The 70,896-nt window shown below is 41.7% G+C and overlaps 11 protein-coding genes across 11 annotated transcripts; 4 read left to right on the forward strand and 7 right to left on the reverse strand.

The window, feature by feature from the left end:
- Positions 1 to 1,069: 1,069 nt before the first annotated feature.
- MELLADRAFT_93229 (uncharacterized protein) lies at positions 1,070 to 4,027 on the reverse strand (the record flags this gene model as incomplete). Its single annotated transcript, XM_007416265.1, has 5 exons — positions 1,070 to 1,546; positions 1,622 to 2,070; positions 2,150 to 3,083; positions 3,126 to 3,247; positions 3,589 to 4,027. 5 exons carry the CDS (start codon positions 4,025 to 4,027, stop codon positions 1,070 to 1,072), a joined length of 2,421 nt encoding a protein of 806 aa, XP_007416327.1.
- Positions 4,028 to 6,604: 2,577 nt separating this feature from the next.
- On the reverse strand, positions 6,605 to 7,803 carry MELLADRAFT_45416 (uncharacterized protein; the record flags this gene model as incomplete). The annotated part of the gene is made up of 4 exons (XM_007416264.1): positions 6,605 to 6,692; positions 6,766 to 6,851; positions 6,925 to 7,044; positions 7,111 to 7,803. Coding segments are annotated over 4 exons (858 nt in total), but the record flags the coding sequence as incomplete, so codon positions are not given.
- Positions 7,804 to 9,403: 1,600 nt separating this feature from the next.
- Positions 9,404 to 15,010, reverse strand: MELLADRAFT_111808 (uncharacterized protein; the record flags this gene model as incomplete). Its single annotated transcript, XM_007416263.1, has 18 exons — positions 9,404 to 9,765; positions 9,855 to 9,985; positions 10,092 to 10,257; positions 10,339 to 10,501; positions 10,574 to 10,698; positions 10,768 to 10,923; positions 10,994 to 11,057; positions 11,112 to 11,333; positions 11,404 to 11,537; positions 11,607 to 11,770; positions 11,844 to 12,591; positions 12,655 to 13,233; positions 13,314 to 13,406; positions 13,471 to 13,638; positions 13,690 to 14,229; positions 14,326 to 14,488; positions 14,582 to 14,782; positions 14,849 to 15,010. The coding sequence occupies 18 exons, from the start codon at positions 15,008 to 15,010 to the stop codon at positions 9,404 to 9,406; spliced, it is 4,341 nt and encodes a 1,446-aa protein (XP_007416325.1).
- Positions 15,011 to 15,918: 908 nt separating this feature from the next.
- Positions 15,919 to 18,643, forward strand: MELLADRAFT_118026 (uncharacterized protein; the record flags this gene model as incomplete). The annotated part of the gene is made up of 11 exons (XM_007416185.1): positions 15,919 to 16,077; positions 16,176 to 16,244; positions 16,330 to 16,444; positions 16,521 to 16,548; positions 16,621 to 17,164; positions 17,233 to 17,466; positions 17,535 to 17,558; positions 17,622 to 17,698; positions 17,803 to 17,955; positions 18,064 to 18,134; positions 18,245 to 18,643. The coding sequence occupies 11 exons, from the start codon at positions 15,919 to 15,921 to the stop codon at positions 18,316 to 18,318; spliced, it is 1,548 nt and encodes a 515-aa protein (XP_007416247.1).
- Positions 18,644 to 19,088: 445 nt separating this feature from the next.
- MELLADRAFT_111810 (uncharacterized protein) lies at positions 19,089 to 19,962 on the reverse strand (the record flags this gene model as incomplete). The annotated part of the gene is made up of 3 exons (XM_007416262.1): positions 19,089 to 19,498; positions 19,573 to 19,811; positions 19,895 to 19,962. 3 exons carry the CDS (start codon positions 19,960 to 19,962, stop codon positions 19,089 to 19,091), a joined length of 717 nt encoding a protein of 238 aa, XP_007416324.1.
- A 1,078-nt stretch (positions 19,963 to 21,040) lies between these two features.
- MELLADRAFT_67790 (uncharacterized protein) lies at positions 21,041 to 22,676 on the reverse strand (the record flags this gene model as incomplete). The annotated part of the gene is made up of 6 exons (XM_007416261.1): positions 21,041 to 21,619; positions 21,691 to 21,812; positions 21,898 to 22,121; positions 22,190 to 22,234; positions 22,323 to 22,391; positions 22,663 to 22,676. 6 exons carry the CDS (start codon positions 22,674 to 22,676, stop codon positions 21,041 to 21,043), a joined length of 1,053 nt encoding a protein of 350 aa, XP_007416323.1.
- A 12,604-nt stretch (positions 22,677 to 35,280) lies between these two features.
- MELLADRAFT_93235 (uncharacterized protein) lies at positions 35,281 to 36,979 on the forward strand (the record flags this gene model as incomplete). The annotated part of the gene is made up of 4 exons (XM_007416186.1): positions 35,281 to 35,296; positions 35,380 to 35,463; positions 35,560 to 36,437; positions 36,506 to 36,979. 4 exons carry the CDS (start codon positions 35,281 to 35,283, stop codon positions 36,977 to 36,979), a joined length of 1,452 nt encoding a protein of 483 aa, XP_007416248.1.
- Positions 36,980 to 37,443: 464 nt separating this feature from the next.
- Positions 37,444 to 38,605, forward strand: MELLADRAFT_93236 (uncharacterized protein; the record flags this gene model as incomplete). The annotated part of the gene is made up of 3 exons (XM_007416187.1): positions 37,444 to 37,447; positions 37,512 to 38,128; positions 38,192 to 38,605. 3 exons carry the CDS (start codon positions 37,444 to 37,446, stop codon positions 38,603 to 38,605), a joined length of 1,035 nt encoding a protein of 344 aa, XP_007416249.1.
- An 11,360-nt stretch (positions 38,606 to 49,965) lies between these two features.
- On the forward strand, positions 49,966 to 53,148 carry MELLADRAFT_93237 (uncharacterized protein; the record flags this gene model as incomplete). Its single annotated transcript, XM_007416188.1, has 15 exons — positions 49,966 to 50,064; positions 50,210 to 50,461; positions 50,631 to 50,754; positions 50,808 to 50,864; positions 50,957 to 51,140; positions 51,234 to 51,285; positions 51,397 to 51,541; positions 51,772 to 51,889; positions 52,004 to 52,055; positions 52,174 to 52,277; positions 52,354 to 52,405; positions 52,474 to 52,521; positions 52,588 to 52,663; positions 52,739 to 53,045; positions 53,130 to 53,148. The coding sequence occupies 15 exons, from the start codon at positions 49,966 to 49,968 to the stop codon at positions 53,146 to 53,148; spliced, it is 1,689 nt and encodes a 562-aa protein (XP_007416250.1).
- Positions 53,149 to 55,379: 2,231 nt separating this feature from the next.
- MELLADRAFT_39714 (uncharacterized protein) lies at positions 55,380 to 55,676 on the reverse strand (the record flags this gene model as incomplete). The annotated part of the gene is made up of 1 exon (XM_007416260.1): positions 55,380 to 55,676. The coding sequence occupies one exon, from the start codon at positions 55,674 to 55,676 to the stop codon at positions 55,380 to 55,382; it is 297 nt and encodes a 98-aa protein (XP_007416322.1).
- Positions 55,677 to 63,650: 7,974 nt separating this feature from the next.
- Positions 63,651 to 65,213, reverse strand: MELLADRAFT_93239 (uncharacterized protein; the record flags this gene model as incomplete). The annotated part of the gene is made up of 2 exons (XM_007416259.1): positions 63,651 to 63,941; positions 64,026 to 65,213. The coding sequence occupies 2 exons, from the start codon at positions 65,211 to 65,213 to the stop codon at positions 63,651 to 63,653; spliced, it is 1,479 nt and encodes a 492-aa protein (XP_007416321.1).
- Positions 65,214 to 70,896: the final 5,683 nt, after the last annotated feature.

Consider the following 70,896-nt stretch of genomic DNA (forward strand, 5'->3'; position numbering starts at 1 on the left):
ATCCTAGCCAAAAGACCATTGATGGACTGGAAAAAGGCAACCATGTAGGCATTTATTTGCCATGATCATTGCTGAGTCTCAGCCATCAAAACTGTAAAAATCAGTTTACACGACTAGGAGTGACCATGGTTGGTGACAGCAAGAACCACATAATTGAGTATTTTTTCAAAAGTTGTTCCACAAGTCACAAAAGTCATTTACAAAACAAAGCAAGATAGATTTGAGGCCGTCTTGTTGATGGTTATCCAAAATTACCCACAGCGGAACAAATTCCAAAAGTCTGTTTTTTTTAACTTTTATAAGACTGATGAAGATGGGTTCTTTGTTGTTGTAATTACAAAATACCCAGTCCGTGGTTTCATGCTTCTTGCTATCACCAACCATACACTTGCGCTTCATAGACCTTACTCTGCCTTATGATCAGCGCTCATCCCCTTCTCAACACTAGATGATCGCGGCAAGTTATGGGTCAGGAAAAAAGACCTTTCACTGTGTAAGATGAGCTTCTCAAAGAGAGATCAAGATTGATCAAATGGTTTCCGTTGAATCAATCGAAATTCTAAACTTTCATATCTCACAAGAAAATATAACTTCAAATCAAATTAAAAAGATTTCTTCAAATAGTATGTTACTAAACTGATGACCAAGAAAAATAATATATATATATGTATGTGTAATGCAGTATAGGTAAAATAATCTATCAGGAAACAAAATTCCAAGAATTAATCAAGTACCAAAAAGCAAAGAGAAGAAAATCAACAAATATACTAATTACACATTGTCAAAAAAAACTAATTCATCTCATACTTTATAATCATTTTACATCTTGAAACCAAAAAAAAAAGAAAACCGAAGTAAAAAAAACTTGATTACAGACATTTAGATAACAATATATATATATATATATGAAGAGAAGTGATATGAATCAAGAAGAAAACAAAATTAAATGCCCAAATTGGATTTCTTTTTTCCTACAGAATAAGAATTCTAAAACCAAAACCAAGAAGAAAAAGACGAAGACGATTGAAATTAAATAAGATTTTATGTTTCATTTTTCAGACAATGATTTTCATCTTTTCCTAACGTTTTGAATAATCGTACGTCTTCTTTCCATAGGTCTACTTGGAGGTTGATCACGAGAAGGTTTACGAGTCCAAGGAGTATGAGGTGTAGGATTCAATGAATGATTCGATGGTGGTGGATGATGTTGTGAATATGGTTGTTGTTGTTGTAAACCCAAAGATTCAGATTGTTGAAGTCTTGCATGTTTTTCACACCAAGGTAAAAAATTTATCACAAAATGAAATTCTTCTAAACTAATCTTACAACCCGGTTTAGAACACATAAAATGTTCTGGATGATAAAGTCTTTTTCGTTGAACACTTGAACTTGATTTACTAAAACTTGATGCTCCATCTGATACAGATCTACTGCCGCTGGTTTCTGATGATTCTAATGATAATGAAATACATGGACCTTCGATACCTCTTTGACAAGACTCATTTGCACAAATCGTTCCAGCAAATCGATGATAATGTCGAGCACACTAATCAATCCCCAATTCCAACCATAAAATCAGTCAAACTAAACTTTTGTGAAATTGAGAAAAAGAAAATCTTACCACTGGTTTTCTTTCCCAAACATAAAACTCTCCATCTGGAAATTTAGCCGAACATTGAAAACAATTAAAACATTCAGGATGATATTTTCCTAAAACCTTTCCAACTCGATCAGTCACAGCTCTACGTTCGATCGGTCTATCACATTTTCTACACTTAGGTAAATATAATTCAGCATAACAAGTTTGACAGAATAGCGATTTAGCCGTTCCATTTGGATCGATAGATGATGATCTGATTTTAGCTGTACGTGAATCCGTTCGTTTTCCACAATGTTGACATCTATCATCTCCTGTTGCTTTGTTTGTAAATAAAGCTCTGGCTGGTGGTGGTGAGGGTGGATGATCAAAACCTAATTGTGAAATCGAGTCTGATGGTCGGATTCCAGGTGAGTCTGGTACATTAGGTAGATTGTTGGCTGAGTTATTCCTAAGATGAACACGTGGTGTCACTGTGTGATAGAACACAAAAAGAGCAAAATGAGTTCCAAATTCATGAAATCAAAATATTCAAGACTCCAGAAAACTTACTATCAGGATCATGCGCGTCAAACATGGCATCTGACTCAGTCGCACTACGCTTGTGTGGGGATTTGACAGCTGGACTCGATGTTGTTCTAGGAGGTGTAGATTTTTTCTTTTCCTTCAATTGATAAGTTGATAACTCCGCCTTTCGAGTCATCTCATTCATCAGATCACCCATAAGATCTTCAAGACCATCTGAAGGTTTCTGATTAGGTTTACGTGAAGATTTACTACGTGATTTAGGAGTTTCATATACTTTGAATGAAGGATTATCTTTTTCTTCATCAGAATCAATGAATGCTTCACTTGCTAAAAGTCTATCGAGACCAGCAGAAGCAGATTGTGAAGAAGGTAGTTTTCGCAGTGGAGGTGGTTTAGGATCTCGTCGAGCTTCACTACCTGAGCGCTGTCTTGTGCGGTCGTCGAATGGCATCGAAGTAGAGCTTGGAAGAGGTCGGTCTTTACGAAGCTGAGAACGTTGTAATGAAGCAAACCCAATCTTTTCTGAAGGTGATATTTCGGGTGAAGTAGGAGGCGTGATGACTTTTTTCGACTTGGATTTCGAGGTTTGGGCAGACTCGATGGAAACGTTTGAAGGCCTTGATGAAGAACCTGATTGACTGGTGGTATCAATGGGAGATCTTCGAGGTTCTTCCCATTTTTTAATTGTGATTGGTTTGGTCTTTGTTGTTGGCGTGGTGGTGGTGGTGATTGGAAGGCTATCCTTATTCATAGGAACAAGTTGAGCATATTTTTCCAAAAAAGGAATACGCGAACGTCCTACTGGATTACTTGGGCCAGATGACTCTGAGTTAAGGATTGAAGAGCCTGAAGATGATAGTCGATGGACTCGTGGAGTACGCTGAGAAGTACGAGAAATAGGTCGAGGAGGTGACTTTTCAGGAGTTGGAGGAAGGGTAGGTGGGGGAGAAGGAGCCGTCTCGGCTGAAGGCTTCATGAAGGAAGAGAAGAGTGACTGTACCAATGAAGGCTGAGTGGCGGGTGGAGGAGAAGATTCAGGTGTTGGTTCTGATTTAGGTGGTGAAGGTGGTGCCTCAACTTTTGGTGCGGAAATGATTTTTGAAATTGAAGATTGAGGGATGTCTAAATGGCAATTTATTAGGAAAACCAATCAGTTAGCACGACCGTCAATCAAATCACTTGATTGTAGAAACCTGGATATGATCAATATATAACTCCTCTAATTGAAGACATTTATATCAAGGTCTATGACCGTGCTGAACGACAAAGTCATCAACCACAAGTGGCTTCCTAGGTGATTTGAAGTCATTACAGTGCTCTTGATTTGTTGATATAGTTCGTCTGTGCTTGTGTTGAATATATAGCTATGAAAGCTCATATATAGTGGCTGTCGACTGAGACTCATGCCAGAGTAGCCACCTAGCCAAGAAAGAGGAGAAAGAACGAGAAAGATCTTGGCTCACGTTTGGATTCATGTTTCTTCTGTTGGGGGGAAGAGGGTCTGGCCGGTGCTGGGACTGGTTTTGATGCTGGCGCTGGTATTGATGCTCGTATTGATGCTGGTGCTGGTGCTGGTGCTGGTGCTGGTGCTGGTGCTGGTGGAGTTGAACTTGGAAGTTTCGAGACTGGCTTTGGTGAACAAACATGTTCACCAAGTTCCAAGAGTGGTACATCTCCACCACAATCGCTACATTTGATAACTGCACCCACGCTAGCAGAGACCGGTCTTTCTTCTGATTTTGGAGGTAATAAGTTGGAACCGGTCTCATTCTTAGAATCAGCTTCTGAAGGTTTTGAATCTGAAGTGTTTGAAGTAGTAGGCTCAGGTGTTGCAGTACTTCCTCCAAACCCAAAGGTAGCAAGAGAAGCAATAGTAGGAGTAGTAAAGAAAGCGAGGGCCATGGGATGATTGGTTGATGTAAGATTCAATTTCTCAGATGCTTGGGTCGTGCTTGGGTTCAGTCCAAAATCAATGAAGTTGATTGATAGTTGTAAAATCCAGTTTTTGAAATCTTCTTCAATGGGATTCTAGGATGATCCGAGGTCGGTGGTGTTGGGTATCAGTGAACTGGAAAGATCAAGATGATATAAGATCTCATGATGACTAGTCACATCAAGAAAGAAATAAGGAAAAATTGAATGTAAAATGTTGGGGTTGGAATATGTTTTTTAGCGGGATGGGATAAAATTGAAAAAAGGGTAACGAAAGAAACAAGGACAACAGGAACAATGGTGATGGAATCGAGTCAAGATCAAAAGAAGAAGAGAAAAAAAAAGTTCTACATACCATCTATGTCCAACAAGGCATAGAATTGAATTCTCGAGGATTAGAAGTTACAATGGATACCAAGACTTCGTTTCTGTTACCGACCGGACCACGAAGGTATGGTAATATACAGGATCCTTATCGAAGTGGTTGGTGACCAGAAGTTTTGATTCGAGGAAATACTCAAAGGGTATCGATTGAGTTAAGGATTGAGCGCATATATCCAGCTCGATTCGCTTTTGTGTGGATGAGTGAATTGAAACTCGGAGAAAAAAAAGAAAGAAAGAAAGAAAGAAAAAAGAACAAAGGAGAACGTGTTAGAGTGAATGAGATTGAGAGAGACAGAGAATTGATCATCTTGGCTACCGATACCACGCCCACCATCGTCACATGGAAAAAAGAACAAGAAAAAGAAGAACAAGAAAAAAAAGCATGTTGTTTTCAAACAATGGCAACCATGAACTCGGCATTCATACCAAACCTCTTATGGATATTTTTAAGGGTCTTTTTCTTCAATTCTTCAGGGACCATTCCAGCTTACAGCTTCAAAAGAAGAAAATATGTAAGAATGAGTCAGGATCTTGAAGATGATGGTTACATCAAATCTCCTGTTGGATCCTTGAACAGGCTCTTGCGATGGTTTTGGGTTGAGTTAAGTGAACTGCAATCGATCCATTTCATAACACCACAAATGAAATCGATATCTTTCAAAGTTTGATGATGGCACTTGTGTTGGACTTGCATGTGAGCTCAATCTACTTGCACAAATGCGAGAACGTCGCGATACACAGAGCAATTGAAGACCGCCAACCAAAACCAGCAGCGATGGTACGGCTTCCCCACAATTATTCTGTGAGACACAGAGAAATCTTTGAGAAACAAAATTCCTTTGAAGGTAATTGAGACGCTATTGACCAGCTCACAAGCACTTTGAAAAGTAAAAAAGCCTGGTCAACTTGGTTCAAGCTGAGGTTCAAAACCAACCAGATAATTCAAACTCTTTAAATCTGATGCCTTGGTCTTCGAACCTTGATTGGTTGTTTATGAACCATTTCCAAACCCCCGCCTGCCAACACTCATGACTCAAGACGTATGGAATTGGATTTTTTGTTACAAACACTTTCAATCAGAAGAGAATTGTACTTTGAATCTTGATGAAAAATATATAAAAGTGATCAGTTGATTTTGTGAACCGAGTGATTGGGAAAAGCTCTCATGTTCAGGAGAGAATGGATGTGTCATACTATCAGTGTCCAAAATCTGATGTAACAAAAGTATGATTCAATCTGGCAAAATGTGCAAGTTTGCAAGGCTCTAAACCCTTCAAACATTTCAACAAAGATAAAGATATCAACTGATATTCTCTCATGATGAAACACATTGGATCTCATTTCATTCCAACTCTCAACCACTTCTTCTGTCCATAAAAGAACAATGAAGAAAAATTTCAATATGGTAAATTGAGCAAAGATCTTCTATATATTGAACCTAAATTATAAAAGTGGAAAAAAACTAAATCACAAGACGAAAAGAAAAAAAAAGAAAAAAGTTTACATTTTTCAAAAGAAAAAGAAGGTCCATTTGAAAAAGAAGAGAAAAAGAAGCCAAAAGAAAAAAAAAAGAAATGATGCAATAAGAAAAAAAAGAAAAAAGGAAAATGCTAACCGATATTAAAAGTAAAAAAAAGGAGTTTATATCAGAAGAAGGATGTAGAAAAAAAAACCAAATCAATTTTTTTGAATGATTCTTAAACCTTTTGTTAACCGTTAACCCTCAGTTGATAATTATCCTAAGAAAATTTTTTAGAACAAAATACAAGAGAGGAATTAAATTCAAACAAACAAATAAATACAATCCAAATCCAATTCCAAAAAAAAAATCAAATCAAATCAAATTCAAAGAGATACAAGCTAGAGTAAAGCAAAAAAAAGAGAGAAAAAAAAAATCAAGGAAAAGAAAAAGAGAAGAACAAGTTATACACTCCTTTGAGCTTTATTAGTAGGAATCGTTGAATTCGAATTTGAATTATTACTAGAACTCGAATTAGAAGTAGCAGGTGGTCCACCTAATCCTCCAGGACCTCCAATCGTTCCATTTTTTATCAAAACATAAACTGTGATTCCAGCAGCTAAAGCCACTATTATCAAAAAAAAAAACATCATCATCAATGAGAGATGAAGTGGAAGTGATGAGAAAGGTGGGATCTACTTACGGAGAATGACAACTAGAAGGATACAACAACATTTACGTTTTGAACGAGCACCTTTGGCTGAGACTACAGCTGTTTTAAGTTCGGTAGTTCTGTTATATAAACCATCAAGAAATCAGAAGTTTGAAATGACTGGATTGGTGGAGTCTAGATCAGAATACTTACGCTGCTTCTACATCTTGATTGATCACTTCTGCTTGTTTTTCAATATGTTGAACTGCTACATCTTGTTCTTCTACCATGCTAGCCATCTGATAGAGTAGAGATATGATGTCAGGACACCTTAGTGATCAGTCTTTGCTAGGGTAGTGAAACAAGACATACATCGTTGAAGAGTTGAGCAAGTTCTGTGATAGTTTGTTCGATTCGTCTCATATCTTCTGCTCTTGATTGAACTTCTTTCAATGCATTCCGAGCAGATCCCATTCGATTAGAACTAACAAGCTAAATCATAAAGGATTATTATTTGATATTGTAACTTAAGAATAGATGTTAGTGATCAAGACTTACAGCTTGTTGAAAGACTGCACCTCCTCCATTGGCTTCATCTTCGACTGCCATTCTCACTTCTTCATCTGTTGCATTAGGTTTAACGATCCGAACCTGACGTTCGACTCTAGCCTTAATAGCTCTTCTACTATTCTGTTCGACTTCAGCATACCGTTGAACAGTTTCGACAAACCGTTTTTTCAATCCAGCTAATTGTTGAGTTCTAACATTTAAATTTTGTTCTGGATCACCTCTTTGTCTTAGTAAAGAATGATCAGCTTCATAAGATTGAATTTGAGATTTAATAGATTGAATGAGAGAACGGATTTCATCAGATAATTCAGCTGATTCGACTTGAGCTGCATTTCGATCTTCAGGTGCAGTTGAATCTAATCCTCTTCGATTCAAATCTCCAACCGAATCAATCATAAATTGTAATTCTTTTAAATCAGTTTGAAGTGATGCAATCGATTCAAAAAAATCTTCTGTTCCTGAAACCTCTCTGGGTCCATCTTGATGTTTAAAACTTCGAATCGCTCCCATTTCCATTGGTGGTTGATCTTCAAACGGATCTCGACCTCTCATCCGACGTCCTCCTGCTGGTGCTCTACTATAATCTTTTTCGTCTTCAAAAGACTGGGGTGATAAACGTCGTTGAGGATTACGTGGAGCTTGACGAGTACTAGGGTAAGAAGGTGGTGAAGGTGAGTTTCTGTATGTAATGTAGGTATGTATGATGATTTGGAGGAAAGAAGAATTAGAAATTGATTGGATGTTAGTTTTAATGAAATTTAATCAATAGATTTTTAAAGAATGGACCGGACCCGTAATTGTTGTTGTTATAGGAATCGTATGTGTCACCAGCACCACCTGTCTGGAAGAAAAAAAAAGTCAAAAAAAAAGTTTAAGATTCAATTGAATTAGTAGATAGTTGTTTTAAGAAAGAAAAAAAGGAACTTACTCGCATGCCAGCTAATCTATCACGAGCCATGATGATGAGTTAAAAAGAAGAGGATGAGAAGTTGGAATGAGTTACAATGAGAGAAAATGATGAAGAGTAGATATGTTGTATTGGTCTGTCCAGCAGTGAAGAGAATTGAATTGAATTGATTTGATTCCTGATTGAGTGAATGAGTTTTGTTAGTTTGATGAAGTGGTGAGAATAAGAATCAGGATGAGGATGAGAATGAGAATGAAAAGTTTTCGATGAGAAAGAATAATAATGAAAAAATGTAAAACTACAAAACAACAACAACAACAACAAGTCGAAAATTCAATTTAGTTTTACAATATTTCAGACTAAGACTAGACTGAAATCCAATTTGGATAATTATAACCAAGACTCAGTCACACTCACACTCATAGAAAGTTTACTAAAATTTACTCAATTCTTCATTCAAACTTGGATTCAGCAAAGTCGACAAAAATTGACTACCTATAACATGATATAGAAGCTTCTTATTTCACCTAACACACCCTAACTTGATCAAACGAGATCTTTTGTTTCAATGATACACAATGTCAGAACGGCTCTACACTGATGAACCTTGGGAATGGATTAAAACATCAATGAGCGCAGTCTGAGCGACATTGTTGATTCTGATCTTGACATGCCCATTCCTTGTGTGCTAGCCATGAATTCCAATGGCTAAAATATCCACAATGAGAGATAACCAGGCTTTGTTTAGTTCTAACTGAGAGTGATCATGAGTGATCTGATCTGATCTGATCATCATCATTTCGTACTACTACCTATGAAAAGATGAATACAAATTCAAACAAAGAGTAAGCCCACTCCACCATGCAATCAGACCAAAAGAACTTATCTTGGTACGCCTCTGAGTCTGGGGAAAAGCACAAAACAATCTGCCAGATGAATATCACCTGATCAATTAGGCAGGGCATAGGTAAGAATATCTTTTTCTGAAGACTGAGATGATAGATTACAAAGCTACAACTTTCATCAAATCAATAAATCATGATGATCAATTAATTAAATCAAGAATTCCTACTTGACAGATTTCTTGACCCAAAGAAATGGGGATCTCGTTATCAATGTTTCCCTATCCAAATGCTTCAAGATGAATCACATTTAATTCCAACAAATGCTCATCAAAACCCCGGGCCCAGCAAAAGTTTTAAAGATCCAATTCCAATTCCCCAAAAAAACCCAGTTTGATCATTCTCTTGTACTATTTCAGGATCCAGCTAGCTCATTCCTACACAAGTCAAACATTTCAATCTGATTCTTTTTTGCATTGGTATATATCTATTATAAACAAGCCTTAATGATCACTTTTTTTTATAATTTTTTTTAATTAAAAATAGAAGATTTCCAACTCCTATCCACAGATACAACAGGTCGTACAACCAGAAGCTTATGACTAGGCTGATCCATACCAGAGCCAATCACTTCCGTACCAGCACCCGTACCAGTCTCATAAGCTTCAGCTTGACGATCTTCCAACTCTTTGATTGCTGACTCTCTTACATCCCATACGATTTGAATGTTTTGAATTAATTCGGTTTGAAGATTATCAAGTTGAGTTTGAAGTGAATGAGCAATTCTATGAAGTCTTTCTGATGAAGCTTTTGCTACCTTATCTGAGCTTTGAGCATTACGTTGGATATATGAGATTAGTTGGACTAATGCTGGAAGTAAGGCTTTGACTTGATCTACGAATCATAAACATTAACATTCATCAATACTCAAACCTCCTTCATGATTGGTAATTTGAAACATATAATCTCAAATTAAAACTTACTTTGTAAAGATATAAGTTTCTCTAATGCCGTTTTTGATAATAAATTCAACAAATATTCTTCTTCATAAATACTTCCTTTCTTACCAGCTGCTTTCTTCTTTTCTTCTTTTTTACGTAACTTTCCACTTCGTCTAAACCCATCATTTCAATCAAGAAAAGTTCAAATAAGTGTCATCTTTACAAAATTATATTGTCTGCTTTTGTCTTAGATTCATCTCTTTCTTCTTTTTCACTTACGCTGAAGATCGTCCAGATCGCATCGTATAGGTAGAATGATGAGATGGTGCAATCCCACGAGTGTATCTAGAATAATCGGTTCTAAAGACTGTAGTTGCTTCTGTCATGGCATCAATCCCATCAAAGACCTCACCAGTCTCCTTATCTCGAGTCAAATAAAAGGCATCTATCACATTGAAAGAAAATGACCACATCAGCAGTGTAAACGAAACCAAAGTGATGCTTTGAAAATCACAACGCCACCTACCAGGTTCCGCCTCAGCCGCCAATTTAAGTTCTGCTAACCGATCCACCTGTTTCTGTGTGTTCTGTTGAGTTTCCTCAATCTCTTCAACTAGTAATTCAACATATTCCTCAAGGCTCGGTTGAACAAGTTCTATGAGTAATTCTGGTCTCGAATACCGAAGGGCCTGATATTCTCATAAAACTAAAGTTAGGACTTCATACTTTTGCATCAAGATATCAAATCAATCAAACTCAACTTGTCTGAGCGCTTCAGAATACGCTCTTCCATCACACAGCATCGTAACCCCACCTTTGACATCTCCTGCATAATCAAACAGGACAGTAGCTGATTCAAGATGCCGACCCGACTTCTCAAGCCGCTCTGCATCCCGATCAAAATTCACCATAAGCCTTCAAAATCTCACTCCAATATGTCACCGAGATCACTCACGAGCCATATCAAGGACAATCGGCTCACTAGCCATTCCGTCATTCCCGATTTCGACCGGTCGACCACATATCGATAAGAGAGAGAAAAGCTCTTGCCAAGCTTCCGCTTGTCGAAATGCTTCTGACGCTTTGTCAATCTTCTCCGCAAGTGTGTACACTATAAAGTTCACAAATTCTTCGCATCAACTCTCAATTCAGCTACTAACTGGGGGGCACTGTTTGCTTACCTAGCCCAGCCTCCATGTACTTTTGATTTTCCATAAACCAATCACCTTGTAGGTCTCGTAAAGCCTAAAGAAACATTCTTCAGAACCTTGATGACCAAAAAGAATCTATCAAACTCACTATGACTTTAACAGGCTGTGTTGAAACTTCTTTCAAAGCTTCTTCATACAAAGCATGTCTCTCAGTGTAATTCAAAATCACATCAAACTTTTCTTCCTGTGCAGCACATAAATGTTGGATTGCAGATCGATGATTACCCAAATAATCGTCAATCTTGAATTTCCTCATCTCTGGGTCAAGGACCCTTAGACTTTGTAAAAATGGTAGATACTCTTTCGGATCCTTTGAAGAGAATTAGAGATCTTCATCAGCATGACGTCAGATATACAAAATCTCAAAAAACAAACTGCACCTTTTGAGAATGTTGAGCAATCAGGACTACCAAAGAAAGATCGTACATTGATAAAGCTACTTTATATAGCTCATTAGCATCACTCAAGAATATAATGTATTTAATTGCGTCATCGACCTTTTCAGGATTTTCGACTGAAGGAAGTATCTCATCTCAGAAGATATCTGTGACATATGATTTCATGAGACAAACTTTGAGCTTACGTTTAATCTCGGACAACAAATTCAACGCGGAACGATAATCAGCAGGTTTTTTACAAACCAGTGCTGTTAAGATACTGTTGATGTACTCCAGCTTGTTTGATTTCTGACTGATCGCATCCGCAATCAATGTACAGATCACATTCACTTTGTTATCACCAAGAAGCCTGAAATCGTAAGTGAGTTAAACAAAAGATCAATTTCAGATAAAAAAAGAACAACGAAGTTGAAGGGACAAACCTTTTCTTATTCTCTGAGCTCACATCCACATTTGATTTCCTCCATCTCTTCGTAATAGGATATACTTGTTCAGTCACATCAATATTCTTTAAACTACTCAAGAACAGATTAATATGATCCACATCAATCACTTGTTCCACAAAATCTTTTGCACCATGATTCATAAACTTTTGAAAATCAAAATCCACCAATAAATTAAAATCAATCTTATGTTTTCTACATTCGATAAACGCATCTAACCATCTATCTTCAATCAACAGATCCATACAGATCCGTCGTAGGACCATAGGTCTTGGAAAGATGGTTTCCAAATTCCCTCGAGGCATCTGTAAGATGAGTTTCATTGAACTCGGTCTACTTGTTACAATCCGAGACCCACGCTCTACAGCTCTTGAAGCGTCTTTAAGATGAATAATCTCCAGCTCAGAGTTCTGTCTTGGATCTGTAGATGTTAAGTCGCCTGAATTCGAAAACTTGGCACATAAGTCAAGGGTATCTAGAAACTTGATTTGATGAGAAAAAGTGGCATAGATGAGGTAATTTGAATCGCAAGTGAATGAAGAACAGTCGTTTGCTATCATATGACTTCCCACATAAAGTTTTGCTGTGTGACTGAGACCAATGGGCAAGAAGGCTTCATGAGATGGATCGGCCCACAAGTGTTCAAAGGTCGAACAAAACTCGGGAAATCGGTGCTGGGTTGTCTCGATTCCAAAGTCCATACTCGGTTCAGCAGGATTTGAACAAACTGGATGCATATCAACAATGAGCTTGATGAATGTAAACTACTTCATAAATTATGATGCCTCACCTTTCACTACATTACCGGTATCAGTCTGAATGAGGGCTATATCAGCCACACTGGAGCCTGATAGCTTCCACCATCGTTCGGAATGAGAGGGTCGCAATGTACATTGGTCGCCCAGCTTGTTGGCCTCGGAGCCAGAATCGTCTTGCTCATTCAAAGCAAGTTTTTGTATATGAAGGCCATCTCGAGCTTTCATAGTTGTCTGTTCTATTTCGGTGAACAGGGCAATAATGACGACGCAGGACTTGCCTTCGATTGATGCAGCTTTTGACATACATACTTGACGGTAAGTGATTGGATTTGATGTGGAATTTTCTAACATGAATGTAAATAACTTGGTTGGTGTAGGTAAACGGAAATGAGGTTTTGCTTCCTGACTGCAAGTTAGATCCCAACGGTAACATGTTACCTCGCCATTCGGAAGGATAGTAGCAAGTCCAGGGAATGTAGCGCTGAATGACATGTGACTCGGAAGGCGCGGTAAGCAGGTTTTCACAAGATCGGGTGATATAGTTGAGATTTGTAAAGATGACATGGGTGGTGGAACCACTTGGTATCGAAAAGGAGACAAAAGTAGTTGGTCTATACGTCCATTCATTCACCAAAGCAAGTCAGCAAGAGAAGTCATTGCGCAAGAAAACGCTGCGAGGGATTTTGCTTACATCCATCAATGACAGCAACAGACCCAGTATCTCGAGGGATTGGAGTACGATCTGAGAAGACTTCCCAAGAAAACTGTCGTAATTCCATGTGACCTGGATATACAGACAGAAAATTCAGCCACCTGCTAGGTAACCACAAATCACCAATTAAACTTACTCGCGGTACCAAGGTATAGATGAAGAGGTTTTTCAGGATGCCACATTATGAAATTGAGGATACCTTGTGGATGCAGGTCAGACTGGATCTCTGACTTTAGATACCAATGATAATTGTTTCTCGTCCAGAGTTGAACTGCCGGAGGAATTAAACAGATCAATACGACATCTGTGCAGGTTTCTCAAGATAAAAAGTAAAAAAATAATACTGTAAACCTACCTGATCGTCGAGGAGTTGAGACAGGACTAGAGGTATCATCTGTGATCATTTTCTCCAGGCCGATAGCAAGAACAGTAGAATCAGAATTCCAGGCCAAAGCGAAAACTCTTTGGACACGATCTTCTTCCTTGAGAGAAAACCCATAACGTTGCAATCCATTACGTTCAAAGAAGATAATATCAACTTTATCGGTGGTCGGATTGTAAACAGATGAAGCAATAATTGAACCTTCCGGTCGCCAGGCTATGGGTCCATGTAATAAAAGTGGATTAATCCGAGTAGAAGTTGAAGATAATGAAGCTGTTCTAGAATAAACTTTGATAGAACGATGTTGACCAGTCTTTTGAGCGTTTGTAGGACAAGCCACCGCAAAGAAGGCTCCATCACCTCTCCATGTGATTTCGTAGAAATCTTGACCTAAATCTCTTGGAGCTCGAGTCTCTTGTTCTTCAATGGCGCTTTGCGCTTGTGCAGCTGCTTTACCAAGCGATCCGTGAAACTGAGTTGATTTTGCTCCCCAGCCCACATTCACTGGTTCATCTGATAATTTCAAAGAAAGTATTCATATATCAATACAAGATAATCATAGGTAAGACCAAGATAGGTTTGCATAAATGATACCCCATGCTCACTTACCACTTCCAAATTGAGCGAAATCGACTTCATGTTCAGATAGTACATCGAATGATTTGGTCAAAAGAATCAACTTATGAGAACCGGTAATGACCACCAGAAGTTCATCATCAGGACTCCAAGAAGCACAAAGGATTCCATCTTCAAAAGCACCGACCCCGTCGAACTAGTTAATGTTTTCAGATCAAGTGAACAGACGCGGTGAATCAGCTCAACCCGAGAAAACGTAAAGGTAGTGTGAAGTCATTCGTTTGCAAACTTGTAAAGGGTCTTGAGTTTCTTCCATTGATGGAATCGGACATAATGAGATTTGTCCATCGGCGGTCACCAAGCATAGTTGATCGGATTCCAAAAGGACTTTTAAGCTAATGATAAATCGCTCAGCATTCCGTGACGAGTCTTGATTCGCGCTTTCTGGAGGAAGATCGCTTGTGAATTGAGCTAGTAAAGTCGGCACAACCTGAGATTCGACATGATCGATGGTGAGTCAGTTACTTCCGACTTGCAAAGTCTTATGATCACTGACCCGATTGAGATGATTCAAATCTACGCCAAAGACGGATACTGCCGATGTAAGCGGATCAACTGTTCCAATGAAGATATTATCATTATCGGGATGAAGAGCGATGATACGTGATTCGTTAAGACCAAAGATTGGTTGAACTGATAAATTGAGTAGAGATAACATTTTTATAAATTCTTTTGGATGAAAATCAGTTTCAAAAAATTACCAAAATTTAAATTCAAAAGGCTGTCACGTCGGATTTAACGGAATTCTTAACATAAGGGTTTTCATTCCAAGTTCAACAATAACATCGAACTCATGACTTTGGCTCTCAGCTCTCCTTTCCTCAACTGTTCTATTTACCATGTAGTCCTTCTTTGAAGACCTTGACATGATGATAATAATTAGATTATCGAATATCAAATTCCGCAAGTCTCTCTTTCCGGGATCCAGCTCTTTTAGATTTCATTGATTTCTGCACTTCCGACAAAACTCAAGGGTGCACCGAAACCACCCAGACTGATCTATCAGGGCGCGCCTATATCAACCCGATTCTCATACTTGATTTGTGATCCAAAGGGTCAAATCATCAAGTAGTGCCCAAGCTTGAAAGCGAAGTGTATGATAAAGGATGAATATATGACCATCTAGATTGTTGAGACGTTTGAAGTGATCCATTTAGTCTCCTACAGTAGAGTCATCTTCGCTACCCAAATCAAAATGTTCTGGTCAAGCGGGTAAATCAGAAAAGTTTCATCTTAGCTTCAGACCCAAACCGATAATCTGGTGTTTGAAGTCTAAGTGGGTCATGTGGAATCAAGATTACCTTGATCACTTCTTTCTTCACTGATCCTTCATTCACTTCTTCTCCAAATTCATTATATTTCACTATTCTCGAATCCTTCATTCCTTCAACACCTAAACGAAAAAAAACAAAGAAGATGAAGTCATCAAGGTCAACCAACAGACCTCGATGGACAACCATTCTCACCACCCTACCACTCTATCTCTCTTTATTTTCTCAAACCTTTACTCTACGGAATCCCAAAGATTCGATACCTAAGTTAGAACGTCGAGCAGGTTTGAATATTATGGACCCAACTAATTCTGGAAAAACTGGTTTAGATCAATCTAATCCTCAATTAAAAGATCCTTGTGCTCATCTTGAATTAACACCTCAAACTTGGGTCGATTTACAAATCGATCAATATCTTTCGAATTATCCTAATGCTGATAAACTCACTATTCAGGTATAATCTCTTTATATATTGTTTTAATCTTATGATGCCTCTTCTTTGAATACCGAAAAGAGAAATTATAAATTGATGGATGATTTGTTGATGATCAGGAATTTGCGGCTGAATTAAACGTACCTAATTTCTTTTGTGGAATAGGAATGGATTGTTTAGCTGGACAAGTAAGTCAAAGTGTTTTCATCTATTCTTACTTTAATTTTTTTGATTTGATTATCACTAAACCGAATCTCTGATGATCATCAATAGTTATGTCAACCAGCTGTAGGTGTGAATTGGATAATTCTTTATGCTATACAAGAATGGAATAATTATATGAACTCTTTGTATCGAGCTATTGAAACGGCTGTGACTTTGATGAGAGGTATGTTACATCTTATGATCTGATAGTCATCACACTTGAGAATCTTTATTGACGCTGAATGCCAAACGTCTTACAGAAGCGTCTGCAGCTATTGTTTCCGACTTGTAAGTCTTTCCTCATACATTTTGAAATCCGTTTAGATTCTCGGTCTGATAACTGATGTAGTGTGTTCGCAGTGTTCCTCGAGTAGAGATTGACAAGTCATTATATGGATGGGCAGTCGGAACGGTGATATGTGGTGTCCTTGCCACTTTCTCTGGACTAGCCGTTCCCGCCTTCATGCCTCTAGACGCAATGGCCATGGTCAAAGAAGCCACAGCCTACGGTGTAGGTGCAGCTACAGTCGGTAGTGGAGCGATAGGCGCATCTACGGCTACTCTAGATGCTAAATCGGCTAAAGCTTATGATGATGCAAAGGCACTTCTTGATTCAAACAAAGGTGCTGAACTAGCTGAAGCTGAAAGAGCTAATGATATGAAGATCGCTATTGATTTTCTTACATCTGGTGGTCATCCTAAGACTGAAGAACATCCAAAGGATTGGGTTAATGCTGAAAAGATTAGGAAAGAAGCTCAGGTATTATTTGGAATGCCAAGAACTACCCCTCCTCCAGCTGGTCCTTCAACTTCGGGAGCCAGTTCTTCGTCTGCGGCTTTGAGGAAACGGACTTTACAACCTAGACATCTACAAAAACGAGGACCTCCAACTGCATTTGCATACGTGAGTTTTATTCTACCTTTCGTTACCTTTGTATTATGAAACCAAATTCTGACGTGAGCCTTTAATAGACTCAATGGGCATACCTCGATAGTCATCTAACATCTTTACAAAACCGCATGCAAGGAATCGTTTCATTAACCACTAGAGCAGGAGCCATGGCACCAATCTTATCAGATGGAGGGATGGCTTCGATCTTAGCAGAAGGAGCATTCTTATCTCCCAATCCATCGGAAGCATACTTGGCTAAACCTTCCAAAGAACTTATTCAACTTTCAGCTTTATCTGAGTTCTTTAAAGCTATTGTGAGTCAAGGTTTATGATCTACTGATTCGAGATTACATTGTCTGATTCATCTATGATCGGTTTGTAGAATATCTTTGTGACTATTGGAAGTGTGAGTAATTGGCAAAGAGAAGTATTGAATGAAGATCTTAAGCTCATTTGATTTCTTTCTTAGGACGAATGTAAATTCAAAGGTCCTAATGGAGCTTGGGACAGCCCAGGAAACTTATCATTTTGTACACCAGAAGGATTGTAAGTGAAAGCATTTCCCAACAGGATCTTGACCGCCTATCAAACCAAGAAATCTTAAATGGTTTAGTTTTCACAATTGCTGATTGATTACGAAATGAAAACAGAATGATGAACTTGATTCAAGCTCAAGGAGATAAAGCGATCAACGAGATCCCAAATGCAGATCTAATCAAATCAAAGTACGGATACACGGTTGAATTTTTAGCTAAATCAGCATGGGAATGTCAAAAGAAATATGGAATTTATACTTTAGGAAAGTAAGTAGTAAAGAATCATCAAGATTCTTACGCTGTTTTTTTTTTCGGTTGGATGTTTTAAAATTCTTAAGAAGAGTTGAAATTGATGATTTTCTTTGATCGAAATAGAGCTCCTCCTCCTGTAAGTATTAAATCAGATTGTGTATTTTCTATTGCAGTATGTGATTGTACTTTACCCGGTAAGTCAAAAAACCTCTCTTTGAAACTTATCAAGATCTCTAAAGATCCTTCAAAGACTAACTAAACCGTTAAATCACTCTTTAATTTTTATATCCAATTTCTACTTCAGAGGTAGCACATTTACGTAAGAAAAAGGTCAAGACAGTTAAAGCTTGTAGAAAAGCAGCCAATTTACCTATCTAGTCTAAAAGTCTACATTATGGACAAATCCTTATACACAACACTCACTCACCTACTCACAACCTTCATTCTCACACTCATTTGCGATCTCTCTCCTTGTCACATGAGTTTCCTTACATTCTTTACGTAGCTTGATTTTTTTCAAAGAAAATTTTCATACTTAGAATTTCATATTTAAGAAGATTTTGTTGATAAAGTTGGATATTTGTGACTTGACCTAATGAGTTGGATTGAAGATGATGAATTGATTCAAGGTTTATAACTTCATCAGATGGCCAGTTGGATCAAGTGGTGCTTCATGAATTTGATTGAACTTCTTATCATTTCTTCATATGATCATCACTCAATTTTCCAAAAATTGATGGTTAGTAGATCTTTTGATGGTAAAGGTCGATTAGATCTTACATTAAATCCACATCTTTCATATTTTCTGAAAGACTTGCACACTCTTGAAAGTTATCAATGTCTATTATCCATTAGATAACTCAATGAATCCTTTTCATTCAGATTTGCTCAGATTGGACCACTTTATAATCATTTATGATCATACTAAACAAAAATATGATTCAAGATTGGAATTGCAATTCAAACTTTTTAAAATATGTTAATTTAAAATAGAACAACAGGTTGAAGTACATATTGTAATTACACATCATTCCAAAAGAAAAAAGAAAACAAAAAACCCAAAACAAATCCATTGAATTGGTTTAATATCACTAAATTGAAAAAAAAAACTTACCAAAAGAAAAAAAAATAACTCGAAAGCAAAGAAGTTAAGGTTGTGATTGGATTTCCAGTGGGTTTTGACGATCCAACAAATTACCATTCAACTGTTCTTTAATCCTCAAAACCTTTTGTTTATCTAACCCTTTAACCTTAACGACCTTTACAAGCTTCTTTTCTTCTTGAATTCCGACTCCAAGAGTTTTATCCAAACTTTTTTCAATACACATTTGAGCGATTTGTAAGACGATCAAACCGGTTAAAGTCACTGAGATGATCGTATTGAGTGAAGCGATAGATTGGATTGTCATGATGATTGAAGAAGTCGGTCTTAGACTGGTTGGGGTTTGGGTGATTGTTAAGGGATCTGATGGGTTGAAACTTATGGGACTCTTGGGTAAGGTTTTTAGTAAGGGAATCACATGTGCGATTTCGACGATTATTGAAGTGATTAAAAGAACTGAAGAAAAAAAATACCAATTTGATGGTTAGTTTTGGATTAGACTTTTCGATCAGATTGATGGATTGACATACCTAAACTTGCTAAATCGAAAACGACTGAAATACTTGAGTTTTTTAATTTACTCAATAAACTAATCAATCCTATCAAAGTGATGAACTTAAAAACCATTAAAATATAATTCTGATTTGATGATGTTGTTGATGATGAGGATTGTAAGATTAAATTTGATAAGTTTGTATAATAAATTAATGAATTGGTGATTGGAATTGGTGAGATTGGATTTGTCCATAGTGTACGATGATCTACTGACCTATTTAAACAAAAGCATATCGATATTAGTTTTATGAGAGAAAGAGTGGTTTGTGAGAATGAAAGAGGTTAGTTTTGGTTTACCAATGTATAAATTGAGCACCTAGTAGGAATGAACAAGATGTTAGAACGATTCCAGTTGCAAGAGTCATGGTCTTAATCGTCTTTGAGGTTTGATTTCTTTGAGGTTTGATTTTTTGAATTCGATATGAAGTTGGAATTGAGTCTCCTTTTGATTAAGCCAAACATACTTCACCAAACTTGAACCCCTCTTCCTTCTTGGTCTATCTGTATTTTCAAACTTTAATCCAATTTAATTCAAGATTCAAGATATCACTCTGGCGCTAGGTAACTTGACTGAGTCCCTCTGTGCCTCGCGAGCTTGACTCTGGAGACTGGCACGCCACACTGCACACTGCACACAGTTCAAGTTCTTTTTGGAACCAATCAAACTTTACAATTTTATAAATTATTCTCTTCATTTGATCTTATTTTCTTCATATATACTTCAATTTTGCAAAAGATAAGAAAAAAAAACAAAAAAAACAATTTATTCAAACTAAACGAGTCATCAAGAAAAAAAGAAAAAGAAATTCCACATGCAAGGAAAGAAACAAAGTGTACAAGAAACAAAAAGAATCATAACGTGTTTTTTATAATTTCGTGTTTTTACTATTTAGGCTTAGGTAGGTAGGTAGGTAAAATTGCTAAGATAATCAAAGAAAGAGTGATATATGCATACAATTCTCTCTCACACAAGAAAAGATAAAGGAGTTTTAAAGTAAGTTTAGAGGGATCATATTGCTCTACAACAAGAAAAGAAAAAAAAGGAATTCATAAACCTTATTAAGTGTTTTGTTTACAAGTTTTTTAAACGGATGAGAAAAGAGAGAGACAAGAAAGAAAAGAAAATCATCAGATTAACTTTTGGACTTCAATTTTCATCTTCATCATCATTTCTTATGATGAACACAGTTCTCATGATGATTCTTGGAATGATCTTTTGGTTTCGAATTTTTCTTGGCATCGTTCTTATTGTTCTCATCATTGGTGTTGGTCTTTGGATCTTGGGTTTGATTCACAGGCGAATTGGTTTTCTTGAAATAAGTCAATCGAGTTCGGAAATTCGAATATGCAAAAAAAAGAAAAGCAAACCAAAGAAAAAAAATAAGTGAGCAAACACCGTAGTTGAAATGGTTTAAAGAGTTTCAAGAATTCCAAAATTGAAAGTTAATTCTTCATGTCTTTCAAAGATGTAAAACGTGAATTAGGATTCTTGAAGATAAACTTGCTAACCAATTTTTCTTTTTCATCCTTCACTTTAGCTAATTGTTCATCTAATCTTTTACCTTCTGCCAATAACTTTTCTTCTTGAACTGCTAATTTTCTTTCTTGTAATTTCGTTTTCAACGCTTCATCATCAGCCACCGACCAGTAGATAGGTAAAGCCGGTGTAGGTGGTGCAGTAGCTCTTCTAGTGGCCACTTCGGCGGCGGCTGCTGCTGCACATGCTGCAGTAGTCGCTCGGTCTTCGGCTCCTTTGGCATATAAAACAGCTGCGATCCTCGCTTTCTCTGCTCTTTCTAAATCAGCTTGAAGCATCGCGGCTTGTCCTAATGCTACGTCTCGTGCTGCGATAGCTTCTTTGGCTTCTTGTTCGAATCTAGCCATCGTGACTTGACTGGCTTCTCGTTCTGCAATTAATGTTTTATAGGTTCGTTCTTCTGTGGTCATTAATTGATTAATGTTTTCTCGATTTAAGTCTAGCCTTCGAAGTAATTGAGATCGCTCTTCACGTAACATATTGATCTGACCAAAAAAAACATAACCAAGTTTAGAAGAATCCATGATTGATTGGAAATCAAATGAAATGAACATACCTCTGTCTTACAACTAATCACTTCATTACAAAGCATCTCACGTTCGAATCGAGCAAAATCAGCACGTTCCAACTCTCTTGCAATCTCCATTTGCATCTCAACAAAACCATGACCTTCATACCCTATAACAAGAATTTAGGAGATTCCAATCAATAAGTCAATCAAGTATAAATTTCTCCAAGAAGGTATTTAAAAAGTGCAACAAACCTAAATTAGCCCATAATTCTCGAAGTAATAATAAAGCCGATTCAGGTAAATCTTTAGCAGCACGAGCCGAACCTGGACCAAGTGCTACAGGAACAGGTACAGTAGGATTGGGTAGGTTTTGGATTGGTGAAGGTTTGGGATTGATGATTGGAGTTGAAGGAGTGGTATGAGGTAAAGGTCTGATACTGGCTAGTTTAGCTTGTCGGATCGCTTCGGCATCACGTCTGAAAGCAATCGATTAGAAAACGTTAGAATGGGTTTGATTGAAGGTTTGGGTTTGGGTTGAGTTTACCTTGCTTGATCTAAAGCTGCTACTAATTCAGCTTCACGTCGTTTGCTTTAAAGATTTAGAAAAAGATGATCAAGATGTTAGTTAGTAAACTGGTTTAATGGAATCAAAAACATCATTTTGGAAAGAAACTAACCGATCAGCTGAGATTTGTGCTTCTAATTCTTCTAATTTCTTTTCAGCTGCAATGAGCTTGGCCGATTTCCTAAGAAGATTTCAACCAATTTTCATCAGTTTTTTAAATTCATGAGTATTGTAAACCAATTCAAGTAGAGAATTCAAAAACAAAAAGAGGGATATGGGAAGAGTGATTTGGATTTCATTTGTGGGTGAGTAAGTGATAATGTCTGAGACAGATACGAAACCGATTGTTGAAGATCAGTTCTGAGATGAAGATTGATTTGGTTTGATTGATTGTTTTTGTTGAATTGAGAATGATCGAATGAAAAGGATGATAAGAAATGAAACAAACTTACGCTAATGCTGGCATTCTTGGTATCAAAAGTTGAACTCTTTCAAGAATTCAAGAAAAGTTGAGGAAGTCGAAGTTGAGAAATGAGAAATGAGAAATCAGAAATCAGAAATCAGAAATGAAAAGGAAAAGAGACTGGTTTCAGAATCAGGAGTGAAGTTGTGTTTCTCTTTCTCTTTCTCTTTGTCACTCCTGGTTTTGACTTTAACTCAAACTCCGATCGGATGATAGCGGATGATACTTTCTTTCATGATTCAAACTTTAAAATCTCACTAGTCAATCATAATTTGCACTGCCTATGATTGAAGATTCTCAGGAAAATGCCCTAAAATGCCATCTTCTATAACTTTTCATCTCTCCACAAAATACATCCTACTTGCCAGATATGTGATGACATATGCAATCCAACTTCAATCATCACCAAGGAAAAGAACAACCTCACCAGTAGCTACAAGATGTGCAAAAGAACTGTGCTACGCAGTGTAAATATTTATTCAAACATCAAACAAAGACATTAGGTAATTGGTCTGAATAGCTAATTAAAACCCCTAACATGCTTCAAATTAAGATCATAGATATATTTGAATCATACCATATCTCTAGTAGCCAGATTTTCTCTCTGGTATCTAAGCAAACCACAGGCAAACCAATATTTGCAAGATTCTGAGCAACAAAAAGTATTCAATAAGGGAAGGAGCGCAGCTACAGCTCAATATACAACCCTTGATATCTTTCACTTCAAAACCACCTCAAAACGATCTCAAAACAATCTCAATTCAATATCAAATTGACCTCAAGATCAGTTTGAGTGGGGGATATGCATGAGCTGCAGATCCACCTGCAGCTAGTTCAGTAGTACAGCTGCAGATGAAAATTGATCTTCCAAAATCTTCCAACAGCTTCTTTTAAATTGCTCAGGATGGTAAATTGCATTCTGAGAACTTCTTATGCAGCAAAGTTTGAACTCATCAGATATCCTTTCTTAATATCCAGTCACATCTTATAATGGACTCATATTTCCAATTCAATTACAAACCATGTTGAGCTTGATGGGATCAAGGCCTCATGATCCTTAATAATTTGAATGAACAGAGTTGTTAAAACAAATGCTCAAGACTAAGAATGATACAAGTGTTTCCTTTTCTCTTACTTTGTCAAATATTGAAAGCTTCACATTATTTATTTGATATGCTTTGTGTACATACCAGGTATCAAAAATAAAAATTGATGAACAGATCAAACACGACACAGTTCATGAATGAGACTCTTGAATTTTTGGAGATAATAAAGGAATGAAAATTTTTCGAACCAAGAACAAGTGGAAAAGGAGAACTTTCACATTGAGGCCACATCAAAACATCTTGTTACTCTCATGGTTATTCGATATCCATGGCATCGTCTTCCAGATTAAGTTCTTGCACAAAGCCCTGGAAAGTCGAAAATTGGATCAGGAGACTTTTACAGGGTGACTCTATTGAGCGCACTGATGATCTGAGGAACTCACCAGATTGTTGAGCTGCACTATTGAAAGTGTCGGGCAAGCAATATCAAATGTACCTGCCGTGTTATGTTGTACAACAAGCTGGCCAATCACCTTGTGACATGGAACAACATGATAACCCTCATGCAAATCATATATAACTGACGCATTAAGCAATCTTGGCAAGGAAGCATAGGGGTCCTTGTGCTTGTCTTCAGTATTGAGAAGCTTCAGAGATCTGACAACTAAAACCGGCTGGGTGACATCAGGAAGCTTGACAATGTCTGTGATATTACCAACCCTGTTACATGAGTCCAAAGAGTATGATATATAGCTGTTTCCAGGATTTTTGCTGTATGTACTATGTGGCTTGTTAGAAATGACAAGGCTTTGGGCGACTTCAAAGCTGGATGCAGAAGTTTTGTCTGGCCCAAGAATCCCAAGTTTTTGAAGTGCATCAAATGCTTGAGAACCGAGTTTTTTGACAGTCCACTTGGTCCGGCGGTTTTGTTGTAGATATTCTTTGATGATAGGGTCCGCGTCAATGGTAGGATGGCTATTTGTAATCATTGCTTGAAAGAATCCACGCATTGAATGCTGTTTGAGGAGGGTCTCACCGACTTTCCCTACTCAAAACAAGTGGAGTCAGTTGCTGCATCCTACTTGTACAACATTACGAACAAACACACTTTGATTTCCGTTCTTTGAGGTCTGCACAAGGGCCCCAATGATCCGCTCACCTGACCAGCTAGCTGTGTAAGCTGGAGGCCCAAGAATTGTGGAGATGTGACCAATATGTTCTGCAAAATGTAAGTTGGGCTTTTTCTTCTTATGCGGCCATCCATCCCCTAGGGTAGCTTGATGTTCCTCAACCAAGGTGGTAATAATTTCTCCATCTCCATGCTGAAAAGAACGCTGCGTACACATGTTGCCAATCTGAATAAGCTGAAGGAGGCTAGCTAGGATTTTAGCTGATGTTGATGCAGGGTCTCCACCTTTGAAATGAGGTATCCAAGCTAGTACAATAAAGACTTTGTATAAGGAATGCCATTCAGCAGCTTTGGGAGTGCCTGCACTAGCCATTCCAAAGTTCTTCTGAGGTCGAGTGAGCCAAGAAGGGCCTTTGGCATTCTTAATACAGCGTTGAAGTAAATCAAGTTCATAAGAAGTGATCTCGGGAATGATGGCTGGAGGTGGGGGTGTGGGTGATCGAGAGTGGTCCGATCCATTGTGATTTTTCTTTTTACCTCTAATTGTATGGTCTGATCCAGCTGAAGATGCCATATCCCGATGAAGATTTGAGGATACGGCTGATCGAGTATCATAAGAATGGCGGGAGGGAGGCTGGGGAGGAGGCATTCCGCTTGTGGAAGCTGCATCATTGGTTCCAGGTGGACTAGGGGATGCCGGTCGAGGGAGCTGCACATCATACTGCCGATTACTAAATTCCATTTTTTCTCGCTCAGCTTCCAGAGCCTTGCCAGCAGCAGGTACTTGAATATACTGTGTTGAAAAGTCTTTGTATAGCCCAAGGAATATGTTGTGCATGATATCAACTGAAAAGAATTCAACAGCCTGCCAATATGGCAGCTCATGAAGGATGCTATATCGCACTCCAGTCGTCTTGGCTAGTTTAGCTTGCTCATTTGCAGTTTTGGATTGTTCCCATTCCACGGCTTGCACCTTGACTCCCTCAGAAGTACGAAGTTCAGCCTTTGGTGCTGGAGATTGAGAGTGATAGAGAGGCCGGTCTATGTGACAGAGAGAGCAAAAACATGTTGACGAGTGTGAAGTTCCTCCGGTGACCTTCTTCATAGCTGGAACATCGCCATGAATAGGCCATAGTGCAGCACGTAGGGTGCGTCCTTTAGGATACTTTGATGTTGACGTAAATTTGATGCCGTCCCAGAACTCTGACATTTCGTTGACAAGTGGTTTGAGGAAGTGATTCATCTCTGAGAGTGATGGTTCAGATGGGCCTGGCATGATACCATAGATGCAGATGTTCTCTTTTTTGTATCGTATTGTTGGAGGAAGGTTGAAACATGTCAGAAGCATCACACCAACTGAAGTCTTGGTTGCTGCATTCTTTCCACCAGGATTGAACCAGTCACACCATAATCCAAATACTAGGTTACCAGAAGTTGAGGTAAAGATGTACCTGTCCTTTTTGAAAGTTCTCCATAAAGTACCATCCCATATATCATCCATTCTATTGTTGGCAGGCTGCTGCCGATTAAAGTGTGCGTCAATTGCTTCTTCAAAGTAATGGTACTGGAGCATCTTTCCGAGCCATGAACGTAATGACTGATAAAAGAAGAGCCGAATCGGTTTTTGAACTGCACCAGAAGCTTTCTCATAGAGAGGAGATTCACATGGTTCTCGGCCAAGAGTAGTTGACGCTTTGGTGGTAAATCGTGGGACATTGCAGAGTGGAACTGGTGATGCATTGAGGGGTAAAGGTGCTTGAATGGAAGACAAAGCACAGCAGAATGGGCAACACGTTTGCGATTGTACAGATGGTTCAAGTTTGAGCGTCTTTAGAAGGGTCGGAAGGCCTAGAGGAATCTCCTTCCAAACTTCGTTGCTGGTTGTTGGATCTTGGATGAGCTTTTGCTCCTTGACACTCTCTCTAGCTTTGGCAAGACTTTTGTTACAAGCTTTGACCCCGACATTATGGAACAGGTGTTCCTTTGCAACCTTGAACATTTCACGCATGCAGAGCGGATCCTGCAAAAATCGACGTGGGGTGGAAGTGGTGATTTCCGTGTGACCGTGATCTAGTCGTGGAGCTTTTGGGTGGCGAGGGACTGACACCCCTTCATCATCTTCAGTATCTCTAGCTCGTTTGTTGCTGCGCATAGGTGTGGCAGCTCCAATCGGTGGCAGTGCGGGTTGAAGTACTGCAAGACTGGTGGAAGCGACCGGAGTATTGCCAGCTGAGGCCTGCGATATGTAAGAGTCTTGTCAGGAAAGTTCAAATTTTGATTGGAGTATGGATGGGTAATCCTACAGTGAGAATGGAGGACTGGGCAGAACTAGGCAGTTGATTTTGTTGGGTAGGGTGGTTGCTAGGAGGAATAGGCATGGAAGAGCTGGTTTCCAACAGTCTGTTGATTTCCTCAAGGTGCTTTGGATATCTTGTACGGCTAAACAATCGGCCTTCATGGACTTTTCCCATGTACTCAATCATCTTTTGTGAACAACCAAGTTGGGGACATGAACACAGTATATGTTGGGGTCCAAGGGCAGTAGCATGGGTTCCCAGTGTGATGGGCATATTGGTGTGAAAAAATTTGTTTGCAGTGAAGATGTTGTGCCGGTGGAATTGATTTTTGGGTGAGGTATTGCAAAAATATAACTTATGACTTGGCTGCTAAAATTCATGTGGGGCATGTGGGGCAAGGGTTAGGGTTACATAACCCTAAGACTATGTTCAGTTTTCTACAAAGATTTTCAAGTTACAGCTCTTGTATCAGAAACAGATAGAATGGCTTACAAAGCTACATATCATTTGTATTCAAATTTCAAAATACAGCTTTGGTATCAGAAACAGATAGAATGGCTCACAAAGCTACATATCATTTGTATTGAAATAAAAAAAGGGAAACACATTGGACAATTATGACAAACTATTCAAGGGCTTGGCCAGGCATGGTTTCACTACGTGTGACAACTGAGTGGTATGGTAAATCATAAGGATTATCAGGGTAGGGAATCTTAGTCAGCTGAGGCCTCATATCACAAAAGGCTGCCAAATCTCTTTGAATAACCTGAGCAAGGCGCATCTTTGAGCACTCCTTAGCATGCCATTCATCCTGACTTGATGGGTCATCAATAGAAAGTTGAGCTATATCAAAACCTTGTGGAAAAAAAACGTCGCGAATGAGGTCTAGCAAGAAACGTTGAGTGTGTTTCCAAAAGGGTTCTTCAATTGGACGATCCTCTTGCAGACGGCGGACTAAGACTAGGAAAGGAGTGAGTTTGCAAGGTCCAAATCGGTTGGGATCGCACGGAAATATCAACAAGCCCTTGACTCCGGATGTGAGGAATGCTACCAGGTATCCAAGGGGGACTGGAGGTATCTCGCCCACACCCACCAATGTGGTGAGTTTGTCGTACTCCTGGTCGAGCCTGTCATGATCGTGTTGAGGCGCTTGGGATAAGTGTTGAACGTGGCGAAATCGAGCTCGAAGGGTGGCAATAGCCTCCAGCATGCCATAGATCTTGTGCACTAATTCCCATACGACTATGACACATTCACGCACAACTGTAGCACTCGTGCAAAGTTGAAGCTGATGGTAGTGATGAGCGGCCTTGAGGCCGTTGGCTATCTTAATATTAGCACAAGCAGTTAGTGTAAAATCGGGCGGAGGAGATATCTCGACGTTCTCCATTTTGCAGTATGCGACTGCAGCCAATACGGTTTTGACACTCTGATCAATCTTCGGTGTCGATGTGTGGGAGAAGACCCCGAGGATTTCGCGCACATACTGCGTGAGAGGTGGCTCCTTGACGACAGGCTTCTTTGTGAGCGAACCATCGTGGAGATTGAATACATCCGTTCGATGCCACGGCGCCTCAGCGGCACATTGGAAGAGCCGTAGGTCTATTTTTCAAAAAAAAGTCAGTGTCATTTCTTCTTTACTTTTTCTCACAGCAAAGGGCACTTACTCGGTTCCTTGTTCAGCCATGTGTGGACTCGCAACTCGCTTTTGGGGAGCATTTTGAAGGGTGGCGTAGGAGGTGACGGCGCTTCTAAGGCCGCTTGATCGGTGCCTCGATCTCTCAACCACAGGAGGTCAAGCATCGCTCGATAGATGTTGGGCATGTCGGAATTGTCGATGGTCTTCCTGCCGAGAGTCTTAGGGGTAATGTTGAAGACCGTCGGGTCACTGACAGCCCAAATAGTGGGCTTCGCCACTACTGTGCGGACGTCCGTGTGGATAGGTATAGGAATCCCACCAGCAGGAACGCCGCCACGTGGGTTGATCTGCACCGGAGCTGGGTTTTTGGGCGGGGAAGGTTGTGAGGATTTGGAACTTGATGTTCCCAATGGATCGACTGTGAGGTTGACTTGTGTGTGATCCTCACTAGGGGCCGGGTTTTCTTTTGTATGGCCGTCGCCGCTGTGCGTTAAATTGAGGGAAGCGCTCAGCGAGGTAGATGGAGAAGTGATGGGATCCGTTGGGGGTGAGTGATCCGCCATGTTCGGACGCGGTTGCAGTGATGGCCCGGGATCAGGCCCAGCTGCACAAGATGATGTGGCTTCGAGGTCATTGGTGACACCGTCCTTCGAGGAAGATTGTGCTTGCGCCGTGGCAGAGGGAGAAGGAATGGCTTCGTTGGTGGAAGTTGGTTCGAGTGTGTTCGAGGTTGGTTTGGGTGATTGGCCAGAGTCAGGCATACCAGAAGGAGGCAAGAGAGCTTGCGTCGAAAGAGGCTGAGCAGGTGTCGAGGCGCCCTGCGTGGATTCCGTCACCGGAATAGGTTGACTAGTGGTGGTGTCAAGCTGAGAAGCCTGAGGAGGTGGAGAAGGAGGCGGTTGGATTCGCTGAGACTCGATGAATTCGGTCATCGAGTCGAACTTGGACTGGAGGTAAAGATCACCGCTGGGAATGGCCCAGTCATCGGTCCCCCGCGAGGTGGTCACCCAGCGCCGGAACAACCCTTCGAAGCCATGAGGTCCGCGTCGAAAGGTATTCGGGATGACATCTTTCCCTAGGTGACGATCCATAGCCTTGACGAAGACACCCCAGGTTCCATCGTCTTCATCAGGATCGGGAGGAGGGAGCCTGAGCGGGTGATCTAGAAAAACAGCAAAAGCATCCGTTGAAAGGCCAACGGGAATGTGGGTTGGTTGTTTTAACAATTCCTCGATTCTCGTAATTTCCTTGGCAAGTCCATCGGGAAGTTCAGGAAGTTCTACATCCTCGTCCATGGGAGATTCCTCGCCGGCTTGCGGAGGTGGCGCAGACGAGGTGTCGTGACCATTGGCGGGGGGTGGAGAAGGTCCGGCGATGATGTTCGTCTGGGGGACCTCAGAAGGTGGAACGGGCAATGCAAGCGGAGGCAGGTTTTTGTGAGCTGGAATGCCGGGAGGAGGCTTGGCCTGGCCGATCAGGCGTTCTCCCTTCTTCAAGGAGGCCACCAGAGGATCCAATCGATCGTACAACTCGCGGGTATCACCGAGAGACCAGCCCGGCAGGCTTCTCACGGCACGTAGCCATGAGAACATCAGTTGATATGCGTCAAAACCAGATCGCAGTCTCTGGGGGTGCTGGTTTACATGTAAGACCGTGTCCCAATGGCGTTTGAGGTAATGACACAGGGTCAAGTGCTGATTGCGATCCGAAGGAACTTTGAACGGTGTGGTAAAGAATACATAAAATGGATCCGAAGAGTTAGCGCGCATGGGAGGATACCATGACGGTCGCGACGCATATTCCATGATTACGGCGCTGATCCGCCTGAATGCGCCGTCGGCTCGTTGCACATCGGGATTCGTAGGGGTGGGCGGAGGTGATGGAGCGCGAGGTGGAGGAGGACTAGGCTTGGATGTGGGGGGTTGCTTCCTTTTTTTTGGGCGATCTTTTGGCCCAACTATGGGGGAGGTTGCAGCTGCCTTGTTGCTTGGCGTGGCTTTCGCCAGCCGTGACGGATTGACTCGTGGATGAGTGGGAACGCGGTTGCTGAGACTCGACTTGGGACACTTGCCTGCCTCACTTGACCTTCCCTTTTCGGTCGGTGCATTGGTTTTTTTCTGAGGGCTTCGACATTGTGAGGTAGACGGAGTGGGCGTAACAGGAATGCGTTTCGAAATCGATGCAGCTTTGGCATTGGCTGTGCTGATACGTTGAGAGGCCCTTCGTTTCGGTGCTGGCTCGTAGTCCGTGTCCGATTTCTCCGCATATTCATCGTCCACCTCGGCCTCTTCTTCCTCGCCGTCAGCATCTTCATCATCAGGACGGAAGAGCGGTTGTGATTTGTCTGGGGTTGGTTGATCTTTGATGGAATCATCCTCCTTGAGTTGATCCTTGATGGCATCAACCTCCATGGGTTGATCCTCAATTTCATCATCCTCCATTGGTACCCCGAGAACCTGTACCAGAGAGGTCCTCTGGTTCCGAAAGGTGCCATTTCGAATTTCTGCAAACATTGACTTGGTCAGTTTATGTGATCAACTGAAACGCAAGTAAATTGTGGGGCTGACTCACTTTCCAATGTCGCTTCTATGCGATTTCCCGTGGCTCTCATTGACTCGAATATGTCTGCCGAGACTGCTCGGGATTCCAGGGACGCTGCAATCCAGTCTCGTTGTATAATGAGCGTCTCTTTGAATGAGGCAAGGTCCAGATGAAACGTTGTGCCTTTCAAGAGAACGGCTTGGGTCTTCGTGAGGATGGCTAAAAAAACATTCTATCAGCCTCTGAATGTTCATGAGGGAAAAGAAACTTGACCCACGTTTCTTGTCCTCCTCTGGAGGTGGCTGCGCTTCACCAGTTGGTCCAGGTGCGCTTTCACCCTCCTCCTCATCCTCCTCATCCTCATCATCCTCATCCTCATCCTCATCCTCATCCTCATCCTCATCCTCCAGTTCTGAACTCGACTTGCTGGATGAATCCGCATCGTCGTCATCGCAAGATGGTACTTGAGGGGTGACTGGTTGCTGGTTCGGAGTGATTCGTTTCCCACCATGGGTTGGGCGCGTGCCTTGATTCGCGTACATTCCAAAGATATCTGCAAAAACATGTTTGATCGTGATCAGTTCATTATCGATCAAGCCTTGTTTCATTCGATGAAACACTCGCTTACATACCTTGAAACTCGAAATTGAAGGTCGGAGTATTGTATCAATATCGCCGGGAAGAGAATTCGTGAGAGAAAGCGGAGGTATCGTGGGAAAAGGGGTGTATGGAGCTTTGGTATTAGGAGTGTGGCGTTGGGATAGATGAATCGAAGGATGTTTCATCGAAGGAGGGGCTGTTACACAAAACCCCGGCCCGAACCTCTGTGCCCGGTGCTGTATTGGAGTACCGCCGAATTTATCGTTACAAGGGGGGCCAGCAAGTCGCGACTTGCTGACCCCTCTCAAGCCATACAAGGGTCAGCAAGTCACGACTTGCTGACCCCTCTCAAGCCATACAAGAGTCAGCAAGTCGCGACTTGCTCTTGCTGGCCCTGTCTGTTCATTTACCCGAAATCACTCGGGACTTGAACCCAACAGGGCCAGCAAGCCGCGACTTGCTGACCCCTCTCAAGCCATACAAGAGTCAGCAAGTCACGACTTGCTGGCCCTGTCTGTTCATTTACCCGAAATCACTCGGGACTTGAACCCAACAGGGCCAGCAAGCCGCGACTTGCTGACCCCTCTCAAGCCATACAGGAGTCAGCAAGTCACGACTTGCTGGCCCTGTCTGTTCATTTACCCGAAATCACTCGGGACTTTAACCCAACAGGGCCAGCAAGCCGCGACTTGCTGACCCCTCTCAAGCCATACAAGAGTCAGCAAGTCACGACTTGCTGGCCCTGTCTGTTCATTTACCCGATATCACTCGGGACGTGAACCCAACAGGGCCAGCAAGCCGCGACTTGCTGACCCCTCCCAAGCCATACAAGAGTCAGCAAGTCACGACTTGCTGACCCCTCTCAAGCCATACAGGAGTCAGCAAGTCACGACTTGCTGGCCCTGTCTGTTCATTTACCCGAAATCACTCGGGACTTGAACCCAACAGGGCCAGCAAGCCGCGACTTGCTGACCCCTCTCAAGCCATACAAGAGTCAGCAAGTCACGACTTGCTGGCCCTGTCTGTTCATTTACCCGATATCACTCGGGACGTGAACCCAACAGGGCCAGCAAGCCGCGACTTGCTGACCCCTCCCAAGCCATACAAGAGTCAGCAAGTCACGACTTGCTGACCCCTCTCAAGCCATACAGGAGTCAGCAAGTCACGACTTGCTGGCCCTGTCTGTTCATTTACCCGAAATCACTCGGGACTTGAACCCAACAGGGCCAGCAAGCCGCGACTTGCTGACCCCTCTCAAGCCATACAGGAGTCAGCAAGTCACGACTTGCTGGCCCTGTCTGTTCATTTACCCGAAATCACTCGGGACTTGAACCCAACAGTGCCAGCAAGCCGCGACTTGCTGACCCCTCTCAAGCCATACAAGAGTCAGCAAGTCACGACTTGCTGGCCCTGTCTGTTCATTTACCCGAAATCACTCGGGACTTGAACCCAACAGGGCCAGCAAGCCGCGACTTGCTGACCCCTCTCAAGCCATACAGGAGTCAGCAAGTCACGACTTGCTGGCCCTGTCTGTTCATTTACCCGAAATCACTCGGGACTTGAACCCAACAGGGCCAGCAAGCCGCGACTTGCTGACCCCTCTCAAGCCATACAAGAGTCAGCAAGTCACGACTTGCTGGCCCTGTCTGTTCATTTACCCGAGATCACTCGGGACTTGAACCCAACAGGGCCAGCAAGCCGCGACTTGCTGACCCCTCTCAAGCCATACAAGAGTCAGCAAGTCACGACTTGCTGGCCCTGTATGTTCATTTACCCGATATCACTCGGGACTTGAACCCAACACGGCCCGCACGTCGTGACTTGCTGACTCTACGATGGCTGAGAAGGGTATACGTTTCCTTACATGAAAAAGAAATCTCAATAAACATTTCAAAAAAATTGAATCTAAACCGCAAACAAAACAAATTCAAATGGCATCCAGTGACTTGCCAGAAATTTGTCTTCATTTAAATCCAAGTGTTGCTGCCTAGTAACTCTGGCATTATCACAATCCAACAAGAACTGTATCCAATTTAACAAGGGGTGACTTGTCGAATGCTATCACCATGACTTGCCAAAAGGTGGTATCATCATGACTTGATGATACCTTTCCCCATTTAAACTCCTCCCCACTTAAATTCAAGTGTTGCTTCCTGTCATTTTCAAAAACTTCTTCCATCTCTCATCTTCAACTCAACACTCCTCATCAGAAAAAGTTTCCACAAACAAATATATATTGCACATCATCTCGTCACAATGGATCAAACAGAAAGAATGATTGAAAGATACAACACCTGTCGGGAGTATGCAAGAAGGATTCGATTGATGAATGATATGTGGAGTTATAGGGTTCTGCTTATCCAGATTGAAGACGAAGTCAATGGTCAACCTGATCCCATGAGTGTTATCATACTCATTGCCCTGACACACGATTTCAAGGAACTTGTACAGGAAGCCAGAGAATTCCTCTTCAATTTTTGATGCTTATCTGTCACATTGGTTATAATCCATCAAATGAATTTCAAAGTAAGTTCATATTTGTTTGATAATTTTTGGGAAGCATCTGTACTAAATACAACAAATGTTTGTTTGCTTCTTTGCAGTCATGACGACACAAAAATCAGGACTGGAGGGAAAAAACAGAAACCAATTTATTTACAAGACGTAGAGTATTGGGAATTATGTGTTTGTGTGCTGCTTGGGAATTATGGCAATATCAATTCAGCTGGGGTGGGAAATTGAAGTGAAATCAGATTACAATTGAATCAGTCATTAGATTCATATATATGAATATATATTCCCAATTAAATATCCTTTACTTCTGTCATCTTTACACCTTTCCTGTTTTGATTTGTTACAGAGAAGATAGTGGTTTAGTTTCCAAGAAGAAAAGTTTGGGATCAAAGGTCTTAAAATACGCATACCTTTGGGTAGTGTCTGCTGAATGAAACATACAAGCCAGTCTTTCAAACTGTTGCCTACCAGCCCCTACATGCAGCCAGTGAGTGCCTATACCATGAGCAACACACTGGCCTCCTCCAATTTTTGCCATCCTTCAATATTTGGTCAATATCAGGTGAGACCCACTTGGATTTTCCCAAACAAACAATTTACTAGACAAAGGGGTCAATTTTAACCCTCAACAAAACCCATTTCTCTGCTCCAATTCATTCCTCCTCCCAATCCACAACTTTCAACTTCTCAATCTGATTTCCCATTCCTGATATTCATTTTCAATACTCAAATTGGATCAATAACTTTTTCATAATCACAATTTGAGCTTATTAGTCTGATTCTCCACCTTAAATATCCATCTTTTCAATACAACCTCACCAAAATTCCGAAACGCAAGGCAATGGAAGGAACTTCAGGTATTTTCAAGCATCTTAACCCTGCACATCAACCTTGTGGATCAACTAACTTCATTCATTTTTATTCCATCCACATGATCTAGGTTCCAACAGTGGGACAGGTAACAACAGTGGAGGCAACGAAGCTGCAGAGCCTGAAAGAGATGCTATTATGGATCAGCTTGATAGTAAGTCCAGACAAGTCTCCATCTTCATTTCAAGTCAGTTTGTAGAATGACTGACAGTTCCCTTTCAATCACATCCACCCCTCATAGACCAACCAGGGGAAGAGCCTGGCCTGAATTTTGAGCAAGCTGTTGCTGTGCAGATTGCCAAGGAGAGGGAAGCCAAGCGTAGACAGCAACAGCGCAAAAACGATGCTGAAGAACTGCGTGCCCGGAAAGAGCCCTCAGATAGTCTCAAGCTGGTTGGCCTGACCTCTGCTGTTCAAGAGTGGGCTAGGGCCTTGCTTGGTCTTCCTCGTCAATCCGCCACTCGATCGTCAACCAATATCTCTGCCGCTGTCCTACTTGCACGCCACCTTCCTGACGAGCCAACTACTGAAGAGGTTGAGAAGTGGGCCAACTATGCTGACGAAAGGACAAAATATTTAGAAGTCAACATTCAAAAAAAGATGGACGAGCGCCTCAAAAATAACCCCTCAGCAAATGATTCTGTCAAGCATCAAATGACTATTGTAGTGTCAAAAGAAGCTGCTATTATGTTTCGTCAAGCTTTTCCCCCTCCTAAATTTATCTCACGTGTTGCCCATAATACTGCCTCAATTACCACCTATGATGCTACTCGTTTAGGATGTGCTGAAGCTAAATTTGCTGGCTGTGGTTTCTCTCGAATTTCTTTCCAATGGACCGGTCCTCCTAAAACTCCTTGGAACATGGCCATGTTAGACAACTTAGTTACTAGCTGGTTAGATTGTTATAATGCTCGAGGTGTACCTTCTGGATTCCCGATCGACACAAGCCTCAATATTCCACTTGAAACTAGAGAGATACTTTCCCGCTGGGTATCAAATAAGCGCAGAGTCTATCGAGAGGAGGTAAAGGACAAGAAGTTGGTGTCTACCGAAGGAGGCAGTGAGAAGCTTGTCCGCAAGAAACTTTCAGAGAGGGAGAAAGCAGCTTTGAAAGCTATTAGAAAAAAGGTAAATGTTCTCGCTTCTTTCACTGTTGAAACTTGCCATAACACCCATATTGACTTGGTCATTTGCAGCTTTGTGACAAACGGGCTGCAGCAGTAGAGCCCTACTTTCGTCAATTCACAGGTCCACTCAGGGTCCTGCTCAACTGTGAAGAGGTGCATTCTGAGACTGAAATGGACCCAGAGAGGCCAGGGAAGTTCAGGAAGATCAAGCTCAACTGGAGGACCCCCCAGCTTGATGAGTTGATTAAACTGGCTGATGACGCAGCTCCCAAAAGGGAGAGTACCCAAAACAAAAAAGATAGATTGAAAGAGTTTTTCCAATCCAGAGGAGCGTATTCGCCAAATGTTCCTGACGCTGAAGATCAACTTCCTCCTAAGGCTCTTCCAAAATGCCTCATCAAGCCGGAAATACTGACTGAAGGGATTGATGAGATTACAATTGATAGTTTGGAGTTGTCTGACAAAGCAGTTGATCTCAAATCGGCTATTGAGCTTTTGAAGAAGAAGCTTGCAAAAAGCAACTCCATGGCGGTTTCTACCTAGCTTTTGTTATCTTATAAAATATGTTGTCCAAATATGTTATCTTATAAAATTTCTTATCTTATAAAATTTGTTGTTTTGTTACCATTCAAATTAGGATAGTTTTCTCTACAATGATATCAGTTTCAGTTCATGGTGCCACTGTCCACGTAGTAATACATGTGTTATGTACAACACATGTACTACTATACCACATGCTAAAGTAGCAATCACCTGTGCCCAATCCTTTGCTACATGTTGAAGGCAGATTTCACAATCTGTGACAGACATACATGTAACATGACTTTTTAAGTTTCTATTCACAGAGAATCAAATCTGCCCCTGTTCACATAACTCCCCCAAAGTTGACCACATTCCACTCAACTAACAGTCATCATACTTTGGGATTTTCAAGGTTGCTGCTCTCAATCAGTCCATTAGAGTTTTGACTGCAATAAGGTCACATTCGTGATTGTCAAGATAAAACCATGGGTATGAGTTTTCCAACCTTTCATTTCCCCATACACATAAATTGACAAGGTTCCATACTACCCAGCATCCGGGTCACAACACTCTGCCCCAGCTTGGCCCAATGGTACTGCACCAAAAAGTCGAAAGGCCAAAAACAGTGCATTTGCCAAGATACTACCACCATCAAATTCCCCCAGCTGTAAATCTTTTGCGGAGTTCACCCGATACCTGCTTGGCCACACCAGGAATCACCCACATTTTCCCGAACCCCCAACCGATGATCAACTGATGTCACTCCCACCTCTAACAAAAGAAGACATCATCAATGACAACTCAGTCTTCAATAACTACAGCTCCAACAACCACCCAAATCCATTGGACTGGAGTGTATTCAAGGCCCTTCTGGACAACGACATGGCCAACAAACAAATCGAAGGACCATTCACTTTTGATTGGGAAGATGTGGGAGGTGAAAACGCTGCATGGAATCAAGCTATGATTTTTTTTACTGTAAAGCATTGGATGTTTGCCAGGAGAGCATCTGCATTCCAAAAGTTTGGACTGGATACTGAATGGAAGACAGAAGTTATTTATATTGGTATTGTTACTCGATGGCTCATTGGGCAAATTGAACACTGGAAGAATAAGTTTGACTCGCCAGAGAAGATTGCACAGCGGGAGCGCAGTAGGAAGCGACGAGATGTAAGATTTAAGTCCCTCTGGCAACATGTCAAGTTGTGATAAACATACTGAAACATTCTACAGCTCTATATATACCGTAAATCCACAGTCAAACGATACCTCAAAGACTTTATAGATCTCCTCCCGGAAGCGGCATGTTGCTCGGATACTGAGATTGATTCTCTTGGTCAAGAGCGCTCAATTCAGCCTGAATGGCGCAGTGCACAGTATGGAGAGTGGCTTCATAAGATTGATGGTCTTTCCTACAATCATCAAGCCACCGTGAAGTTGAGGACTCATGCAGCTAGGAGATTTGATACTCGACGTGAAGCGGGCAACAAGATCAATCCTATGGCAAAAGTATGTGGTAACCTTCCAGAAAACTGCTATGATCGTGGGTTCTTAGAGCAATGTGGTGACCTTGAGAAATTGAGATTGGGAGTTACAAACAACACTTCACGCCTTGACAATGCACTGCAGGCTATTGCTAGATTGTGATGAATCGATATCTCACATAGAAATATAATTTACAAGAGGTTGCCTCAAGTCAACATTATTCACATAGTATCCAGGATGAAATATGATTATGTACAACTGCATCTCTAAAGTCCTGTCTGGTGTAGCTCACCTCAACTGGGAGAAATGTATAACCAATCAATTTCACAGATTTTACGAAAGAGTCTTGTGTTATTACTTGTTCCTTCTTTTGCCCCTCCTTTCAAAAGCAATGTTACAGTTGGTAATCTTTTCATTTTGAAAGCTGGTCCGGACTGAATTTGAAGTTTCAATGCTCTATCATTGACCTGGAGGACGCCTTATGACTGGAGGCTCTGTCAAGACCAATACATAGTCCTCAATTTGACTCTTGTGTTTCATTCAATTACCCGTGATCCATAGAAACAGCATCACTTGTTTCTTGAACAATTTATGGACTGAGTGGTAGACTGGAGTGATTCCACTAGCTTTTGATTAAATGAAGCAAATTATCCATAGACCCACCGGTGCAATGATGCTATCTAGTCATTAGTGAAACAATCTCTGAGGTTAGTTGGATTCTCAATGTCTGAATAAAATCGGCCATCATATATCATGATGATGATATATGATGCATAGTGAAGCACGGTTGATAGTATATACCAAACACCATTGATTCATTATTGGTGCAAAAGTTCAGTTTCAAATCAGAAGAGTTCTTCCATGAAATCACTGATTATGCAATGTCAAATATAACAACTTTGAAACTATTTACAATAGCTGTAAGCCATACCAAATGGGGGTCAGTGTCACCAGTTAGCATGACTTGTGAGTTTTCAACTCCATCAGCAGTTGGAAATCCTGCCACTAGCTTTTGATTAAATGAAGCAAATTATCCATAGACCCACCGGTGCAATGATGCTATCTAGTCATTAGTGAAACAATCTCTGAGGTTAGTTGGATTCTCAATGTCTGAATAAAATCGGCCAATAAGAATCATGATGATGATATATGATGCATAGTGAAGCACGGTTGATAGTCTATACCAAACACCATTGATTCATTATTGGTGCAAAAGTTCAGTTTCAAATCAGAAGAGTTCTTCCATGAAATCACTGATTATGCAATGTCAAATATAACAACTTTGAAACTATTTACAATAGCTGTAAGCCATACCAAATGGGGGTCAGTCTCACCAGTTAGCATGACTTGTGAGTTTTCAACTCCATCAGCAGTTGGAAATCCTGCTTCAAACTGTCTGAGATTCAACATATTGCGTGTGTGAATGAGTTGAGGACTCTCAAGCATAGAGGTGTTCTCTAACTCTCAACAAATTGTTTTGTCTGATCTTTGGTGAGGTGTTGCTCAAGGAGCTCTCAAATTGGTCCATGAGTCATATTCTCAATATCTGTCAACTTGTGTTTCACTGTAGAAGTCTTTGGAAGGGACTCAGAAGTATATTTGGTTGTGACTTATCTGAAAATCACTCATACCTTCCAAAAATTCTGAAACCTTCATGTGTGGACATGCAATTAAACTTTATTTCAGTTCATTTTGGAAGACTGTTTGTCTGCTCCTCTAGGCCAAACCTTGAGATTGAATTGAGATTGAATTGAGATTGAATTGAGATTGGACTGACATGGTTTTGAGGTGGAATTGAGATTGGATTGAGCTGGTCGTACTCACTGGCCTGCCAGTGAGTAGTAAAATGTCACTGTGAAGGGAAGGAGCGCAGCTACAGCTCAATATACAACCCTTGATATCTTTCACTTCAATGTTTCCCTCAATTATGTTCAAGATGTAAAAGAGTTTGATGAAACAAGTTGTAGAAAAATTAACAAAGAAGAGATCGTGAAGTTCATCCCCAGAAATGAGTAGTTGAGGTAAATTCAATGAAGATAAAATGGTCTCAGCCCTAGAGCTTTGCACTTTGTAAGTAGGGCTTCGAGATTGACTTGATTGATTCTTGGATTGGAATGGATCACAACCAAAAATCTCTTGATACCATTTTGAGAGAAAAGGTACTGAGTATATTGAACAACCTTTAATACAAGATTCAAATCCTAGATATTCCAACTCAGTATGTACCAAAACACTTTGCATGCCTCAAAGGATTTATATATTTCTCAAAATTCATTCACATTTTCCAGATTTGATAAGAGTCAGAACATGATTTCTTTCTCTAACCATAAGCCCCACAGTCAGACCCTTTTTCCTCACAAGCTCATGTGTCTGGAAAGGGAGTTAGGAATTATTGGCCAGTCTTGGTGTGTGGGCAGGGGGTTCAAAATTTGAGTTTGGCTGGGAGGTTTTTCAAAATCACAAACAATCACACTTCATCTCAATAAAACCCCGTGCTCATTCCAACTGGAACTACGTGTGAATATTGCCTTCAATTCTGTCTATTCATATTTCCTACATCTCACTTGTAGCTTTATCAAGAAATACAAGAAGTGTCAATAAGGAGACTTATTGAACAAGCTATTAACATGTAACAATTGATATTTTGATTTTTACAAGTTTAATTACATATGATTATCATATGTAGCAAGTAGATAAGAGGTGTAATAACCCGTGAAATAACGTGTAAATCAAGGGATCTGTGGATACTAACAGGAAAAGGGCTTCAAGGTGACTGGCAGGGCTTTTGGAGCTTAGTATGGACGGAGAATTGGTTTGATAAAGCTTTGACTTGGTTTATGATTGTTGAAGATAAAAGAAACAAGACAAACACAAGGGTTTATATACCCATCAGATCAATAACAAGCAGCGCACAGTGATGACAATAATAGAAGAGAAATAAGATAAACATCCTTGAGAAACAACTGAGCATTGATCCTTAGAGGATCACATGTGATCATTAGACCATCCATCATGTGGATGTGATTTATCCTAATCCCTGAATCACCCATGCAAGATCTTCTAATACAACCCATCCTTTTAGCACAAGAACCCTAGACATCACTTTTTGGCGGCCACCATATGCCAAGAAGATCTGTTTTAAAGGAGCAGCTTCTAAGTTGGGTTCCCAATCCAACTTAGTTACTTGAACTAAGGTTCTTGTGGGTATTGGACAGATCATCATGAAACAAATTTCATAGGATCATCTACCAAATTGATCTGTGAGTATTTTGTTTTATTGAATAATGAGTAAGTCTTTGAATAACCTGTAGAGAGAGAAACAAGAAAGATAAAATTGAAACTATTGTAAATGAAAATGAGAAGAAGTAGAAATATGGTTGATATGTATACTTACGGTACTCAAAGCTGTGTATACATTGTTGTGTATAGTTTTTTTTTGATTTATTGCAGCTAGACACAACCCGGAAAAAGTATGTCTTTGGTTTGAAGCTCAAAAATATGTACTTCTGAGCCAGAAACATACTTTTTCCTGGTTGTGTATAGTTGTGAAAAAAGGAAAAAAACTATGTGCGGCAAAGTATACACAGGTTTGAGTACCGTAACTGTGTGTACTTGTTGATTACATGTATATAATTACATGTAATACATTGTTTACAAGTCTTTTACCCTATTACTACATGTAATTGGTTAATTACATGTAGTTATTTATATGTAATCACGTTATATGTGAGGAAGGCAGCCATTTCAAGAAAGGTTGACAACTTTTTTTTGGAGAAAGTTGTCTCCGCAGCGGGTAAAACCAGAGACAAACCTCGATTTACAGGTTTATTCTTTTCTATATTCTTCCAATTAGCGGAGGGACAAAATCGGGTGAGGGACAAAACAGGACACAACCCGGGTTTTGCACATTGGCGAGATTTTCAAAAAAAATTGATCTTTGTTGAAACAGCTGTATGTTGCTATGGCCATGTATGCCCTTGAAGGTCACGTGACCCGAAATTTGCCTCGTCCACTTCATTATCCTAACTTTTTTCGCCACCATCAACAACCTCCTAACCCTCTTTACCTCGCGCCCTATGGCCCCTGACGCGTCCGACACGGGTCAACTCGTAGAGGATGGTCCAAGCTCGAATTCGACGTCACGATGGTCGAATCCGACCGCGTCTAGCACAAACGATGACGCGGTGGCCGCCTTTCCTCAGAGGCTCGGAACGCAGGTCTACCCCAGATCGAAATCACCTCAGACGCCCTAGGAGCTACCCCGAAGCGATCAGAGATCCCATTGCTAACCAAGTTCGCCAAAAAGAGAGCCCGTACCAGTACACCTGGATTAGTGGCTCAAGAACATATCCAAACGGTCACCGGAACGCCTCGTTCTGAAAGGATGGTGCGATTGGTCCCAGGATGTGAGGAAGATCGTTCCCTCACAATCCTGTTGGCCAAGCTCGTGGCGGTCGCCAACGACGTCATGCAGCTGCCGGCCAAGGGCCGGCTCGCCAAACAAGTTCACATCGATGTGAACTCTTGCGCAGACATCCTGGTCCTGATCAACACAGCGTTTGATCAGCACCAGTTTGAACAAACGAGGTGTAACCTCTTTAAGCGACCGGCTGCTGACCTAGCAGGCTCCAAAAGAGCGTCAGCGCCGATAATGAACCCCCCATCGATGAGTTCTAATCCAACCTTCGATTTCCGAGCTGACTTGTGGACCGAGAAGCTTGAAGCGCTCTCTGAGCAGGTTTCAATCCTAACCTCCCACATCATCCCATCAAAACCAACTCAAAAAACAAACGCTACACCCGCTACAGGCTCATATGCCGCAGCTGCGTCCAAACACGCTGGTGACCAAACTCGCACTCAAACAGCTGGATCACGTCCAAGCCAGAGAGAGATGCCCAAACCCAAGGCACGAAAGCGCCTTACAAACACTGTAACACTTGTCCAAACGGACAAATCCCAAGTGGCCTTAGGCTCGCTGTCTATCACCCAGCTCATTCAGGGCTTCAACACGGCGTTCCGTACTAATAGCGTGAAAGCTACAGAGACATCAGAGTCAACTATAACAGTCAAGACAGTCCAAAGACACCCATCTAATGATCTAGTCCTACACCTAGCCAGCACCGCACATGCTGAAAAGGTAAGGGAGATGGAAAAGTCGTGGCTGCCAACCGTGTCAGCAAACCTTCACATCAAACCAGAACACTTTACAGTGTTGGTCCACGCTATCCCAACCTCATTTGACCCCGAGATCCTCAGTCACCGTGAAGAGCTCCTAGCCTCCAACCCCGACCTATTACAGGGTGCAGCCTTCATTAGATGGCTCAACCCCAAACTAAAAGACGAACCAACAAAGAGGTACTCAACCCTCTTGATTGGTCTAGACTCTCAAGACCAAGCCAACAAATGTATCAAAGACAAAGTTTGGTTTGGTCGCGGCCTTCACAAAACGGAGGCTGGAAGAGACCCACCCAAAAGGTGCTATAACTGTCGAAAGACAGGTCACACCGCCCCATCCTGCCCCTCCCCAGCCATGTGCCCATACTGTGGTGATGGACATCACGCACACGCATGTCCGAAAAAGGGCACGACCCCCATGAAGTGCACTGCGTGTGTCAGAGCTCTAATGAAAATAGACACAACAAAAACAGCCAAAGGCCTGTTTGAATCCAATAACCAAGATCTCACTCACTCCCCTTTTCACCCCCAATGTGCAACACGAATTGCTGAGAGCCTACCCCCTCACAATCCAAGCGCTTCACCAAAACTAGTAGTTGTCCCAGAAGTCGTTGATTCCATGCTACAATGCTAGAACAACAACTTCGAAAAAAACTTACCTTACCTGACATCAAGTCAATTCTTCAATTGAATTGTCGCCACTCACCAGACGTCTCTAATTCACTCTTTAATTCAGATTTCACTAACTTGTTCTCCATACTGTCTTTACAAGAACCAAACGTCAACAAAGTCGACTATCTACCACAAGAACACCCCAACTGGACGCTCATTAGCTCAACACCCACCAAAAGAAATATCAGAGCACGACCTAGAGCGTGCCTATATATCAGAAAAGACCTTGATGCGCAAATCAACCCCCTCCAAACAACTTCACGAGACATTGCCGCGTGTACTGTAACATTCGCATCCGGCTTTAAGCTGCTTGCCATCAGTGTTTACAACGACCCAGCAATTTTCTCTGGATTCTCAGCCTACAAAGAGTTGATGAAAGGCCTCCCGCTCGAAACTCAACTACTCCCAACCATCCTCAGCACCGAATGTAACCTCCATTCCACCCTGTGGAACCCTCCTAATATCAACACAACAGACCGAGACACTGAAAAGCTAGTCGACTTGATGTCTAATTGGGACATGCGCCTACGATCCCCATACGGTATCCCAACCTTTGGAGTTGGTTCGAGCACCACACTCGGCACCTCAATTGACCAAACCTGGGTCAATGAAGCACTCGACGAAACAATTCAACAATGCCTGATAGACGAAGATAGCATCACCAGCCACCTATCCGACCATCAAGCACTGATCACAACAATACTTACACGAGTCCACCTACAACAAAACCCCAACAAGTCAGCTAGAACCAGAAAGAATTGGAAGAAAGCTGAAAGAATATCACTCAAAACGGAAATTCAGCAAAACCTACCGGACATCAAACCACTGACTACACGTGAGTTAATTGAAACCTTTGATGAACAAATAACAGCAGCCATCACAACAGCACTCGACAACAACTCTCCCTGGAAGCCACCCATTGGTAAGCACAAAAAGTGGTGGATCCCGGAAATTCTTGATCCTCTACAAAAGGAAGCGCTCCGAACTGAGCGACTAATGAAGAAAACAAGAAAAGAGGAAGATCGCCTAGCTTACAAAAAAGCACGAAACAACTTCAAGACAGCAATGAACAATGCCAAAGAGAACAGCTGGAAGATTTATCTCACAACACTCACTCACGACACACTCTTCCAGGCAAAGAAATTTGCATCTGGAAGACAACCATCTCCGGTGATAAGCACACTAATCACTTCAGATGGAAATACGTGTACGTCAAATGAAGAAAAGGCTGACGCGCTTTTCAAAGCTACATGTGTAGCTACTGCACCATGTGACTTACAGGATACCACAACCCTCGACTTTCCATTAACTGAAGAAACAAAAACAACACCATCCACGATGCCGAGCCTTAGTGACGCGCTGAACAAGGACTCGCTCAATGATATCGTTATGAAGAGCCCACCTTTGAAAGCCCCGGGTAGGGATGGCATCCAAAACTGGATATGGCAGACCATATGGCCAGTGGTTAAAAGGCATGTCCTCGCTTTATTTCACTGTATCATCATTACCGGCATCTTTCCAACGCGCTGGAAAGAAGCAAAAACAGTCATGATTCCCAAACCAGGGAAATCAGACTACACTTCACCCTCCTCCTACAGGCCGATAGCACTCCTTAACACAATCAGTAAGTTTTTCGAAAAGCTGATTGCAATCCACCTGTCACAACAGGTGGAGAAACTCCAGCTCCTAAACCGCGGACACTACGGCAGTCAACCAAACAGATCAAGCCATGAAGCTCTAGTACACCTAGTCAGCTACATACGCACCGAATGGACTAAAGGTAACATCGTAGGAGCCATGTTTGCTGATGTTAAGTCAGCGTTCCCGTCAGTTCATCACCCAAGGCTCTTGGACACGATCGAGAAAAAAGGAACACACTCTCGTACCCTCAACATCGTCAATGACTTCCTCTCAGACCGATCAACTAGGCTCTCGTTCAACGGCTTTGAATCAGAACCATTCAAATTATCCCACGGATTACCACAAGGATCACCCTTGTCCCCCCTCTTATATCTTCTTTACAACTCGTCTCTTCTTGATATTGCTAACCAAATAGACTGGGCCGAAGCTTTAGGATTCATTGACGACGTCATCCTTCTTGCATCAGCACCCGACCAACATCAACTCAGGTCAAAAATGAACACCTTAACATTCAGACAAACAAAGTGGGCTGAGAAACACGGTGCAATCTTCGATACAAAGAAGAGTCACTGGATGATATTCAGCACAAAAAAACCCGACAAAGACACAGCTCCCCCAACCATCAACTTTGGCGCACGGAAAAATATCTCACCACAGGCAAATACAAAATGGCTAGGTATCACATTTGACGGCCAGCTCAATTTCTCACAACACAGACAGGATGTAATCACAAAAGGAAAACAAAGGTCAGGTTTCATTGCATCGCTAGCTAAATCAGAGTGGGGCATCCCACCACACCTGATGAGAACGTTGCTAATAGCCACAGTTCACGCGACAACTGATTATGGTATAGCGGCATGGATGCCACTCGATCCCCCAAAGTACCTCATCAACCACCTCTCAACAATTGACAACACCAGCGCTCGAGCAGCATTAGGGGCTCTCCAAACTACCCCTCGTGTATTCCTTCAACACGACATTAACCTCCTTCGGCCAGAAACCAGATTAAAAGCTAAGCTTATGAACTTCATAGCCAAATCACTTACAAAACCAAGCCATCACCCCCTTTTTCCGATCATCCAACAGGCCCAGGTATCAAAACCACGAACGCACCGCAACATCTATCACCAATTCTTCCAACACAAATTAGGAAAAGAATTTGATGAATTCACAACACAACTACCAGTAGACCCGACTGCAATTCTCATCAGACCTCCCAGATTATCAACAATTATCCAAGACATCGAAAAGGTAGCTATCTTAGGAACGAAGAAACTCAAACCCTCAAACGAACACCTCGTCATTTACACAGACGGCTCTCGCATTCCAACCAAAAACACCGCAGCTGCTGCTTGGTGCGAAAATACTAATAAATCTATTGCACAACACCTAGGTAAGGCTAGACTCCACGGAATCTATCAGGCCGAATACAAAGGAGTCCAATTAGGTCTTACAATCGCCATGCGCAAATCAACTCAAGATACTAGAAGAATCACAATTATTCTGGACAATCAGTCAGTAATTAAAGATCTCAGTAACTGCCCTCTATCAATCGCGTCACTACTCGACCGGAAGGAGACCTTCAAGATCATCAACTACATAGCAGCATCATTCCCAAACGCAAGAATTACAATCCGTTGGTGCCCAGGACACTGTGGTGTACGAGGTAACAAAACGGTGGACAAAATCGCTAACAGCTTGGCAAAAAGAGAATTGCCAAGCACATTCACATCCACGCCCTCTCTTGCAGGTTTTACATCAGCAATCAAGGAGTGGTCAAAAGCAGACAAAAACAACTTTACCGATAACGAAATCAAGAGATTAGGCCATAAACCTTCTCAAAAACGACACCTTAAGGCTCTCAGTGAACTACGAAAACATGAATGCACGGCAATCACACAACTTAGATCTAATCATATATATCTTAACTCATATCTATTTAAGCACCAACAGCGATTCGACCCCCTCTGCGAATGTGGAGGAGGGGTTGAAACCATTGACCATTTCTTGTTCATATGTAACAGGTACGAGAAACAACGAAAGAAGCTAATCAACGTGATAAACAAACTCCAACTCTCAGAATCATCAGACATCACCAAAAACCCGAAAGCATTTGGATGCATAGCCAAATACTCCAACTCGACCTGGCGGTTCAAGAATCGTTGGGTGTGGGCAACCATCACCAAAGAGGAAACCCCTCAAAATCTCCAAACCCCATCCATATAACATCCTTCCTACATTAGGGCGGTTCAAGAAGGGCTTTTACAGCCCTTTTTTATATTTTACATCTTGTTCGGGGTCTGTAAATTTTAAGTAAAATTTTAAGGTCGTGAACCACCTTTAGAGGTGGTTCACGGTTTGGCGATCTTGTAATCGGCCTTTAAAATTTTTAAATTCTGTCCCTGAATTTCCAAAAGACAGGGACAATTGAGCCGAAAAAAAGAATTACTTACATTCTTTCTTTTTTTTGTTCCTGGATTCTGACAATTTTTGGTCAAGAAAGGACCTCGTTTTCTCGTATTTTTTTTTCTCGATGGCTTCCTCTTTCATTAACAAAAATTCTGTACAAAAACACAAGAAAACAAAAAAGAAAACAAAGCCAAAAAAAGAACGGTTGGGACTGTGTTCCTGAATTTACAAAGCTGTAAAACGTAAGTTTACAGCATTCGCCGCTTTGCGATCAAGCTTTTTAAGGATTGAGCAACCTTAAAAAGACTGATCGCGACTCGGCGACCACGTTGCTCGCGGTTCTCTTCTTGAACCGCCCTATTGTCTTGTCAAACACCTTCCTTTAGCGCCACCATCTGTATCTAAACAAAAACACTTGTAATACTTTAAACAGCCAGCACGTGACCTTTTCCCCACTGGGGTTTTTACTGGAGCGGAGCACAAGTAGTTAAGTGCCTGATAGCCTTCGGCTCAGGAGGCACTCTAAACAATGAAATAAAAAAAAAAAAAACAACGAATGGGTGAATAGATCTCAACAGATGGAAGCTGGTGGCATGCTCCAGACCGCTTGGCTTTAAAAACTTCCGTTGATTTTGATGATTGTATGTACAAAGGTAATATACGCGTCGTTTTCGAGCCATCGCCAGTCACCGGTCAGCGTGGTTTGTCATTTCCATATTCAACCGTCTACAAGCTTTCAGGGATTAGCTTATATCGCAATACGATCTTAGCTCCCTTTTATTGAAGGATTCAGGAGTTCAGGGCCCTGCAGATATATTTTCAGTGTTTCTGTCGACCAATAGACATGTCCTTCCGTCCCAAGCAGCCCTTCCTGCCGACCACAAGCGCCTCGCAACACTCTACTTTATTCTGGCCACCTTCGTGTTCGTTGCCCTGGTATTCCGAAACTCGGTGAGCTCAATGAAACCAATCTCACGTTCCTCATCATTTGGTTGTCGCTTTACTCCCGAATTCCTCAAAGATCCGCGCATTGCATCAATTCCATACGCTTCGAGGTGTTTGCTTCGAGGTGTTTGCTTTGAGGTGCTTTGCTTTGAGGTTGTTCGGGGAGATGGATCTCAATCGGAGACACAGCTGCGCTCGTAGTATCACCTTTTATATCTCACAAACCAGGTTTCCAGTGTGCACATCAGTCACAAACTCTGTGCACTGCTAGACATCGCTGTTTCACTCCAACCGAAATTGAACACCGCGATTGACCAGCGAAGATTCCCAACCACGCTGTTCTAAATTTGTTTCAGTACATTCAAAAACTTCCGCATATATATCTTGGGAAACAAGCTTCAATCATCTTTACAGCCCTCCTCAAATTCCATAATCCCGTCATCGAGTCTCATCGCCTCTCGCTCATAATTCCCTCTGCCTTTCTGCGCCACAGGTTTTACATCTGATTCGCTCGCAGATCAGCACGTTCATTGCAGAAGACTGTTTTCGGCTACTCCTATCTCGCGTCTTTGCCTTGGTATTGAATTTTGCTGCGCCGTTGGACATCCATCAGCTCATCGAAGAATTGCTGTAGCTGAACCCAAACCATCCAGCTGAAATCGGTTTCCAACCATCTCATTATGGCCAGTGCTTCGGGTCCCCCTCCTCGTATTCCAAATTTTGAGCTCAACGAACGTATCGGCGCCTTCTTTGCGTATTTGGGTCTCGTAGGGTTGGGTGTGAGCTATTTTACAGAAGAAATTCAGACACCGTTTGCGACGCTACGCAGGCTACTATAGAAACATGTCTACTGATTGCGAAAGCTTTTTTTGGTTTGTTGTCTTGATGAATTTCACATAAAATGTATTCACGAACAATTTGCAGGCCGCAGTGCTATTTCGACTTCCAAGTTTCGTGAAGCATGTGCGTGGAACTGGTAAATATGGCTATACTTTTCTCGCCGCACAACAGAATGGTAGCGTGGCTTCCGGAGTCGCCAGAGTTTCGCAAGGGGAGACAGGTACAGTCATGAAGAATAGTTGGATCAAAAGCACTTGGTGGAACGTTCAAAGGGCTCTCATGACTCGAATCCCACTGACCAGTGGACTCAGTGTTGGAAAACTCCTTCTCATGATGGTTTGTTACTCTGTTGATTGTTGCATAAAATTTCTTTTACAAAATGGATCATCTGCTCGTATCTTGTTGATAATGTGTCTTGCCCTAACTGCAGATGTACATTGCGGTATCAATCACATTATCGCTGTACAGAAATTTAGACAACGATATCAGCATAAATAACTACAAGCGCTTTGGCTTTCTAGCCGTCTCTCAACTTCCCATCACCTTCGCACTGAGTATGAAGAATTCCCCGCTAGGATACTTGATTGGGGAGGGTTATGAGAAGCTCAATTTTCTACATCGCTTCACCGGTTCGTCAAAGGACGTTTCTTCAGTCTAAATGGAATTGTCTCGTCTAATGGAGCCGATTTTCTTTGTACATGGTGGCTCGACGTCTCAGGTCGGCTGATGTTCTTATTTGGTAAGCTATCAGAATTAGAACTGTCATACCCTGTCATGTTTTCCAAGTTGGCCACGCTTCTATTGGTTAGCTGACAAGTTCCTACTCGTCAGCCCTGGTTCATGGCGCCCTATTGATGAAGATCCAAGTTGAACGAACTGGTACCATTCACCTTGGTCACGCTCCTCCGTCCTGGGGCTTTGCTGCGCTTGTAACAATGCTGGTGATGGGCTTCACGGGCTGGCGAGTGATAAGAGAAAGATTCTATCAGCTCTTTCTCGTCATTCATGTGATCGGGTGAGCAATTCTATCTTTCAAACCTTGATGGTCCAAAAGTCATTTTAAAAACCCCTGTTGTACCATGTACATCTGTTATCTTTGTTCATACAGGTATATCGTCATTCTGGTCACCATTTGGAAACATGTGCCAGCAACCCATCCAGTTCAGTTTCCATATCATTGTCACATACATTGATATTACTTCAATCAGAAAAGAGGCTGACGTTCTCATGTACTTGATCTACTCTACACGACTTGGTCCTTTGATATCCAGTACGTCTACGTCTCCATCGCATTCCTTGGCGTCGATCACGTCCTGAAGGCTCTCAAGACTCGTTATACCGATGCATCACTCTCGATAATGCCGGGCGGACTGACACGAATCGAGGTGCATGGAATTAATGAGGGTTGGCATGCAGGTTAGTTGATCAATTATCTCGTTACTGTTCAATATACTTGAGCTCCTTGCTTCCTCATCCGTCCAAACTTGCAACGGATCCCTACGACTTTCTTCTATGTTGCTCAAACGTTGACCCCGAACTGACAGGACTATTTATTATGCATTTCCATATCATTTCCTCCATTATTTATTCCCTAAGGCCAGCATGTTTTCATCCGAGTCCTCAACGGTCGAAACGTGGTTGAAAAGGTAATACGATTTGGGGTGGCTTTTTCGAAGTGACTCTCTTAACCAATGTGTGCAACTTGTTCGCGATTCAGCATCCTTTCACTATAGTCAATGCACCAAACCGCTCGTCCTTACCCTTGTAAGTCTTTCTTGATGAAAATCGGTTAATCCAGACAAATCATACCACAACAAATATGCATGAGGTGAGCTGATGAATTTGGCTTCACATCTATCTTCTGGGGTGACTCTAAAGGTTAGGTCAAGATTTGGTTCTTGTAGCAAAAGCAGCTGGTGATTTCACTCGTGTAAGTCCATAACTTTCAAATCGGAAGACTGTCCGTCATCCATTGCAATCGTGTGCCTTTTCATTTTGGTTTGCCTTCTTGAGCTGATCGCCTCTTGAATCTTTATCATAACATGCAGAATATGCATAAAATGGCCGACAAACCCAATGAGCTTCTCTCGGAGAAATCCAAGACTTCTGAAACTTTCATGAATTATAAACGCTTCCGCGTCACTGTTGAAGGGTGCGTCTCTTGATACCATAATTGACAGTGTCTCGGCTGTCAAGTTGATTTTATCGGCTTGAGTATTCTCTTTCAGACCTTACGGCGTCTCATTTGACGACCCCACAAAATATGGCACCGTCTTCCTGGTGAGATTTCTTATTTTTTCAAGCTCTGATCACTAATTGAGCTCAAAATTTTTTCCATGACCCAAAAGTGTGCGGGCGGGATCGGGATCACGTACTGCATCGGAATACTTGAAGATGTTAGCCTTTGGAAACCACAGTCATCTCTTCCTTTTCTGATTACTGATAAACCCGTGGACATTTAGATTGTAGGTAAGATCTTTAGAGGAGCCCCGATATCCACACAGAAGATCGAGTTGGTCTGGGCGTTTCGCGACAGTCGTGAGTGTCAATTTTTGACTCTATGTTACATGAAAAGAGACATGTTTTAAGCGTTATTATCACCAACAACAACAGGTTTACTGGAGGGGTTTGAACCTGCTTTAGCGGAAATAGTCAACGTAGCGGTCGCGCACCCTCAAATTTCTATCAACATTCGACTCTTCCGCACTGGCGGTGACCGAAACTTGAATGATTACACGAGTTTACCCGCAAAATTCGAGGCAGGAGCGCGACCAGACTTCAAAAACTTACTCGATGAAGTCGCTGCACACCCTACTAGTCTAGCTATCTGCGTCTGTGGCCCAATCTCATTCGTCGATAGCGTCTCAGCTGCTGCAATTAGTATGAACACTGGGGAGTTATCAGACATTGCACTACATACGTAAGTTGCCCATGTTTCTCTATTTTGCGTTAATAGCTTGATGAAAGCATACGAATCCTGAAATATTTTTGGCGTTTGATAAAGCGAACGGTTTGGGTGGTAGTTGCGTGCATATTGTTGTTCCAACATAGATGCATCACTGTCATACCTTTCAAACTACAAAGCAAAAACCTTTGACAAGTATCATACTTTCAATTTCAATTTTTGCCGAGATAAAAAGAAAGGTGTGCCAGCCAAAGGTGGATCTTCATCGTATTTCTCTTGACATCTGTAATCTGTCCGATAGCGATGGCTATGTCTGTATTTGTTCTTCATTAATTTTTCTCCCCAGACGTCCACTAGACATGGTTGCTATCCTTCAATCCACAATACTCTACTCATGAAAACTATAATTTTGAGTACCATTGCTTGTGGAAATGGTCCTCTTGAGCTTGCTCAGGCTCCCACAACAGAATCTTGATTCATTTTCAGTTTTTCAAGGTCTTTTTTTTGTCAAGTAATAATGGTGGTTTCTCATTCTTACTAGTTGTCATTTTCTAAGTGAGACTCATTCCTCCGAAGTAGCTTCCCGGAGTAGCCCACTGGATTGAGAGTTGACAAATTGAGTGCATATTGATTGATTCCTGTCTTGAGTGCTCAATCCAAGACAGGTAAAGGATCGTTGGATTCTGCTTCTAAATCAGCTCCTATCAAGTTAGGCTGAATCAGAATGCTTAGGTTCTCTTGAGTGAGCAGTCAAAGTATCTGATATTCTCTGTTGCAAAAATCTTACAGGATGAAGCTTTCGTGCAATATTCTCAGATACCTTTCCTCGAGGATTTCGCTAGATTTTTTGATGGAAGTAGATATGTGGCTGTTGGAAAAGTACATGCTGGACAGATGGCAGAGTTGCAAAACCTGGTGAAGAATATGAGAAAGGCAGAACGATATGAATTTCAGTGTTCAGGAATCAGAATACCGGGTGCAAAACCAATGATAATTGGAGCAGAATTTAACTCATAGGCGAGTTTTTTCCTTGGCAAACTATCAGATGCGTTTGCAAGGGCTGAATTACATGAAGAAGGAAACTTGAACGTAGAAAGAGAAGAAGCAAAGACAATGACTCTGTGAAAATGTTACCGATGAGCAATTTGCCCACCTTTGGAACGGGTTCATATCTGGTTCATATCTTAAACATATTGGTGATTAAGAAGGTGGACAAGCTTTCGATTGTTATAGCTGTTGGGCATCGAACCTCATGCTACAAGGAAAAAGTTACTTTCTCATCAGCTCAGTGGCAAGATCAAGCCTTTCTGATCATCTGGCCATGGGCCACGCCTGACTGCAGATACATTTCAAGTCTCTGGTGCATCTTCATGCTCTGGCTCAACGGGCATTTGCATCTGATGAAAGGCATTGAGAACACCTCGTGCGAGTTCTGTATGTCATGAGACGACCAGTCATCGCTGGACCCATCTTTCTTGAAAAGCCTTATCCTTTGGTTGCCCCAGCCTGATTCATGACCCAACTCCGCCATTTCTCTGGTGCCGCCTCAGTCTCTTTCCTTATTCTGAACTCACTAAAGTATCGATCAAAGTACGTATGGAGGATGGTACGTAACCGTCGCACCCAATTACAGCTGCCGAGTGAATCAGACATGATACATCTAAAGGCTCAAATTTGAGATTCGGTCGACGCTCGGTGAAGCAGGCCATCCGTTTATTGGCTAGGGGACGTTGAACAAATACAAACAGTTTCCTACTTTGCATTGTCGTTGACAGAGTAGCGGATATTTATACATATGAGAATAGCATCTTTCGATCAGAACCCACCTGACCTGCATGTGGTCCGATCAAAATAGCCGGAGTGAGAGGCCTTTGTATGTACACTGAGTGGTCAGGGTGGTCACAAACAAAAAACTGCTTCTCATCCGATGTAGCTGCACTTATTGAACAAACATCCGAGCGCCACATTGCATAACCAAAGGAGGAAGATATCTATACGCAAAAACAAACAACAAGTGATTCTAATGTTCCGTGTTTTCGGGGGCAATTATAGTGTTATCTGGACCTATCATCCGTCTTCGAAAGAAGAAACAAAGAAGGAAATGGAACTGCCTAAGGAGAAAAAGAAGAAATCTCAAGTCTTTCTCGGACACAGACACCTCCGATAGCTCTCAGAGATACACATAACCCCACTATTTTGTAAGACAAGAAAGAGTACCAGATAGAAGTTGTTATTAACAAAATATGATGAGCAAAAAAAAGAAAAAAAAAGAAAAAAGCTTCAAATTGAAAGACTAGAAAGTCCAGCGAGAATGTCTAATACTTGATGAAACCAACCAAATGAGCTCTACTAGATATGCTTGATACTTTTTTTAAGAAGAGGTTTGCAGTTTTTATGAAGACTAGAGTGACCTTTTAAGTTTTTGCGATACCTCAATCCGCAAGCGTTACAAAGATTTCTCAACCCAGTCGGCCCACTTCTCCATTCTGGAGTATTTTTCGTTCCGCATTGTGCGCATATCCTTTCGGGACCGGCTCTGGTTTTCTTCTTCTTTATGATTGGAAGATTGGAAGGATAATTCGGAGAAGGAGATTGAGATGGTGTGGATGGGAATGAGGCGGTCGCGAAAATTGTATTGGGAACCATCTCTTGAGTAGCTCTGCAATAATTTATAAGTAAAAGAAGGTAGAAACAAATTAGATAGGGGTATACTTTTTCAACGCCTGCATAATCAGGAGGTATGATATCTGGAGTCTCAAGGAGAAAAATGATAACTCAACTGCCACATCAATTTAGGGGAGCAAGAATCAAAAGAAGGAGAATAAGGAGAATGTGGAGGGAATTGAGGAATTGTGTAGGCATAATCCGCACTGGGATAAGGCTGGATGTGCAGATGAGGATATAGATAGGCTTGTTCTGTTTCCATAATGGAGTCACGGGGAAAGCTATGGTTATGTGCCATCATAGACATCGGATAATTTGGTGAGGGCGGATAGCTCAACTCTATTGAGAGGTGCGGTGGTGTAAGAGACTGCCGAGGGCACGAAGAAGATGGCAGTGGAGCGGAGATTTTGGCGAACTGATCTTCTGCGAAATTGATGATCGGTGGTTGAACTGGGCAAGGACGAGGAAAGATGTCGGAGGCTGCCATGTTGGGAAAGTTGTTGAAGTGTTGGAGTCTTTGGCTCTGGATCAAACGAAAGCAAATTCAAAGCGAAGATGAGCAATCAAAAGAGATTTGAAGATATGAGGAGTAAACATAAGAATGATTCGCACTTCTGCTTCAGGTTCACTCAAGCAAAAGGTCTTTACATCCATCTGGTTAAAGAAAGTTGTTGTAGTTCAGAAATCTATTAAGGTCGAACAGCTGGTCCTCGAGTTCCGTCACTCTACTGAAAGAAGTAAATACTTTTTAGGTAAAATGGGATGTTTGGGATCGTCAGAGGATTGAATTGTCGATCAATCCCTCTCAGCCTATTTAAATATTCAATCGTCAGAAAAATTCCAACAAATTCAAAAGCAATTCAAAAACTCAACTATAGTTTGTACTTTTCTTCACTCAAACCATTCAAATCGAACTTACTGAGACTGTAACGTCAAAACGATAACCTCGATACATACCAGCGGGAAAAAAAAGAAGAAAATCCACAAAAAAAAACAAAAAAAAGGCAAAGATGTACTCCGGCAAGTTCCAAATTGACAAGTACAGGTTCTATGTTGCGGATCAAAACTCTCTCTGTGTAGCTCTGTGTACGGTGTACCTGACGAATGCACCAGCCTTCCATCCTTTGATTTCGTATCTTTTCTGCTATATTCTTTTGCTGATGTGACTCAAACACCACTGAAAATGGCTACCTCAGTAGTGAAGCTTCCAACATACACACAGGCGCAGATACAGCCGGATCCTCTATGCGGGCCCCAATTTTTCTATAGGGGCTCAACCCCGAACGAAAGGGCAGAGGTTTGTTTCCCATCACTCAAGTCGACAAACCGACACCCCCTGTTCCCGTGGTGCAATGGTCTAGGCTTGGGGACGATTTAGGTCCTGATCTGTTGGCTACTAGACTTGACGAGTTTTGGACTTGCCTCGATTGCAAGGAGGATCTGAAAATTGGTGGTTAGAGTGATTACGCGTATAGTGACAGTCGCGCGTCTCGTTCGGCTCCCTTGGCCGGTGCCGATGACAGGAGCTTGCAATAAAGCACAGCAATCCTCAGCAAACCCCAAGAAACCTGTTCGAGACGGGCACTCATACATATTTGCGCAGCCAAATTGAGGACGATTTGCGTCCCGCGAACATTATCGTCTCCTCTCCCGCAAGTGATCGGTTGGTATCCTACGCCGCGGTCCACTTCCTACGTGCGGTGGCCAAGGTTTCAAACACACTCCGTCAATTAACCAAGACGATCCTTCCTGCAGTGTTGGTCTGCGCCGAAGCACGTGAGTGAATGAAACGTGTATTATGTATGCAGCTTCCGCCTTTCTTGCTGAGGCCAGGATCGTCCCACTCTTCGTAATCAACCATCGAGCCTTTTCCCAAATTCTGATGAATTAATCCGTCCTCTCCTCCGGCAATCATTACCCACCGTGCGTGGTACAATTTGTTGCCCTTTTTTTGTGTGGTCACTGGTCACACACGCATACAGCAGTCATTCACCTCTCGTCCTTGAACTTCAAAGACCACCGGCGCCTATTATTGATGTGTACTTTTGGAACTTCGAACAGAGGCTACGTAGAATTCGCGCGAAGATAGATCACTTTGGCTTTCATAAGGTGGGCTCTTTGGCCGATCGAGCATATGTACATACAGCATTTACAACCTTACTGCAATGATACCGGCAATTCGGCCGGCAAGGCGCTGCACGCTTCGTAAAACGCTTCCGTGAATTTTGCCTGTAAGAGTCCATGATAGGGCTTGATATTTGGGCCATGTTATATGTAAAACGCAAGGTTGATCGCGCAGGGTGAGCTCAGTACCCACAATGCCACATATGTACTACACCCCCTAGTCTTATTGGCAATCATGAGATTACGAGACACGCACGATAGGTAGATTGCGGGGTTGCGGGAAACAAAACGATTTCTTGCCAAAAAGAGTCGACACGGTGGACACATATACAGTGTCGAGTTCACAAAGCTGGCCCTATATTCCCCGCGAATGTGCCTGACGTCTGCGGGCAAGGATGTGCGAGCTTTTGATACGAACGATTAGCTGTCTTTTATGATTGAGACATTTGAGTTGGATTTTTAGCGCCAGAGTATGGAACACGAAGGCAAGGATTGATTTTTCATATATTTCATTGTAAGGCCCCGCTTGGTTGCCGCTTGTTTTCATACACTAAAGTAAAAGTGTACCACATGAAAGACCAAAAACCACAGTACAAGTTCAAACTCACAAGTTAATCAGAGTACAAAATGAAACGGTGGTTTTTGAAAAATCGTTTGGCAACTCAAAGCTAAAGCCAAATTACAATGCTTGTGAGGACTAACAATTATTTATTTGTACTTGAAAATTCAAAATTCACATGATGAATTCTTCATCAATCAAGTTCATCAACTCCAAATAATTGCTACCAAGCGGGGCCTAAAAGGAATTAAAAAAGAAACAAAAGACAACATACTCAGAGCAAGCATTGAGTACCTGTGGTGGAATTTGATGCAACAAGATCCCTCATTTGAGTATTGATAAGAGAATCATCATGAATCCAAGAATTAGTCACTTTGACATGATAATGAATTGGAATATTTTTTTGCAATAAAATTTCTTGTTTCCCTCTTGGGATGTGCTGTTGGGACCTTGTAGCACCATTTCCAAGTTGAATGACGGCCAGGATCTTCAAGTAAACAGCTTACAGCCATTCCAATAATTCTTGTCGCTCCATTTTGAAAAAGAAAAAGTGAAACTCGGTGAAACCTAAGTTTTTACTTGATAAAACTTTGAAATTGGCTGTAATTCAAGAAAATACAGCCAATTTTCAGGTTTTAACTAGTTAAAACTTAGGTTTTGAGCTCATAAACTTTTTCTTTTCAAAAATGTGAGCAACAAGAAATATTGGAATGGCTGTATGTTGATATAAGTCCATATATCTTCAACAGATTTAGTCATTATGATTTTTGAGCGGACCACAACTAAATTCAACCAAGAATTGAATTTGATATACTTCTGGAGTATAATATATTTGGGGTGTATGTACAATCCAAGCTAGATGAAATGAATGTCAAAATTCCATAAAAGACCCAAGGAGCGTTGATGATGACCAGGGCTTGTAAATGCTACATTGAAGACACACTATATCAACCATTGGTGTATTGTTTGGAAGATAGAGAAACAGAATAATTGACTTCAGGGTAATAAGCTTCCAGACATTTGTTCAGAAACACCATAGCCTTCCAATCCATGTTGACCAACCCAAATTTGCTGAGCCACCGGGCCTTTGGCGAGTCACTTTGTTAAGTTCGCCGTTGAGCAGGTTTTAATTCATCAGTTGACAACATCTGGACAAAGAGGGGATTTGATACACATGCAAGATCAATCACCACAGTGATTTTGGACTTTGGATTGATAAACATTCAAAACAGGTTCTTCACCAGTCAAGGACAGACCGGAAATCAACCAGGGCAAAATCCAGTTGATGAACCATAATATAAAACTGGTGGTGTGAGCTTTGATCAAGGTTGGTGAGTAATTGTGCATACCAATACCTTCTGCGCTTGGGTTTTTGCTGGTCTTGACTCTCGAGCCCTGGCCCATGTACCTTTGGGTGGAGCTTGCTAAGTCCTGAACAACGATATGACCCCACTTTTTCTTTATCATCAAGAGACAATATGGCTTCTCTTTCTCTTTACCACCAAGACTGAATTGTGCATTATCCTCGTCAATTCTCAGATTTTCTTCTCCTTCATCAAAATTCCCAGTCACACTATCATATAGCTGGAAGTAATAGTCTAAAAAGCCTTCTTGATACTTGAGGTTCAGCCGGATACAATTCATAGGCCATCAAAATTTCCTAGCTTTCTTATCACTGAGACTCACCAATCTTGAACAATATTCAAACCTTTCCCCTTACTTTGTGTGAGATATACCAACGTTGTTGACCATGGCTATGGGGAGTAAGTCATCTGTCAACTCTTACATGGTGGAATGTTTTCTAATCACCATTGAGCACTCAAACCTAATTCCAGACACTAAAATTTCCTACATCTCTTCCAGCACCAATTGATTTACGGACCAAAGCCATCCTCCTCAAGTAAGGGAGCTATGTCCAATCACTATCACTCAACCTTTCTGGAAATTGCTGTAAACCTATTGGTGAATTTACAAATGATCCCTTTTATGATAATCTTATCCCTCAATACAAGGACAAAGAATCCTCTCAAATCAGAGCATAGCTCTCTCCAGAGAGTGTGAGATGCTTGATAGATTGGTTCCCCAACCTTTCTGCGCTAGTGATTGAATATGATCTTGAGGTAGATAAAAGATCCAAGTAAAGGACTGGATCACAAGCCTTTCTGTTAGAGCTAGTTCCATTGTTATCATATCTAAGACAACTCCGGCATCTGAAATTGCGTGGTGGATGCAGCATGAAGATTGCCAATGGATTTTCAAGAGACATCCTGGATAATCAACCTGTGTTTGAGTCACTTACATTGGCTGGATTTCCAGATTCTGGAGACCAACAACAGCATGGTGACAATTCCCTCAAATTCAATCTGTCCAGAATCAAATGTTTATCACAATTGCATTTATGGGGACTCAAAGCTTTAGATACAGAATTGTGCATTCACAATTGGCCAAAAACAATCACTGATCTTTCAATTTGCTATTGTGGTGATTTATTACCAGGTGCTGTGCACCAAATCATCCAACATGTTGCACCTTACACGACAAAGCTCAAGCTTGACTTTGGCTCTATGCCAATTTATCATCATGGCAGATGGGAAGAAACATGAGATATCGATTCTAGGTAGAGTCCAGAAACTCATTTCACTCTTCTATTTTTGACTGACTTGGAGCTTTTGCCCAGGACCCTCTCTTACTAGACACCTTTCAAGACTGTAAATTTCTAGGCCGTCTCCAGTGGACCTACAGAACATTGAATCATTGTAGCACTCTAATTAGGATGCTTCTTAAAGCCAATTTGCCTGAGCTCAAGAATCTGATTGTGACTCCTCACTGGCGGTTAACACTGGCTGATGTTGAACATCCAGTACAAGAATTCAAGAAGCCATTAGATCTATTGCAAAAAAAAATTCAAAGAAGCCACTATGAAAGCAACCAGAAGGTGACCTTCTGATGATCCCCTCTAGTAGTTGACCGGATTCGAAATATTACAATTACACTCCCATGTATGGTTTTACATGGCCTCACTAATCTGAAGGGAAGATATACTTTTCCTACTTCCTGGTGGTATGCTCATGCAAGTCAAATTTCATGAGGCTTTTAAGACTTGTTCTGCACTTGGTCTTTGTAAAAAAAGCCACCACTTGGCTAAGACAAAGACGTAGTATCAGATTGTTGAGAATACGTGAGTTGTAGTCTTTGATGTACTACTTTTGATTTTGACATGTTTGGAAATCAAGACTTATCTTGCTTGCAATGTACATGAGATACAATTATATAATCCTGCCTCAGCAATCATATAATCTCTTCCCTCACTCAATTGCACATCTCTCTTGATTGATATTATCTCACCTCTCCAGGTCTTATCTGATGTTTTACATTCTTCTCAACTCACCTATTTACGGATCTGGAACAAACTTTTTGAAGAATTTTGAACATAAGATCATGTGTTGATTATTTTTCCACTTCTCATATGCTAACCTCCAGCAAGTGAATCAGATTTCAATTTGCCTTCTGAATTTTCCTTTGTAGACTTAACAATGGGTAGATTTCAAGGCGTCTAAGAAAAAATGTGTGAGTATGAAGTGACTCCATAGTGCTTGAGTCCTTGCTAAACTTGCTGCTTCCAATAATTATCAGTTCTCAACATTATCAAAGAATCTACTCAATGCTGACAGTGGAGTGGAATTGTGCCAGGGTCATACTTCTGACATAGGGTCAGAAGTTGGCTCACGCAGAGGTGTTTTTTCAGGTGTAGGATCAGGAATAGGCATATGTGGAGGAGTCTCATCAGGAGTGGGATCAGGCAAGTTTCAAGATGTGTGAATGATGTTATCTGGAGTGAGGTCTTCACCTTGAGTTAAAGGATGAATGGGTGAACATCTCAAAGCACAGGGGGAAAAATAGAACTTGAAGCTCACATAGATATGAGAAGAGGAACCTTTCCTGATATCTCCAAAAATGTTTCAATTTGTCTTCAGAATCCTTCAATTCACATTTTTTTGTTGCACTGATGTGCTCATGAGCCTGCAATACTTATGTTTTGCTTGAGTTTGCCAAAGCATGCTCATCTTCATCTGGAATGAACATCTCTCGAGGATGGTAATCAGGACTCAGCTGGCACACTGCTGTATACTCAGCATCACCTGTACAATGACAAATCCTTTGGAGGAACAAAACTCAGGTGCCAACACTGCATGAGGAGCATAAAAATTTGGGATGTTGTTAAAGAAATCCTGATTCCATAAAATCAATACAAAATTTGATAGAATCAGGATTTCTTATGGTCAAAGCTGCAAAACTGCCTGACCTGAGCCCCACTAAGGGGGTTTCAACTTTGGATTTTTTTACATATTTTTGAATTTTTTTGAAAATTCAGGCAATTTTTTTGTAAAAGAATCTTTGTAAAACTAACATATTTTTTACAACAATGGCACTGCACAAATAATGTATTTTTCCAAGGTGAAAAATGATTGACATTAATGCACAAAATGATTAATAATGCAGAATTAATGCAGAAAAATGCAGAATTAATGCATTTTTAATCATTTTGTGAAATAAATGTAATCATTTTTCACCTTGGAAAAATACATTATATTCACAGTGTGGGCAAGTTGTTGTAGCATAAAAATACCTCAAATGCTTCAACTTGAAACCCCCCTATTGACAATGTATTTTGCAACAACTGACAACTTGTTGTACTGCAAAAAAGTGTAAACACCAAATCTTGAAACCTGCTGAGAACATTTAGAGTGACAGCTTTCACAGCAAGCTTTGCATCTACGCAATAACATTGTACCACATTATATTAACCAAATACGTGTTTGTGGACCCAGTGAGTGAGTCTATCAAGATCTTGAGTATACAATACAACAACTTCATTTCAATTTCTATCTTCCCAAACAAACAAAAAATCAATGACATACAAGAAAGAAAATGAAAACCGATATGATTATAGGTATCTCTCAACAATCAATACATGTGTCAGAAATATAAACGTACAAAAAACTAATTGCAAACAAAGAAAGAAGAAAAAAGAGGATCATGTTTGGTTAAGTCAAGTAAAACAAGAAAAAAGATAAGATAAAAGGGTAGTAGCAAGAAATTATAAGAATCATAGGTCTTCCATATATAAAGAATCAGGTCGTGTACGCTTGAAAGGAAATAGCAAAAAAAGACAATAACGTTGAAATTATTCGATAGAAAATCCTAGACTAGACATAATGGTAAACGGGCATACATTAAAAAAACATTAAAAAGAAATCAACGCATATCCAAGATCAATACTTTCTTGGATCAAAATGAGACGTATGATACGGATCAGGATGAGTTCCATAATTGGTGGTAGAGGGTGGCCAGTCTACTTCTCCATAAACGTCCCCTCTATACATTCCATTCACTCTTGACAGAGCTTCTTGATGTTTGGCTTGAGTGACTAGCCATACTTCTTCCTCTTCTGACATCATTGGATGAGTATAACCATAAGAGCGCAGTGGTAAAGGGCCTGAAGACGAGTTAGAACGTCTCAATCTCGGTTCTGTTGGTGAATCGTAGTAGCCTTTGTGGCGGTTCTAAATGTGAAAATGGAATCGTGTAGGATGTCAGTATCGCAAGTTTCAAGAATAAGCGGTCGATATTTATAAGTAGCAACTTACAGCATGTGCCAAAGGAGGTCCCTGAGGAAAAGTCAATTCGGGATAAGAACCGATGTTGAAAGGCGGTCGCGCGGCCTGTTTGCCCAGTTCCTGATCTCGAAGTTGCAATTTGGCGCGCAATTGGGCTGCACCCGTGTGATGGTCTGGGGTCATCGACCGCGTAGCTAGGCCCGGGTGTCGATTGGTTTGGGATGTCCGGTGAGCATCTGCTTGTGCTTGTGCCTCTGCGCGAGCCATGCCCTCTGCTGGGTATCCACGGCTTTGATTGTCCATGCGCGCTTGAGCATCTGTCCGAGCTTGATGATCTGCACGTACTTGAGCATCAGCACGCTCTTGAGCTTCTCTTTGTTGGCGTGCCTCTGCTTCGACCTTTGCTCTCAGTTCTTCTGTTGCTCGGTTTCGTTTCTCTTTCTCATTCTCTTCATCTGCCAGCCAACTTTCTAATTGCTGTGTACGTGTTCGTAAGCTCTGATTTTCACCCTCGAGTTGATCCAGTTGACTCTCAAGTTCTGTCACCTTGATAAGTAAGTTGTCGTGAGATGAACGGAGCTGAGTGATGATGGTTTCAGCTTCTTTGAGGGCATTGAAATAAGCGGGTGATTGGTCGGTCGAAGTTTTTGGGAGGTCAACTCGATCAGCAACGATGTTTGGAACGGATGCGCTGGTCATGATGAGACCTGGAGACTGCTCAACGGAGCGAACTGGTCGAAGATTGGAAGCCAGCTTGACCGGGTAATCCTTCAATGGTGTGCGTTTCAATGGCGATTGAGAGTTTAAAGTTTGAGAGACTGATGCAGCTCTCACTGGATAAGCTGGAGACGAAGGTCTAGTAGAACGTCCAACTGATGTGGCTGCTCTGCTACCCGCTCGATACTCAGCTATGTCGTTCAATAGTGGGGTGATGGGAAGTCTCACCGGACTTGGAAGTTGATCTTCTGGCATACCTGAAAGTCTCAGGTTTTCGATACGCGCGTTGAGCTCTTCAGCTTCTTTCTGTTTCTGTCGCCAAAGCGTCAGCTCATCTTGCGTGGTGAAGTAAGGTTGAGTTCTAAGAGCTGCAGCGTCCAAATTTTTCGAGTGGGGAGCAGGAGAATTCACGACCGCGCTGGGACCAAGTGTATCCATATACGGAGTAGAACCGGGACGAAGATGGTAGCCAGGAGATTGTGACGGCTGAGAAGTAGACATCGGTTGGGTTTGAACAACAGACTCTAACTGAGCAGTGAGTTCTGCAATGCGTTGTTCCTTGACCTTCCTGTTATGATCCTCGAGAAGTTGCTTGTGTTGATCTGTACTGAGCCGAGAAAAGGACGAAGTCCGACGCAGTGACTGATTGGATTGTTTGGAACGCAAGTGGGCTGTGTTGGCTGAGGGGTTGGCTTGCCTTCGTTTGTCGACCCATGCAATCGAAGATGAACAAATAAAACAAATCAATTCAAGAATCAGTCATCCACGTGAGCAAGTTGGTTTCATAAGGAGACAAAAAGGAGATTTCGTGAATGGGATCATGGCAGATGCAGCGAAGAAATCTGGATCTGTACAAAGTCAAATTCGTCCACTCTGTCCAATGTCTCGATGCATGTGCAGCATACATCCTTTGTGTCGCTCCGTGCGACTCTTTGTTCAGTGAACAAGAGCAGATCAACACTTTCAACTCCCCGACTGAGACTGAAATCATGAATAGGGTACAGATAATCAAGAACCTGGTCAAGGGGCGATCCAGTTCTGAATCAATGGGCACTGAGCCTTGATTTCAAGGTGGTTCAAGTGCACTACCATGTATGCGTGTTGAGAAATCTCCTGCGACATATCGAGCAGATGGAGTTGGAGTGAATCGCACTGTCCTTGAAGGGTTGGCCACGATTGACGAACGACTATCGACCTCGATTGGATGGTTTGATGCCACTTTCAAGCTCGATAATTTTGAACAGGAGAAAGACAAAAAGAGATTCTTTACCAGGTCTTTGCACCGACATCGAGCCTCTCGAGTATTCTCATCTTAGAAGGGGATAGGCGAAAAAAAATAGAACGCCTATTTCGTTTCACTTGGGTTGGAACCAACTGAGAGCGTCTATCCACTAAAATGGATTTCCTAGGTGGCTGGGCCGTCGTAAAAGTGGATAAAGTGATAGAGCGATTGTGAATTGGTTTCGTCTAATATGATATCATGTACTGTCGTAACTTCACACTCATTGATTTCAAGTTTTACGATTCTACTTTTTTGCTGAGTTGTCAAAGGTAGAAGTGAAAGAAATGATGAAAGTCACAATCGACCATTAGCCTCAACTTGCAAAACTGGTGACGATGGTAAACAGGAGTCAGGTGTCTGCGATCCCGGTCTTACGTAGTACAGTGGTATAAAGTTGAACTCTAATATACGAAACTGGCAAATGCTGATGAAGTACTGAGAGAAACACTTGAAAGTCCTTTGAGATGATGATGTTGATGAGATGAGATGGTCATGAAACCGAATGGGAAAAGTCTCTGCCAGAGAAACCGAAGGATTGGGCGACTACACCGTTGTCCATTTCACAAAATTTGATAACTTTTCACATGTATGTCACACTCCCGAAGCACGCCGTTATTCTACCAGTGGGATATCGTTCAATTCAATTAACCATGGAAGCGAGATTGCACTGGAAATAGTTCGCTTCACACGATGATGCAATTGTGGAGTAACGCAAATACAATGTACCTCGGTTTGGTTGAGACACACTCTCGGGCAAAGCATCTCCAACGTGGCTGAATTTGAATGACTCAATTACGGTACTCAAAACAATCAGGTCCGAGCTACCTTTGTCCGAAACCTACTTACATAGATTTCATTTTTGCGGGGACAAGAGAAACTAGGAATTCCCCACCTGGTTTCTCGTTTTGAGGAGCCCTTCGCCATCTACCACACCTCAACAACATGCCTCGTGTAGGCACCCGAGCCCAGCTGATATCCGACCTCGTGAAATCATCGCTTCATCTCTTATCGGTCATCAATCTCACATACCAGTCGCCTTCATACTTACCTCTTCAAGCGTTTCTTCACTTCGAATTGATGAAAACTGGCACCTTATTACTGCTCGAAAACTCTCAAGAATCGGTCACTATCTCAATGATCGCCTTAGTTGGAGCACTCGAAACTTACCTGAATGGATGCTTGAAGCTTCAAGAGGCCGAATCGAATCAAGTGGCCTTACGTGAACACTGTTTCCGGATTGGTGTTATACTTGGAGAAGCCCTCGAACAGACTGATAGAATACGTTACTTTGAAGATCGACTGTATGAAAACAGGAAGGACCTTCAACAAATACGTTTCACTGCGGTCTTCAATGGAAGCGATAGGAATTTTATGAAATATGTCAGTGTTTCGTAGTTCTTACCCGTTTGATTGATATGTGTCACTGATCTTTCATCATAATTGCTACCTACCACAGGCTCGAATGTCGAAGGAAAATTTTTTTCGCCTTGTACCTTTGATTAGTGAAGACCTCGTGTTTCATAACAGCTCATCGCGGCCTCAATTACCGGTCGAGTGGCAGCTCCTTGTGATGTTATGCCAGCTAGGATTGAGTGGAAATGGTGGAAGTGCGTATATGATTGGACAAATGTTTGGCCTAAGTGGTGAGTAGGTTATCTCTATCGGATCCTTGTATTATATCTGATGTCTGGCTGTTTCAGAGGGGAGTGTACATAACTTTACATCAAGATGTTTTGAGGCGCTATTAAAACTGGAAAGCCAGTACGTATACTGGCCGGACGCAGAAGAACGAACAATCATCAAGAACGACATCGGTGCTAGGTCATTTTTCAAAGATTGCGTTGGATTCATAGACGGAACCCTCATCCCTCTAGCCGTGGCTCCTCTCAAAAACCCGGAGGACTTTTGGACTCGCAAGTTTATGTATGCTCTCAATTCGATGCTGGTTTGTGATCACAACGCTCGGATCATCTATGCGCTGCACGGTTGGTGTGGCAGTTCACATGACCAGCGTGTTTTTGCATCTACTCAGGTAAGTTTGATTGATTCTCATATCCAGGAGAAAAGCTGATTGTTTTTGTCAGCTTGCTCAACACCCTGATCGGTTTTTCTCGGAGGGCAAGTACCTGTTAGCCGATTTGGGTTATACATGTACCCAGAACATCATTCCAACCTTCAAAAGTCCCTGTTCTTATGGATTAGATCATTTGAAGAAAGAATTCAACACTGCACTTAGTGAGCAACGCGTGGTTAGTGAGCACGGAAATGGCATGCTCAAACTACGATTCCAGTCTTTACGAGATATTTGACTCATCATCAAGGACACACGATCAGCTACCCATGCTGTCAACTGGATCCGAGTGGCCTGTCTTCTGCACAACTTCACGCTCAAGAATAGGGACAGCTGGAAACCAGACCAGCCACCTGAAATTTATGATGACGACGGTCAAGAAGTCCCTATCAATTATGATCAAAATGCCTCTTATGCAAGAAGAAACAAATTATTGCAAGACTTCAGAAGATGGCAGTGTAGGGTAAATGCGCAAGTGTAAAAGCAATATTCTCTCTTTTTAAAACAATTGTTGTTTAGCTATTAAATTTGTTGGTTACGTATTTTGATTCAAAAGAAATGAGTACAACTGTTTTGATGTTGTAAGGTATATTTAAAATTTAAATACAAGTGATACGCTGTTGTTTAGGAAATTATTACTCTGAAAGAAATGAATACAAGATTTGTGAGTTAAGGATCCTCATGAAGTATAAAAAACTTAACTCTTATCCCAAAAAATTTATTTCGAATTGTGAACTTTTGGGTCAAAAGTTCATATTCTCACAATGTACCCTGAGGCGAGAAAAATTAACCAACCAAAAAGGAGTACTCCTTGTATTTCATACCACCCACCAAAAAAAAAGATTTCACATTGATTTGCGCACACAATACAATAACAGGCCTACAACATATTTTTAATTTAAATTCAGATCTCTCGCACACACAATTAGACATTTGAGCTGATACAGAATTGAGCTGATACAGAATTTTTAGTCGTTTGTAAGATACACACACAATACACGATATTTGTTATCAGAGCCATTTCAAACCTTGGTTTTAGTTTTAGATGCTAGCAGCCATCTCATCCGCCACCTTCAAGGCCTCGTCTTTAGTCATGCCTGCAGAGACAAGCTGGGTAACCCATTGAATCTTCTCGCGCGCCATAGTGAGTTTGTCAACCGCCGCAGGACCGTGTTCGAGAGCTTCAACCGCGGCTCGCTCCGCTTTAAGTTCGCGATCAATTCGGAGAAGGCTCAATTCAGCCTGTTTAGTGACAAGTTCTGCATCTAAAGCTCTTTTCTTCGCAACAGCATCAGGAGATAGGTCGCCATCATTGGCACGCTTGTCATTTCTAGCAGGAGAACCGTCCAATCGGGATCCGAGGAACGAGATGAAAGCTTGAGTCGAGGTGGCCATTTGATCCTTCAAATCGTGGTAATCACTCGCCTCCTTCTTTCGTTCTCCGGTAAGTTCCTTTAAATCTGACATAGTAGGCAAAGAAGATCGAACTGATTTGGTTATCTCATTCTTCTTGCTAGTTGATTGTCTTTGAGGTGTCTCGCTCGCAGGTGGTTTAAATGCAGCAGGTGGCATTGGTCAGATATGGCTACTAGTACTACTGGAGCGACTGATAATCGATGGACGCTGGATCATGGGTGGCAAGATATCTTCAGGATCAGGAGTTAGCAACAAATGGTCTGGCGATGGAGAACGGCTGATGGGGGGGTTCGGGTTCCAAGATTCATCAAAAGGGATTGACTCGGCGGTTAAAGTGAGAGGATAGTCCTGGACTCCATTCGGGGTAGGGGTAGCCTGGGTAATCGGAGCGTCGGCTATGTTTGGAGTCATTTGGGTAGCATTTGGAGTAGTCATTTGGGTAGCATTGAAAACCTCGGCAGTAGCTAGTGGTTCGTTTCCAGGACGGTCACCCATGATCGGATCGAGCTCTTCATAAAAACGGCAGAGGCGTTTCAACATCTCTGAACCAGGTGGGAGAATGGGTTAGTATCTTGTAACACCCTAACAATTAAATGACGAGCTTACCGTTGGTCGTAGTGGCAGCCTTCGATCTGATGGCCTCACCGGCATCAGAATCATAATCTGCTTCAGGGTCAGCCTGCAAGTCATTGATATCAGTCTCTGCCTGCTCCAAGATCCCAGCCCCGGTCTGTTTACGCCACCCTTGAGCGGCTCGAAACTTTGTTTCGAAAAGTTCAATCTAGGTGTAGGTGGAAAGAATAAGGTCAGAATAACGAAAGACAGATTAAGAAGAATGATAAAACCCTTACCTGCTGCTTGCAGCCCTTCCAGTTACGAGCCAGAAACCCCTTGGCCACAAGATACTTGGCACATCTCTCGCAACACTCCTTCTTACTAGGATTTCCGCCTTGATATGCAGAGTAGTTGGTCGAAATCGAATCCGAAGCAGTCATACACATCCAAATAGCGTCTTCAGGACCATCTTGATCACCCCAAGTAAGTCCCATCCACTGAACGATGCCTTTGAGAGAATTCTTACCCTCCTTGTTGAGATCTTTAACCCACGAAACCTGTCTCTGTTTCATAACTGTGGCGTGGTGAGGGGGATTTGCGCTGAGATCATCTGTAATTGGTTTAGACCGACAACTCCCACGTTTGGGAACCGGAACTGAAGGAGTATTGGAGGACATTTGAGCAGTTGGGCGTGAGGCTGGGTAGAGGGAAGTTAAGGACACCGGTGAGATAGTGGAGACCGGAAGAGCGGGTAGAGAGAATGAGACCGGACAAGCGGGTTAGGGAACTAAATTTAAAAAGTAGGTGCTGGCTTTGTGGTGATCAATTTATGGGATCAATTAAAAAATTCACAATTACCA

This window comes from Melampsora larici-populina (assembly GCF_000204055.1).
Source record: "Melampsora larici-populina 98AG31 unplaced genomic scaffold MELLAscaffold_58, whole genome shotgun sequence".
NCBI lineage: Eukaryota > Fungi > Basidiomycota > Pucciniomycetes > Pucciniales > Melampsoraceae > Melampsora > Melampsora laricis-populina.